The 72089-nt window shown below is 45.9% G+C and overlaps 1 long non-coding RNA gene across 3 annotated transcripts; it reads right to left on the minus strand.

Moving 5' to 3' along the window:
- Positions 1-35176: 35176 nt before the first annotated feature.
- LOC144227706 (uncharacterized) lies at positions 35177-48534 on the minus strand. Of its 3 annotated transcripts, none has more exons than XR_013334026.1 (4): positions 48215-48534; positions 46838-47084; positions 42380-42574; positions 35177-35451 (listed from the first exon to the last, which is right to left on the minus strand). It is a non-coding gene; the product is annotated as an uncharacterized LOC144227706 (long non-coding RNA). The 3 variants fall into 3 exon arrangements; XR_013334027.1 differs by lacking the exon at positions 35177-35451 and adding an exon at positions 35775-35961; XR_013334025.1 differs by lacking the exons at positions 35177-35451; positions 42380-42574 and adding an exon at positions 45509-46298.
- Positions 48535-72089: the final 23555 nt, after the last annotated feature.

A 72089-nucleotide genomic window follows, 5' to 3' on the forward strand; every position in this document is an offset into this window, starting at 1 on the left:
GAGATCTACCAGGAACTGCTTAAAATATTTTCTATAGACTGTATTAGCTCATTTTAATGCTTGAAACAATCCCAGATGGGAGGCGCGATTATCTTCAATTTACACATGAGGAAACAAGGCGCACGGAGATCAGGAACCTCGCGTGGGACCATCCAGGCAGCTCTCTGGCCCCAGCAGGTGCCCATGGAAACCCGTAGAAATGCTGCCCTGCTCCCCTCCTCGTTAAAGAGACAAATAGCTTTCTGGCTGCAGGGAAGACTACTGTGGCCCTGTGCCAGCAAGCTTTCCCCCTTAGAATATGCCACTACTTGTCATCTCCTTGTCTCAGCCTATTAAGACGCTTACCTTCTCCTGGGTGTAACCAGAAAAAACAAGCACTTGAAATATTTATAAAAGAAGGGATTAACTATAGTGTACAGGTCGTTCAGGTGATAGAGAAGTTCAGAGCCAAATATGGGAGAGCGAGGGAACCCAAAATGAGCAACAGCTAGAGAGAAGGGGTCATGTTCCTGAAGCCCAGTGGCTGAAGTCATCTAACCAAACCAGAAACCACAGCGATGTGGATGACAGGGAAGTAGAGCTATGGGGGGGGTGGGGGAGGTGCAAGGGGCGGTCACAGGCACCCCCACTAGTTTCCTACGCCTCTCCTCCTTCCAGGTCATTCTCCATGCCGCTGCCAAGCTGATCTTTGTCAACTTAGATTGAATCCTGTTACGTCCCATTGTCCTACTTGACTAACCTTGGGGGACTTTGCTGTCCCCACCACCCCCACAGACAGCCCGTTATATTCCAGCATCTCTGCACTATATGATGACTTCCAAGGATTCCACAGTTTTTCACACTGTGTCTTTACTCAGGCGGCCCCCCAGCCTTGAACGCCGGGTCCCAGTTAGGGTCCCAGCTGGGAAGAGACTGCACAATCGAACTGATATGCAAAGGGCCCTAAGCGCAAAGGGACACAATGGACACCTGAATGGTACTCCTGAAGGGAATTGAATGTCTGGGGCTCATGCAGGGTCACAGCCACGTGGGAACGTGCTATTCCAGTGCTGGGCCCTTCCAGGCCAGAGTGTATACTGGGATGCAACAGGAGAGGGTCTTGTAGAGGCCACGTGGATTTCATTTTGGTTGCACTTCAGACTGAATGAGCAATTCGCCCGCTCAGGAATCAAGCGAGGGGAGTAAAACCCCCTGACCTCCCCTCTCCTCTTCTTCCAGGCTCCTGCCGGGGTCACACACGGACTGGTCAGAAATGGAAGCCAGAGGGCACGAAGGCGGTCCATAGAGGTCATGCAGGTCAGCTGGTCCCGTCACCCCAGCAGATGGCAGAGGTGGGGGGAGATCTGGAGGGGCCATCGGAACCTGTCCAGCACACATGCGGTCTCCCCCGCCGCCAGCTGCTACTACCCGCTCTCGAACGCGAAACCCACATTACTTCGTGTTACCTGCAGCTCTCCTAAGCTGGGTCAGCTACGCATGGGTCCCTCCAGCCCCTTCCATCGCCGGTGCCTGCACCACCCTACGTGGTGCACCCCCAATGCACGCTAGTCTCGCTGTCAGACAGTGAGTCCTGGAGCGACCCATCTGTATTTACGGCATCTGCACTTGATGGTACAGGAGTTGTTGCACTCGACAAATCTGTGATGGAAGAAATGAATGAACTACGGTGATCTTTCTTCTACACAGACCACCCTTGTGGTTAGCCCTGAGACCACATCTTCTTTCACACAGAATTGTTGCCCTTTATTTTTTTTTTTGCCCTCAATTTTTAAAAAAGGTTATTTTTTAAAAAATCAGCTGGCTACAAAGTTTCCTGCCCAACAACAACAACAGACAGACTTGATTAACTGGTTGTTATATTTCCAAAGGAAAGGCTCNTCTTTATTTTTTTTTTTTGCCCTCAATTTTTAAAAAAGGTTATTTTTTTAAAAATCAGCTGGCTACAAAGTTTCCTGCCCAACAACAACAACAGACAGACTTGATTAACTGAGAACATCGTCCACCACAACTGGTTGTTATATTTCCAAAGGAAAGGCTCCAATAAAAAACTCCAGTGTATGGCCTTCATCTTCCTGGGAGATGCTGAGGTTTCATATTAAGACAAGATTTCCTGTCACATCTTTTCTGGGAGCCTTAGTAACTAGGGTATGGAGAGAATTAGTAAGATTCTCACAACCAAGAATGTTTGCACACAGCTATGAATTCTGTGCTAGTGTGTACATCTTTCCAGAACCAGCTCACCTATTTTTCACTTGATTTCACACTAAGTATCAGTAGGCCAGCCAATTAGGAGCAAGGGTAGTTGTGGCCACATAGCAAAATGACAATCTTTTCTGAGGAGAGGAATGTGAATCAAGGACAAAATCTGGATTCTCTTGATGCCCACCCTTCAAATAAATCTCTGTTCTAGCCTCTTCTCTGGGCTGATTAGGACAGATTGCTAAAGAGGCAAAATTAGGAGTTTAATCCTGACGTGAGGCAGGTGGCTTTGTGTTTATAGATTTGAAATGTCTGCACTAGAAAGGGTCTTTGAAATCATCTAATTCAATTCCTTCATTTTATACATTGGAAAAAAAAAAGTCAGAGAGGTTAAGTGACTAGCTCCTTGTCATAATTAGGTCTACAGAGTGCTTTTAACTCTAGTTCATCGCACACCCCCATTCCCTTGGGAGAACAAGAACTTTCAAAGCACACTCTCTAATGGTGTGTATCCAGTGTTTGGTGGTTCGAGGAGAAGAACAGCACATGGCTCTGGGTGAGATTTTCAGGAGCCGCATACAACAGGAAGATCGGCTGACGTCCTGGGCACGTCAGGGTCGTTGATGCTCCCACATCTCCATTCCCTGGTATGTTCGCTAATAAAGCGGCTCATGGACCGTACACATTGTTTTCCTTTAATGCTTTGGGGGCACATTTATGAATACGACAAAGAAACCCATGACACCATGGCTGCTTTCTCCGAGAACGCAGTGGGCTGAAGAATGTTCTGCCGTCAGCAAGCAGACTCTTCCATCTCTAGACTTCCTGACACTCCGCCAGGAGCACCTGCCTGTCGACAGAGACTAAGATCCACAAATAATGCCCTAATTTTGTTTGAGGCCTGAGATGATGGGACTACTTTATCAGTTATCTTATCCACGCTCATTTTCTGAAGATGACCTGCGCATGACAGAGACAGGAGAGGACCTACATAAAGCGCCAGGACGCGGAGAACTGGGTATATTACTGCCCTGGCTTTGTCAGCTCTAACTTGGGGAATTTACTTAAGTCATTTGTGTCACGGTTTCCCTAACTACAAAATGGTACAGGTTAGACTGGGTGAACTTGAAATCCTGTCTCAATTTTAACGTTCTGTATTTTTTTTTTTAATGTTTTATTTATTTCTGAGCGAGAGAGAGAGACAGCGTGAGCAGGGGAGGGTCAGAGNTACGATCCTCTATGGAGGGACAACAGATCTGAAGCTACTCCTCACGCTAAAGAAAGGAATGAGACTGTGCTATTCTTTAACCTTTCCCTACATCTTTCAACCAAACACTATACACACATATTTACTCATTTTCCTTATTTTGTTATCCTGCTATTCGAGGTTCACTCTGGAGTGGTGACGCAGCCAACAATGGAGGTTTACTGGACAATGGAAATACACTAGGGGTGGCCCGCAGAGGCCATTACACCAGGGCTCTGCACACTCCAGTGTCTGCAAAACATACTTGGAGAAAAAAAATGTCAAGCACCGGTTTTGGGGCTGCCTTGCTCATACATCATCTTGCTCACCATGCAGTTTTTAGCAACTGAAATTAGTTGGTCTTTTCTGTGAAACACATACATTTCCTTATCTGTTACCTTGGCAGGCTTGAGGTACTTCTGGCATAGAACTTGTCATCTTTTTCCTCCCTAACTATTTGTATCCACTCATAGCCATGGAGACTTCTAGTTTAGGTAAAGAAGCATTCGCGGTGTTAAACCATTGAGATCTCGGAGTTGTTTGTTACTGCAGCACGTGCTAGACACTAACCCATTACAGCTAGAAGCCTGATGTGTAGATGGAAGACCCTCTTTCTACAATATTAGCCGTGTCTCAGTATGCTGTCAGTATCCAAGTTCCACCCATTCTGCTTCTCTCGTATCTCTATTTCCACACTACCATGTTGTGTTAGGCACGTAGTACAATAATCTTCTGACTGGATTCCCTACCTCCAACCTTCCTCCACCAATAGAAGGGTCTTTGTAAGACACTGTATCACATAAGACACAAGCTCGTTAGGCATTTATGTTCATCTGAGGAGGAGCCCAGGAATCAGCCAGCAAGTGGGTTGAATACGATGGCGCCCCCAGCCCCTCAACATAGGCACCACCTACGTCTCTGTGTGTGCCTGCTGACGGTCCCTGCCTGGAGATGGAGAAATGCCATCTCTGGGTCAGCCGCTGCCAATAACACCCTTCAATTCAGAAACAGGGAGTTCAAATTCCAATTAAGTCATTCAACACAATCTTAGTGCTCTAACTCAAGATATTTATTTTTTTAGGTTTATGCATTTATTTTGAGAGAGAGAGAGAAAACAAGTGGGGAAGGAGCAGACAGAGAGGGAGAGAGAGATAATCCCAAGCAGGCTCTGAACTGTGAGCATGGACCCCAATGTGGGGCTCAAACTCATGAACCCGTGGAAACAGGACCTGAGCCAAAATCAAGAGTCAGACCCTTAACCGACTGATCCAGGCACCCCGAACTCAGAATATTTAAAAAATATTTTCAAGTCCCTATCTTTTCTTTATGAGTATCTATGTGACACAAATTATATTTGCATGCAGTATTCACACTTCTTAAAAACAGTATTTTTATGTGGTAATTTTTATTTTTTGCCCCAGCCATCAATAGTTTTCATGCATTTGCATAGGGTCCGTCAGTAGGCAGACGGGAAGGGCAACAGATAGGCTGTATGGTAAATAGAAAACAAAACAGATGTCTATGTGCACATGTATGTGTGTATAAATATGTGTATTTATACATAATATGTAATATATTGAATATATACATGTATATTAAAGGAAATAATAAAATCTATGAATATATATTCTTACAAAATGCGTTATCAAGTTTTGTGCATCTTGTCTCCTGTACTCAGGGTCTGGCCTCCTAGGTACAGACACGATCTTGCTCTTTGATGTATGACCTAGTGTCCTACCACGGGCCTCATTGTGCACACGATCGTAATTAGCATTTGTTCAACAGCTGACTAAAATAATTCACTGTGGCTCTTCTCCAAGTGCACGTGTATGGGGTCTGCCTCTCTTCAGTGCTCCTGGCTGGCGTTTATGGATCACAGTAGCGCTTGTGGCTCGGTCTTTTTGTCCCCGAGAGCTCCTGATGCTTTTGCTCCAATGGCCGAAGGCCAGCGGAGTCAGTCCACTGTCCCTCCTCAGCTGTCTGCAGCCACAGCCACTTGTCACATTGTGTAGTACTCTATTTCAGTGCAACCTCGCATGATCCACTCCCCCGCTCTGGCTTGGCAGTAGCTATATTTTATCAATTAAACGTAGCGTGGCTTTACACAGCCCTTCACCCCTAGCACCTGCCCTGAATCACCCCGCATGGAAAGAAAGGGATGAATCAGAGATGGCAATACAGTTTAAGGCAGCAGCTGACTGGCTCAGAGCACAGTGACCACACCACGCTTTAGGGAGGGCCCTCCTGGCTGGTGACTTTGCCCCGTGGAGACAGGCAGTTTCTTGTTTCTGAGTCAGCGACAGTTATTTTTATTGAACTAGAAGTGTTCTATTGAGTACCTGATGACATGGAATCAATGCATCTTAAGATTTGGGGCAGGCTCTGGGGCTTGCCACCTCAGGGGAAAACACTGATTATGGATTCATGGGACCCGGGGACACCTATGTCCCAACAATGGCATTGACCCAGTGCCAACATGTGGCTGGGTTAACCCAGCAGCATTCTGGGATCTGCTGAGAGCTGGAGCTTTTTGATTTTAACCTTTGAACAGAGGGGGGAAAAAAGACTTGCCAGAAAAAGCCTTGATTCATGCTGTGGTGGTGGTTACAAGTTCAGGATCAAATGGCCACTTCATCTTCAAAGACTTGTGAGGCCTCACAGCACTGAATGAGATGAAGTAGGGAGTGTACTTTTAATGCTCATTTGGGCAATGGCTCAAGTAACTTTTTCCACAGTGTCTTGTGCCAAGTGGGCTGTAGACCAATCTTCTTCGTGTAGACCCCCAAAACTGCACTATTGGGAAAACTCCAAGCGAGTTCATCAGGGATCGTCCTAGGAGTCAAAAGAGAAATTTCCTAATCAGACGCAGCCATCCTTATAGAGAATCTGGGTGGTGGGTGTTGAGAAATCGTCACTGACCTCAAAGGTGCGCCATCCCATGCCAGGTTTCTTCATTTCTTCCTTCCAGATGCTCCTGAGGTGATCCACCGAAATTGCATGCTTCCCTCTGGGTTTCGAGCAGCTGCCAGGGAGGCATGCAGGTCCTGGAAACAGTCCTGAGTTGTGTCTAGGAGGTATGTTAGGGCCACCACCCGAAGACAGTATTAGTGACTTAACACTCTTCAGCTATTCTCCCCACATTCTTTACAGAAGTCTCTCAATGCTTTTGGGATTCTTGATATTCTTGGCTTTGGGATTCTTGCAACTCAGAGAAAAATTAAACAGAATGCTTTGGACTTTTCACATCTCTCCTTGACTGCTCACTGGGCTCCTTGCTCAGCTCAGGACCATGAGCGCATCAGAACACAACAGAGTGTCAACGCGAGGATCTGGTAATCCTGCCTCAAATGCACCAGGAGAGGATGCAGAGCTTGGAACAGATTTCAAAGATGTTCTTTCCCCTCTTTTTTTCATGTCGTTACTTTGAAAAAAAAATTACTTTGGTTTTCATGCCGATTTCTCATTTGAAATGAGACCAGAAGGTCGCGAAGTATCCATTCAATTCTGAACATCCTTAGCATGTTCTCTGTACATCTATTACTCATGAGTTTTCAGAGTATGCAGTATCCACAGTATTCTTGAGCCAAATAGCAGAAATTGAGATTGTTCTCAGGACTCATCCATTTAAACTTTTTTAAAAATTAATTTATTTAACAACTTCTGTAACTCCCCCATCTCAAACCCCATAAAAACCCTACTCTGCCCTTGTTCGGGGCTCTCAGCACGGATCCACGGTGCTGGTGAAGTCTGTGAGCCCGAGCTTAAGTCCGTAATAAAGCCCTTTGCTTTTGCATACGTGAAAAAAAATTAATTTATTTCTTTTGAGAGAGACTGAAAGAGCATGAGAGCAGGGGAGAGGCAGAGAGAGAGGAGGGACAGAATCCCAACCAGACTCCATGCTATTAGCACAAAACCCAACGCAGGACTCAACCCCATGAACCAGGAGATCATGACCTGAGCTGAAATCGAAAGTAAGATAGTTAAGTGGACTGAGCCACCCAGGGGCTCATCCATTTAAAAAACAAGTGAATACATGTTATTTCATTTGATCTCCACCCCCCCCCAAATCAAGTAGTTGGGGGGGGGGTTACTAGCTTTTTCACTTAGAGTCAGAGAAACTGAGGCTCAGAGAGGTTAAAAGATGGGTCTATGATCTGGCTCTACGAAGCAGAGTAAAAACTGAAATCAAGACATCTAACTGCAAAAGCCTAGCTCTTTTTTTCCTCTGCCCAGCAGCTTACCTGATGGTGTCCCACAGTAACCAAAACACGATTGCAGAAGGGTCTGAGAAATTAAAAAGGCTGCTCCAATATTGCACATTACAAAGTCACCCACAGTCTGTAAATCAATCCGGTGTTGCCGATTCTGTGCCAACTCTTTCTGGCGTTATTAGAAGAGGGGAGGGAGGCGGTGAGAGAGCTGAGCTCTCAGCGTATTCCGTCCCCTTCAGAAATTCCCTGCCGCCTCCAGGGCTTTCCCTTTAAGAACAAAATCATTGACAAGGCAGAACCAGTTTGTCATCACAAGACCTTTGGAAGAATGGCCTGGAAAATGGACTCTGACAGCTCGACAGACGTGCTCCTGGAGCAGGCTGCTGGACTGTTCTCCTTCATCCACCTGGCGTTCTTCCAGAACAAAGCCTGTGTTGGAGGAAAAAAAGGGGCTCGGGCCGATAGAAATAACCGCAACCTAAACCCAGGCCTCTGAGCTTACTCTTAATGCTTTGCCACGTAGAGAAGGGTATTTAGGGAAGACGGGAGGAGAGTGGGATGTGCACGAGGCCACAGATGAGGGTTGGTCCTCAGGTGGGGAAGCATACAGAGAACCGTCCGGTGTCAGTTTCCTGCAATGGGCGTAAGGTTGTGCTCTCAGGACAGTAGCCTACAATGTCCCCAGGCTTGAAGTGGGCTGAGCACAAAGGCAGACTCTCAAGTCAGGGTTCAAAGAGTGAGGGTCTTCAGGAGAGACATGGGGGCTGGGTGCAGCCTTGACATTAAGTTTAGGTCTCTGGTCTTTCCTCTTCTCCCTCACACATCAAAGGAAGGATTTCAAGTAGCATTCATTAGGCCCCTCCAGGGCCCCTTCACTGTATGGCACGTTGATGGGCAGAGATCAAGATGAAATTAAAGCATTTGTTCATTTTTCAGGGCGTCTGGGTGGCTCTGGCGGTTAAGAGTCTGACAGACTTGATAGACAAGCCCCTACTTGATTCGGCTCAGGTCATGATCTCACATTTCGTAAGTTCAAATCCCGCGTCGGGCTCTGGGCTGACAGCATGGAGCCTGCTTGGGATTCTGTCTCTCTCTCTCTCTCTCTCTCTCTCTCTGCGCCTCTCCTTTGCTGGTGGTGCTCTGTCTCGCTCACAAATAAACATCCCAAGAAAGTGTTCGTTTTTAACAATTATGTCCATGCACTTTGATTGTACATGTGTTTTAAAGCCCACCACCATTATACGGTCTGTATTAAAATTACCCAATTTTTTTTCTCTCTTCTGTTTTCTTATGTCAGCCTACATTTCTGTAATTCCTTTGGAGCTCATTTTTCTTCTTGAGGAAACCTCACTTCCTCCTTGATTTCCCCTGGCCTCTCTTGTAAATAGACTTCTGCAAGGAATGACATACTCTTTTTTTTTTTTTTTTTTTTTTTTTTTTTTTNTTTCGAGGGCTACTTTCCTGGTTATAGATTCCTGAGTGGCAGGATTTCTCTCTCTGAACTTGAAAGATGTCGCTCTTTTGTCTCTTACCTTCTCATGCCTCTTTTGCGACATCTTCCTTCTAATTTTTGCTCCTGTGAAGGTAACTGGTCTTTTGATCTGACAGCTTTCAAGATTTCCCTGTGTCCTTAACGTTCAGTGGTTTCCTGCTAGGTCGCCCTATGGCTTTCGTGGTATTCGGGCCTAACTTGGTCCATCTGTGGCTCGATCGCTCTCTAAAGTCCTGGAAAATTATCAGACGTTGTCTCTTCAAATAGTCCTTTTCCTTTCGCTCCCGTCCTTCTGGGATTTTAATTCCAACGATGTGAGACCTTTCCCCTGCATTTTGTCCCCTGCTTTTTATGTTCTATATTCTTTTTCTGCCAATTATTTAGGTTTGATGTTTCGTGCTGATTTCATTTTTATTTAATTAACCTTCAGCTTTATCATTAATGTTAACTCCACTGATATCTTAATAGCAGTTAGAGAATTCTCATTTGATCATTTTTCAAACAGATTCTAGCTCTTCGTAAAATTCTCCAACTTATTATTTTCCTGAACGTTGTCGAGCCAGTATTTAGTAATTCCAGTACCTGATACACCTATGGACTGGTTTCTTTTTTGTTTTCATCTCGGGTTTTTGTGTTGTTGTTTTTTTTTTTTTGTATTCTTAGCAAATTTTGACTGCTTGCTAGACACTATTTGTATGAAAAAGTAGAGAGGCTCTGTGTGATGTTTTCTTTCAGAAATATCCTTCCTCTGCAGGCAGCTCGATTTTTAGGGCAGGTTGCCTTATCCAAATAGGCATTCAATCCAAGTAAGCCTCAGTTTACTTTTCTTCTTTTTAAATATTTACTTATTTTTGAGAGAGACAGAGAGTGCACAAGTGGGGGGGGGAGAGAGAGAGAGAGAGAGAGAGAGAATCCCAAGCAGATTCTGTGCTGTCAGCACAGATCCCCACAAGGAGCCTGATCCCATAAACTGTGAGATCATGACCTGAGCCAAACTCAAGAGCAGTACATTCAACTGGTTGAGCCACCCAGGTGCCCCATCCTCAGTTTAATTCTGATTTTCCCCTGCTCCTAGGGCATAGTCCTCAGCTGAGGGCATGGAGTGTTTAAGAAGATGTATCCTGAACTCTAATATTTGCCTCCCTGGGATTAAGAGACCACGAAAAACTCCACTCTGATTTTTAGACGGTATTAACTTGGCTTTTAAGCCTTTCATCAAATAATCAAATGCTTTGAGGGGAATAAAACTTTCAAATGCTGGGCTTACTCCTCTGCTTATCCCTTTCTTTCAGGGCTCTAAACCACAAGTCCTTGGTCCTTCAAATTCGATTTTTCTTCTTCCTAGTTCCAGTAGATTGGTAAAAGCTCAGCTAACTTCTCTAAGATAGAGACCATTTGCCTGGCTTCTCGGCCTCCCAACAAAGCCAAAAAACTAGCATATGTACAGTGTAAAATGTTAGGGTCACATCATTGAGTTCTTCTTCTTCTGGGATCTCAGCCCCTCAAATCCTGATTCTCTTTGTTGCTCTCTTGATGCCTTCAAACTGATGAGTTTTTTAAAGATACAACCTTTCTTGAATCATTGGTCGGCTAGAGGTTCCTTCACAGAGGGATAACAAGATGAAATGTAAAGCAGCACCCAGAGCCTCCAATTTCAAGTATCAGGAGTGTGGGAGTTGTGTGTCTGTGTGAAAAAATGAGTATCTCAGTATATTATTCTGGAAGGGACAACTTTCAACTGGATTTTCAAGAAAAGATAATTATGCAGTAAGCTGTAGGAATCCTAAGTAAAAGGAAGTGTATATGCATATAAGTCAATCCTTCTCATTCACGCATTTCCTCTAAGATATATTTATGATCATCTTGCTATGTGTCATCCACTGGGATAAATTGTTGAAGCAATCTCTTGGAGCCTATAGGATCTGGGTAATGCAGAGATAGGCAGGAATTACCATATACCATGACTGTGTATGTCAGACAAGGGTCTGCTTGGTGAGAGCAAAGGGTCTAGGTAGAGAACAATACAAACAGTGAGAAATGAAGTTGATGAAGCATTAGAAAGCAAGCACAAGAATTAGGATGGAAGAAATGTGGTAGGAGAGCATGCTTGGGGGAGAGATTTGGATTCCCACAGCAAGCAGTCATGCCTCATGTCATGTTGAATGGGGAAGAGCGCTACTATCATCTTGCATAAGGAAGGCCATTCCAGCAATGGCAGATTCAGAAGGAATGGCAACCCAACTAGAAAACTATGGGGATGGAGATCTATGGATGCTCAGAGTACCCCACAGGCACAGCCGGAACCAGAGTTTGCCCTAACTAGATTTGTATCAATCTATTAACTCTGGGTCATGTTCTCTTTTCAAATGATGCTGAAAGATCCAGAAGCAATCAGGCCTCTGCCCTCACTGAGCTACCAATCATGACCTTCTGAATCCTCCCTTCTCTGTTCTCTTCCACCTCTTCCTATTCCTTTCCCTTTCCTGGCTGTACTGGCTCCTTCTTCCCTCCTTTTTTCCATCTCCTTTTCCACTGTTTTCCTATTTTTATGAGAAGCATCATCATTGGAGTAGTCTGGAATCTTCTAAGGAAAACGAATTCGGGGAAACCTCAGGTCCACCTCGGATCTTTATGAATCAACACAGGTGTGTTACTTGCAGCCCCCAGGATTGTCCAGCCTGTCACACTCCACTGTAGTGGCTGCCTCAAAGAACAATCATCTGTGTGCTGCATGTGTCCCCTGGTTTCCCTATTTTGCGTCCCTGAAGAGACCCAGAAAACCAGAGGCCGTGCAGTGATCCCCGCCAAGGACTGTGACAGAGCTGGGCTTTGACAACACATCCTCTTGGATCTGTGTCAGCAGCTCGGGCAGCTCTATGCCGGAGAAAGCAGACCGGGGTCACCCTCTGTGCATTAACCTCCGTGGCTCACTCCCCAGCTCTCATCAGCTGATTCTTTACCGTTGAAAGCACACAGAGTTCAGATAATTAAACACTTGTGAGGCATTTTACATTTTCATGAATCAATCAGCAGTGAATTAATTTTGAATATGCTCTTGCAATACACTCCAAGTTTCTTACCCACGTTTTGCAGATGAGCAGAGGTGGATTTATCGCCAACTCGAGGAGGCTGGAGCTGGCCTCTTACTCGCAGGGGCCCCTTCCAAGGCCCCAGGAGGAGCCTGGGTCATGTTGCTTTTGTGGTTAAATTCTTTTCCTGAATGATGGTCTCCTCCATCTTTAACATCTGATTTTACAAGCTTGAGATCCCACAGTAACTGAACGTACCCCCTGGAGGAACTCAAATATTTTCATCTGAAGATTTAGAAAGAGGGAAATAACAAGACGTTTTTTTACCAAGCTAAATCGATGGCCATTTGCATCAAATACCGTCCCACTTTTATCCCTAATTGGAGATGTAGAACTTTGGGTTTCTAGGCAGTTTGTTCCTCATATGTATATCTATTTTATCAAGTTCTGCCTCTTGAGTGTGGCCGTTGGGAAAATGAGTTTTACAGAGTTTCAACTTCAGGGATCGTCACTGATCAGGGGGCCAGCGAGTTCTGGAACCCACCACCATATTTGCATCCTGGCCATGCTTTCCATGGGCCACTCCCAGCCAACCGGTAACTGAGTACAGCAGTAACACTCAGGCAGTGCTAATCCTGGAAGATGAGGAGTCTTTTGATGACCCACTTTGATGTGAGGCCTCCCTGACAATATTACTAAACCTTCCTTAGACTTCATAGCAGCTAAGGATGCTTCTACCCCTTCTCTTCCCTTCTTCTTCACGTGGGGTCAAACTCATAGCCGTCTGATGTTATCCCTGCTTCCCCTGTTGCTCATTTTCTGTTCTGCAGCCATTTCCCTTAACAAAATCCCGTATATTGAATCCCTGTTTTAACATCTGCTTCAGAGGAGGCACACTCACACACTGAATTAATAGGAAAAACAGGACTGGATATTGGAGCCATTAATCAAAGTCCCACTGAATTTTCAGGGACCTGAGTAAATTAAATTTTGAAATCAGAACACTCATTGGCATGCACCTCCCTGTCTTTCACATTGCCCACAATTCAAACTTCCTTTTCTTCTCCTCTGTCTTAATCCTCTTCTCATCTGAACCCCAGCTCAATCCCACTTCTTCCATGAAACCTTCTTGGTTTCCCTCCTCCTGAATTCTTATGGTTTGCATTCTAGGACGTTACCCATCATGGCAATTCCCAGCCAACTGGTGGTGATCCGCCAATCAACCTTCAAACCTCCAAAGGCCTAGTTCGGGCTAACTACTCCATGACCAGTGTTTCCCCAAGTATGTTCCAGTGACAACAAGAGACGGTATTTATTCTTAGGAGACCAAGTTTCCATGGCCAAATAAATTTGGGGCAAATACCCACTACGGACTCTGGCTCCTTCTCAGAGTGTACTGAAGGCTGGGGGACCACCCACAATGGTGGCTTCAATTAATCCTAAGTCCCACATCTATCTGACCACAGAAACATTTTCCCATAAAGTTTCTAGCAACAACCACACAATTTATTTTATTTTCTGCAATACAAGTTGAGAAATATTGTTGAAAAGGTCTCTTTCAGGGGTACATTTGTATCGACCCATCCTCTGACATAAATGTTTAATGGGGAGGGGAAGGGAGCAGCCTAATTGGTAACACTGGCAGGTGGGGGAGCCTCTGGACCTCAACTGTGAGATCAAAAGAAAGGGGGTCAGGTACAGAGTAAGGCACAATGTGCAAGCCGAAACGCACATCTGAGGGACACGTGAGCTTATTCTCACTGGGTAATGTTTAAATTTTTTTTTTTTTAATGTTTTATTTATTTCTAGGAGAGAGAGAGAGACAGCGTGAGCAGGGGAGGGTCAGAGAGAGAGGGAGTCACAGACTGAAACAGGCTCCAGGCTCTGAGCTGACAGTCAGCACAGAGCCCGACGCGGGGCTCGAACCCACGAACCGCGAGATCATGACCTAAGCGAAAGTCGGACGCTTAACCGACTAAGCCACCCAGGCGCCCCTCACTGGGTAATGTTTAAAGGGGATGACAACAGACTCCGTTTCCTTCTGCACAGAAGCACGTAGTCGTCACTTGTAGGGAATACCCTTCAAAGAAAATCCAAGAGCTTCTGATGTGCTACCTCGCTTTGCAGGCTCTGTTAGTATTCATAGTTTGCTTTCCACCAGATTATAAAGCAAGATGAGGGGAAATGTGTTACCATTCCTTAATGTGCCTCAGGACTTAGCATTCATTCCTTAATCCAATAAATATGTATCACGTCCATTCTATGCCCCAGGTACTCTCCTTGGTGCTGGGGATGCAGCAGTGAACAAAACTCAATAGCGTTCCTGTCCTTGTGTAATTTACATTCTTTTTAATGTTTTATTTCTTTTTTGAGAGAGAGAAAATGAGCAGGGGAGGTACAAAGAGAGAGGGGGACAGAGGATCGGAAGTGGGTTCCATGCTGTCAGCACAGAGCCTGATGTGGGGCTCAAACTCACGTACCTTGAGATCAGGACCTGAGCTGAAATCGGGCACTCAACAGACTAAGCCACCCAGGCGTCCCTAATCTACATCGTAATTGAATAAACTGATAATGAAGCAAATAAACTGAAATATAACAATATTAATAGCAAGTGCTATGAAGGAAATAAAGCAGAATAAATATAGTGGGCAGAATAGATACCTACGGACATTGATTAGGTATGGCCTTTTGATAGCTTCACAGACTCCCCACTGCCTTCAAAGACAGTGCACTTTCTTTCAAAGAGAAAACTGCTACCTTGGCTTGCACAGGTGTGATCATGCTCTAATACTTGGGAAGACCTCTGAGCAGGTGACCCTTCAATGCCCATATGATGCTCTGTCTGCTGTTCATTTGCCAAGATGCCAACTCTGCCCCTTCAGCTGTCAGAGCTCCACATTTAGCACATTCCTCTTGGTAGGAGCGTCCAGGAAACGCTACCTTTCCCACATCCTCCCACCATCACACCCTGATAATTACCGCACTGATTTCAGATGAAGATGTTAAAGTCCAAAATGTTGGCGAAAAAAATTGGCAAGCTGTCACTTCTGAATACCTGGCTGAATTGCTAAATGAATAATAATGCTAAATTGCTTACTGAAAGAAGAATAAATAAAAGTCCAATGTTGTGCAATAAATCCTCTTCTGTAAAACAGCACGGAGGCCACTGGCTCTGGGTTTATCACATTTCCTTCTACGTATTCAAGCCATTTCATTTAATTCTTTTCTGTGCTTTATCCTTTGCCAGAAGCTGGTCTATGGCCCTACCCTATTATTTGTCATGAAATATTAATGCTCCAGGAGCGAATGGGGAGAGAAGCCAGCTCCATGACTGGTGATAGGAACCATCAGTGACTAGAATATATGATTAGCTCAGAAAGTATGCACTGCAAGCAGAGTTATTTTAGTATCCTTTAGCCAAAAGAGAAGGCCTATTTATTTTAAACCTATAGACCTAGATTTAAGGGTATCCATCTTGCCCACAGCAAGCTGGCTCTGCTTATGTAAAAGGGGAAGGACACGGAAGGTAATCTCTTTACCACACAATCCACTCAAGCTGGACTGGATCTCTCTGGATGGCTCCACATTGGCCCTTACGCTTGAGGCAGAACATGGGCTACAATGTAAACCAGAGGTCATGGTCACATGTGGGGAACTGGCAAGGCACGTCCGATAATTCGGCAGCAACTACTATTCTACCTACTCTGTGTATGTCTAATTGATACATCCATTGTCATCTCAGGATTCCCCCAAATGACCCTGGGAAGTAGGATTATTTTGCATATTTGAAAGAGGCAGCAGTTGAAAGTCAGAAAGGTCCAAAAATTCATCCAAGGTCACACAGCTAACAAGATGAAGAGCTAAAATTCAGATCCAGGTCTCCTGGACTCCCTAGCTTCAGCTTTAGCAACTCTTTTACACGATCTCCTCTTCTTACCCAAGCCCAGAAAAGGAGTAAGAGACGATGTGTATTTTCCCCCCTACCTCTCACCCTCGGCTCATTCTATTTATTATGTCAACCCTCCCTACGGCTCCTTTTCATTTTTTAAACACAAGCTTGTGAAGTCCACAGCAGTGCCAACCTCACAGTGGACTTACAAAAGCCCACTGCTTTTAACAAGAACACATTGGGAAAAAAGAGTATTTCCACAGTGTCAGGAACTGCACACTTCTTAGGTCCCTGGCCTCTCTGCAGAAGCGGTCTACCCATTCCAGTTGCCTGGTGTTTGCCAATCAAGCATCTTTACAGCAAGAAAATTAACTCACTTGCTCAAGGTCACCAAAGTTTTTGTATACATTTCAGAAAAAGCATTAAACCACAGCTCGAGCCCGTGATTTCAACCTAATGCAAAAACTGCCTTTGCGATTAAACTCAGTATGTATGGAGTGTGCTATTATCACTAATATCAGTAACAATAATGGTAATAGTGACTAGGACCATAAAGATGGGCATGATAAGCCAAGTCGGTATTATTTTCTAGATTTTTACCATGGTTTCAAAAAGCCAGCAAAATATGTCAAAATTTTTAGCAATCTTTTATGGAATGATCTGAAGTGGTATTTCTTTTCTTTCTTTTTTTTAAAGTTTACTTATTTTGAGAGAGAGAGAGCGCACCTGTGCAAATGGGGGAGAGGCAGAGAGAGAGGGAGACACAGAATTCCAGGTAGACTCCATGTTGTCAGTGCAGAGCCCCACTAGGGGCTCAAACTCATGAACCATGAGATCATGACCTGAGCTGAAATGCAGAGCCGGACGCTCAACCAACTGAGCCACCCAGGCGCCCCTAGAGCAGTGTACATTTATGATCACACTGTACTATTCCTGAGACATACATACATTGCTCTTTGTGCAAGACAGAGGAAAGCAGAAAAAAACAATGTAGGTGAAGATCAAGGACAAGACTCTTTTTAACAGAGAAAAACACTGCGAAGTCTTACATTTGATGCAGACGTGTTTTCAAATCTATTTACCCTACGTTCCATCTTTCTTTTTCCTTTCATCGACTTCTCTCCTGGTTCTTGTTTTTAGTCTCTCATTTTTCAGCAAACCCAACAGTCAAAACAACAGCCTCCTACGTAATGAATTACATTATCAATTTGGTTGGTTTTCAGGGATTCCGGATCTGACTTACCATAGTAAATGAAGGTCTCTGATGAGGAGATTGAAATGAAGATGATGTGCTTTCTTAGTATAAAAGTCATATCCTTCTTTTAACAGGGATAGTAGGAAGCTTTTCTGATTTATTCTATTGAACCATCAGTATCTAGTCATTTGCACTCACGGCCCATTGGGAAATGTTAATTGACTAACACGGGCAGCAGTTATGGTCCTGAGAGCATTGTGCAGGCTTCTGAAATGGCCTTTCCCATCCTGGACTCTGGTTCTTCTCCTCCCCCCCTCCCCTTGTGGCTCCAGCTTCCTCCATGCCAGAGGTCAAAGGGTGCCACACTAAAAAGCTTTATCAAATCCAGAACCTGAGTCCTTCCTACTGGGAAATCAGAATGTGAGCACCTTGGCCAGCATCTCTGATACATACTTGTGAGATTTTGCCTGCGATTCAAAGCCATCAGGAAAAAAAAAATACACCCACACACACACACACATTCCTGCTGTGTTGCAAACATCATAATGGAAAAAGAACTTTGATTCTAATTCCTCAACCCAGGATTTCAGTTGCCAGTAAGGACTGTCAGGAAGCAACACCCACTGAGCAAACTTAATTGTTTCCTTGTTACTTACTATTTACGATCCTCAAGGTGTGCTGATAACCCATGGGCTCATTTAAAAAGCCCTTGGGGGGGGGGGCTCACCGGTTAAGCATCTAACTCTCGATTTTAGCTCAGGTCATGATCTCAAGGTCTGGAGATGGAGCCCCGAATCAGGCTCTGCAACAGACATGGAGTCTGCTTAAGATTCTCCCTCTCCCCCCAAAATAAATAAATAAATAAATGAAAAACCTTGCCTGGAGTCGTCTGGGCACCCAGCTAGGGCCACACATGTGAAACTAATTAAAAATGCTAATATAGAGAGTAAATGGTTTTCCCTCTTTTCTTTCCCTTTCCTTGCTTTCTTGGTAAGTTTTAAGCCCTCCCTGCCTTCAAGATCAGGGTACTAGGTCCTATTCTCTGGGGTTCCATGTCTTTTGGGTCACCAATATCTGCCACGAAAAATGTATGGAGTTTGCAGAAAGAGGTAGAAAGGGGGATACTCAAAGGACCAAGGGTCTCAAGGGAACTGGGGAATCACCTTAAAAGTGGGCAGCTGGCCTTTCCATGGTCTCCCCAGAAGGGAGCCTTCCAAAACCACCTAGCTGCTGCATCCTAGCTCCCCTCAGTCACTTTTGCAAGAATGAATACATATACACCTTCTCACCCCATGGCCTGGACCCAGGAACTATGTAATCAAGAACTTCATTTCATTAACATTCTGCACCTGCCCTGAGATTTGATAGCAGGACTGACCCTGTCTGTGCTGTGACCTCTCCTGGACCCCTCTGGATTCGTCCCCCATGGACATTAGCCACCTCCCCACAGCTTCTGTGTAGGGTAAAAAAGAGAGAGAGAGAGAGAGAAAGAGAGAGAGAGGTCTGTGTGTGTGCGAGGTCAACTGGGGGTACAAGAAAGCTCGGCCTCATCTGCACTTAGGGGCTGCTGAATGCTCATCACATCCACAGAGAAGGGTCAGTAATGAATGTGACCTCGGTTCAAACAACAAGGATGGAGAAAACCAACCCTAGACTGTCTGACTTGTTCCATCTGCCCCTTCTATTCAGGAGGGAATTAATTCTGCTTCAATGAAAGCGAATGGCAACCCCCCCAGCCTGCCATGTTCCTTGACCCTTTGGTTGGCTCAACATCTTCTATCCCAAAGTCACTTCCCTGCTGCCTCAGGCTTCAGTCCGGCCGACAAAGACCAGACTGAGGAGTCACGTGAGCTGGCGCCGCAGGACAGAAACCCTCGAGTGAAATGCCTGCTTTTGGGGACACTCTGCTGGCTGACTCCCAGCAGGCTTATCGGATCTGAGCAAGTTATAAGATCAAGGATTTATTTTCTGCAGGTCAGTTTACAAGTGGGCAAAGACTATAAGTAGGAAATCAGCAAAGTGCTTTTTTTTTTTTTTACAGCAATATTAGCCAAACACTTTAAGCCTTAGGTTTATAGGAGTTGGTTTCACCAGACCTTTATTTCCCCCAGATACTCCGCCTTCCCTGTGTCTCCACCTGAGACAAAGATAAATTTCCAATGTCCCGTGTCACTTGCACGACCCTCAGCTGTCAGCTACAGGTGGCATTTGCTAACTGTCCAAATAGTCACTTGCCCTGGAGTTAATGTACCTGCCATCGTGATGGCGACAGGGGAGGCAGGGTCTGCCCTCTCTCTACACAGAAGCCTGCAACCACACCAGGCAACTGGGAACGTGTGGGTGTGAGTGACGCATAAATGATTTGACCCCTTTAATGATTTCAACCGGAGCAGAAATAAGGGCCCATGGCAACAGGCCCCGCCGTCATCTGTTATCTTGTTTGAGGCTCATAGTCAAGCTTTCTCTTCCTCTTTGATGATAAAAAAAAAAAAAAGGTATGTCAAAGAGGAAGCGTACAAAATTCTAAGAGAGTTTTAACCAAGAACCTTCGGAAATAGCGTAATTACCCAACAGAAGCTTTCATCACGGGAACTTTAAACACTGCATGGTTTTCCTTCCTAAATCAGGTAAGCAGGGAGATACCTGCAAATAGCTCATAGTCTTGCCATTCCTTGGTGAGGAGAGGCGAAAGCCACTCTGCTGATCCTGACTGCTTCCATTGAGAGAGTAAAATTCTTACATGGGGTGTCAGGTGCCTAAGACCTAGGGCTCCCTATAACTTCCATCCTGGGGGGGAAGCAATCACTGCATTCTACCCCCTCCACCCAGCGTTCAGAGCATCCAATCTCTCATCAAGTAATCCGTGTGAGTACTGATTCTCTGATAGTCGATAGTCTGCAGCCAAATTTAATGCCAGAATTCAAGGCTTCCATTGCTAGAATTCAAATGCTAAGTCACATCCCAATTTGCTCTTCGCTTGGGAGAGAAAAAGATGAGACTGGCATTTTCTAAAAAGTCTGAGGAATCAACTAGTGGCTACAGCCTGAGGCCTTTTTATAAAGAGTGGGCTCAGCTTATATAGTAGAAAAGTCAAAGAGAAGCGGTTTAACAAGATGAGGGTTTTATTTTTCTCTCAGGAAACAGGAAATCTGGGAAGGTAGGCGGACTCTGTGTGTGTGTGTGTGTGTGTGTGTGTGTTGGGTGGAGCCCTCCACACCAAGTTCTTGAACACCAGCTGGGTATCCTACACGTTAACTCAACTCTGATCCTACCCACATGGAGACAACATCTGATTTCACAGCAAANAAAACAGGAAATCTGGGAAGGTAGGCGGACTCTGTGTGTGTGTGTTTGTGTGTGTGTGTTGGGTGGAGCCCTCCACACCAACAAGTTCTTGAACACCAGCTGGGTATCCTACACGTTAACTCAACTCTGATCCTACCCACATGGAGACAACATCTGATTTCACAGCAAAGAGCTCAGTCCTACAGCCTCCCCGCTGCACACCTGGGCTTCAGAAGGACTCATCATGGATGGGAGGTTCCAACAACCTTCCTTGGGAAGCTCACGAAATTCACTGAAACCTTGAACTTACTAAGTCACCAGTTTATCACAAAGGATATTAAGAAATATGTATCAACAGCTGATGAAGAGAGGTGTAGGGTGAAGTACAAGACAGGATACAGAGTCGCCCTTGCCCTTTCCACACAAACCACCTTCCCCCACCATCTCCATGTGTTCACCAGCCTGGGCGCTCCCCAAACCAGGGGTTCTGGGGGGTTTTTAATGGAGGCTTCATTACAAATGAGCGATTGCTCTGAGCCTGGGGCCTGTCAGATTCAGTGTCTCTCGCTCTCTCTGCCCCTCCCCCCACCTCTCATAAATAAACAAACATTAAAAAAACCCAAACGCATGATTGCTTTAATCATTGGCCTTTAGACATGGAGCCAACCCCCAAGCACTTTCTTTTCATTGCAAAGTTCTAACCCTCCACTCAGGGTCACCTTGGGGCTTTCCAAGTCACTCATCAACATGACAAAAGACACCTTTGCCCTGGAAATTACGAGATCTGTGTTAGAAATGACAAAAGCAAATACATATTTGCTAATAACATCACAGTATCAGCAAACTCACGACGAACTTCTCAGGGTTGGTTTGGGACGTCTAATCACACCTAAATATTGTTCATAGGCTTTCCACATCCTTGGCTGAAGCCACCGATTGGCTCCTGCGAATCCAAGAGCCAAAGCAGAGTAAAACCAGATTCCAATTCGTGAGAACGCTCTCCACCTCCTTCCCCTGTCTTACGGGTTTTCTACTTCAGAGAAAAACACCAAATGATATCAAGAGCGGCCAGCCAAGTCAGGAACCGAACAGGAAAAAATAAAATGAACTCACCATTTGTCAGCTTGCCGGCGGAAGACGCCGGTGGTCACCCTTGACTTCTCCATCTACATACAGATCTGTATAATGGAGCCGGTTGCTGAGAATTATCCTGGGTTGCATCCGCAGGGGAGAGACTCAGGTTTGGGGATTGGCCTGCTAGGGTGTACCGCACAGTGTTCTGGGGATCAGCACCTGGGCGACTCGAGGCAGGCGGGATTAAGCACAAGTACGTGTGCAGCATCGACCTCAGCCCAATCCACAAGCAGGCCCTGAGGCTAATCACACCCTGACTCACATTTCGACGGAGGCAAGGAGGCTCCGCCTCCACATTCCCACGCTGGCCAGCCATTGGCTGCCGTTGGTGTGGGTGGAGCGTAAGCCAGGGCGAGGCCTCACCCTTCAAGCTCTAGGCCTGCAGCAGACGTGGTCAGAGGCTTCAGCAACTAGAGGCCAGCACACCCTCACTCCTGGGGGGAATGATTACACTTGGGTGGTTCTCCATAGCCTCCACTATAGTAAGGATCAGAATATTTTTAGATTCTAGGTCGGAAGTTATCAATAATCATCAAAGACACCGAGTAAAATCCAAGTCCTGCCCGTGAGCTACCTACCCTAGCCACGGTACTACTTCTTAGCATCACCACCCCCCACCAAACTCTTCTCCCAAACAGCTGGAGCACCTCAGGGCCTTTGCACTTGCTATGTACCCCTACCAGACCGTGCCTCTCTATGGCAAGCTGCCCCCATCTCAAGCCAACATCTCCTCCTATCCTCTCTGGTCCCTTTATCTTTACAACCATTATCACTAACGGCATTGTATTATATGTTTGTCTTTTGCTTCTTTGTTTTTTTCTGTCTCCCCAATTACAGAAAGAAAATCCAGGAAGTCAGGGTCTGGCGGGCTTGGTCAGTCATGTATCATACCCCTAAAATCGTGCCTGGCACACAGTAGAAATCCAGTAACATGCAGTGAAGAATAAATGAATTCATTCAGATGACTTCTGTCCGAGGAATGCACCAAAGTGGATGAAGTTAATTTCAGGCACAAACTGAAGGTTAACAGTAATCTTCGGGTAACTGTCACAGCCCTCCCTGACCGTTCCTTTGAAGGCATTGTTACTCTGATCATGTTCTCGCTTGCATCGGCTTGCAATGAGTGTTTCTAATATCAATTTACCTGCAGTAAACCATCTTCTGCATTTGCCATTGGGTGTTTTTATGTCTTTGATCATGTTTATGCCTCAGTCACCTTAACCAGGTCCCACAGTGAAGAACAACCATGACCTAACTTTGGGACAAAATCAGGGTGCTGTTTGAGGTTTGTGGTTTCACAGGGTTTTTTAACAGGTGGATGAAAACCTTATTTTAGGTTTTTCAACTACTAAGGCCAAGAAATGACTTCAGCAGCCCTGGTAGCAGCATAACAGAGTGTGGCTAAGGAGCAAGCTGTCTGTCCCAGCAGCATCCCTCCCTTAGGGTCTGTTTGACGCTCTTTGCAGACCTTGGGGAGGAGGGGGGTATATTTGGAGCTGGGGTAGCTGAGGGGAATGGAGAAGAGGGCCTTGTGTGTGGGGTGGGGGGTGGGGGTAGCTTGGTCTCTCTTCCCTGTCAGCTCAGCTAAGTGCCTCTGTGGTGTTGCTGGCCAAGAGCAGAAGCTGCCGGGATGGATTTCAGGAGGGACCTTGTTGGACTTGGAACCACACACAGAGTGGCCGCTGGGCCCAGAGCACAAAGCTCGGGGCCACCCATGACTGCTTTGGCTCCCCAAGAGGTGACAGCCGTGGGGACACTGCAGACATCACCAATGGGCACGGACACTCACATCTCATGATGAGTAGCAGTGACCGAAGGGGCACCAGTGAATTTCCCTTCGGGGCAGCCAACTGGGGAGGGTGGGGTGGGCAGGAGCGATAAACAGCAAGAGGGACGTGTGGCCACCCTCGTTTCCAGTCCCCACGGACACATGGGAACACCCCTCAGCGCCCAGCAGCAATAACCGGGGCCAGGGGGCACTGAAGATCTGCCCTACCATCTACTGGCTTTGGAGGCACTGTAATTACGGCATCAATTTAGAAGTGACCCCGTTTGTATCCACAGCGAGGTGACGGTTGGGTTAAAGCTAAATTGGCCCAGAGCCCTTCCAGTGCAATTATCCTGGAAAAGCTACCTCTTAAAAGCCTCTTAAAAGGCTTAATTTACATCCCAAATAGAATGCATCTGTTTTTCAGGTTCTGCTTTTTTCTTTTTTCCCACCTGGTATCTGCAAAGTTGATTTCCATAACTTGAATGCTTAAAAGATTCAAGTTCTAACCCTCTAGGATTGAGCCAATATAGAATGAAAGGAACCCAAAATTGACGTGCTTGTGAGGCTTCGCTCTCGGGTCTATACAGCAAGCGGGAGCACCTGCCCTTAATCTACAGATGCCTGTTCCCTGGGCCTCACTTATAAAACAAGTCCTGGAAATCTCTTCGCCCTGGTAATAATGGCTGATATTCTTTGAGCTGAGTGCCTTACCCTTGTCTCTTAATCCTTTCTCATTTAATCTTAACCATACATTGAAATAGAAAATCGTACTTATCTCATTTTACAGAAGAAGAAACTGAGGTACAGGGACTGAAGTCACCCAGCTGGCGAGTGAGAGGGAGGATTCGAACCCGGCCCTGATGACGCCAGGGCTTCACCCTCACCAGCTTGAGAGCCCAGCTCCTGGCTGTCCCTCATCCCCGTTCTAGCCTCTGTCCTAACCCTAAAGGCATAAAGCAGCCGCTTCATGAGATTCATTTGTGTGGTTCGTTAACAGTTTACTTAAATGATGGACCAGCCGCCTTTTGAGTATCGCCAGCAAGTATTTGATGAACAAACCACTTGCGAACACAGCCACGAAGTGGAGAGCGTGCGTGGCTGCCTGCAGAGTAGCCACCTGTGTCTCACAAGAATCATGACATACGTCCTCACCAGTGCGGGAGCCACTGACATCCACAGCAGGCCATTTGCCCCCAATAGCCCAGGCTACCTCATATTGTGACAGGCGGTGTGATTTATTGCTGGGCTTTCATCCTGGCCCTGAGTGTATCAAGAGTGGCACGTCATTTTAAAGAAAGTTAGGGTCTGCCGTTATTGTTCTTGAGCACGGAAGAGCCCACAGAACGGAGGTTTTAATTAAAATCACAAAAGCTGGCTGCGGAGCTAGAGGGTTCAAACGGTGGGGAAACCTGGTTCCTGACTCTCAACTTGGATGAATATCCCCTGAACACATCAGACGTTGTCCAAGTTTGGGAAGGGAAAACCGCCCGCGCCGTCTTAATCAGGCTTCCCTTTGCCAGGAATGTGGGGTCCAGTCCTGAATCTCTTGACTGCATATCTGCCTCCCAGGCTTTCTTGGCATTTCATTAGCAGGCATAGCAATGCCTGAGGATGAGGGTCCCGCGCTTTGTCAGATCTCACGGGGACACCAAATCACTTCATCATCAAAGTCTACAGTTGCTTCTGTGCTCTTTTTACAATATTCACAGTGCTCTGTGAGTACGGGGGCGTTCGAGTTGCTAAAACGTGGTGCAGTCCACGTATCTCCTTCAGCGTGGAGTGGACTTGCTCCGAAACCCTATCACACTGCTTCCTCCCTTCTCTGACACCCAACCGGTTTGCCTGAAGGTTCCTGGTTTACTCTTTCTTTTTTCTTTCCTTTTTTTTTTTTTTTTGGAGGGGGTGGGCATTGATTCCTCCAAGCCTTCCTTGACAAACTCTCCACCCTTGAAAATCAGGTATTCAGTACCTTGTGCTAAAGAGATGTGAGTGACTGATGGATGGATGAATGGATGGTGCATGGATGATAAAGACCAAGCAAGGTCTTAAGAATCCCATTCTGTGAAATTGTTAGGAAATAAGAACTTGGACTGACCAAGAAAAACAAATATTTTGGTTTCCGAGGAAGCAAAAAGAATGCTCTGTGTGTATGTGATTGTTTCTCCCGGGGCCTGCTTAATGGCTAACTTCCTAGCAGGGGGAACGGGGGTGACCCGGATAACTTTTTGAGGTCCCAATGGGCTCTATAATCCTGCGATGTGAGAAGGTTTGGAGCCCAGAGATCCTCTTGGGCTCAGGGTAGGGATGAAGGAGGAAGGAAGAAACCACCAAATCCCCACAATTCTCAGCCGAGGAAAGGCCTGGCTTCTATTGCAATCACGAGGTAGACACTTGGTCTCCCATGACTCCACTCTCCTCTCTCCTCGCCTCCCCTCCTCTCCGGTAACCCCCCACCTCTCCCTCCACCACTGCCTCCGGGGCTCAGCAGAGGACAGTTGCAGGAAGGCAAGACCACTGTGACCACGGCCGTTCCATTGGATGATGCGCGCTGGGCTCCAGGCCCCTGCGCATCCGGGACCAGCCGTCTCTGAGCAGCTCTGTGCTGCTGTGCTTGGCCTCGCACGCTTCCCACTCGGCAGGTCCTCCCCGGCTTAATGCTGCCTTGGCTGCTGTGCGAGGATTCGCTCCTAAGCCTGAGTCTCCGTTGACAAGGCTTCCCTTTTGTTTATTTACCATGTTTCGTTATGCAAATAACATATGAAAACCTCTCGGCTGTAAAATTCTAAATGTACGCATGAAAATAAAGCTCAAGTCTGCCTTGACCATATGCTCCACCTGCCCCTCACCCACCGTATCCCCCTTTGCAGAGGCAACTATTGGTAGTTTGACTTACGTGTGTAAGCTCCCCTGTGAAAATGCGTAATGGTTTTGTTTCATTATCTTCTTACGATAGTGTTTGGTAAATTCTTTTTTCTCCCCCTAATATTTTCCTTGTCAGAATGTACAAATCGGCTTCATTCTTCAAATTGCTGCAGGTAGATGGCTATGGGGGCAGCAGTGTTTATTTAACCTCTACCTTATTAGTATTTAGGCTGTTTCTGGGTTTTGCCATTAGAGACAGCATGGCCGAACCACGAACGTTCTGTGACCTCTTGTTTGCCCTTCCTCGGAGTGCTTCTGTGAAGCCGGAAGGCCAGAAGGGGCCTATGTGGTAGGCATGTATTAAATTTTATTATTTTTAAAATATTTACTTATTTTTCAGAGGGGGGAGGGGCAGAGAGAGGGAAACAGAAATCTAAGCAGGCTCTGCGCTAATGGCAGTCTACATGGGGCTTGAACTCACAACCATGAGATCATGATCTGAGCTGAAGACAGGGGCTTAACTCACTGAGCCACCCAGGCACTCCAGCACGTATTAAATTTTAATACACACCAGCAAACTGTCTCTTAAAAGAGCTAAAGTAATTTACATCTCCCTAGCAAGATCGTTGAGTACCATTTACCACATCCGAAATAATGCTTGATTTCATGTATTAAATGCCTCATGTTTGGCATATCTTTATTATTGCTATTCAGTTAGTCATTCACTGGGTTATACAATAAACAAGGACTGAGCCTCAGCCACTGTCACCCACCAGGCAATTGGATCCAAAGGTGGGAAGGGTTTGCAGAGCTGACAGTTTTGCAAGCCGCGGTCTGTGTGGGTGATCCTGGTCTCAAGAAAGTCTCCTGACCAGCCTGTCACCAGACATGTGGAGCGCCTTCCATGGGGACTCCAGCTCCCCGTGCCTAGTGAGCTGTCTGGCCTCAGTGCAGAACTGCTCAGGGAGGGGTCACGTTCACTGAAGGACTCAGGCATGCCAAGGGTCCTATGGGATTATTCAGGCACGGCGCTTAGCTGGAGGATTTGGGGGGAGAGAGCAGCAGGGAGGGGAGGGGAGCTGCCAGCTGTAGGCAAGGATGAAGACAGGGAGGGTTTTGTCTACTTCCAAGGCCCCCCTAGAATCAGCCACACGCTGCTCTCGGTTTAATGGCACCTGGGTGCTTTCCTCCACATTTTGAGAATCATATACAAGGACTGTTATAAAGGACGTAACGTAAAAACGATGATGCTGATGGGGCATCTGGGTGGTGACTCAGTAGGTTGAGCATCCGACTCTTGGTTTCAGCTCAGGTCAAGATCTCACGATTACTGAGTTTGACCCCGAATTGGACTCCGCACTGACAGTGCCAGAGCCTGCTTGGGATTCTCTCTCTCCCTCTGCCTCCTCTCCCTCTTGTGCTCTCATTCTCTCTCTCAAAAATACAGAAATAAACTTTAAAAACTGATGATGCTGGTAATAATAATAATAATAACAGTGTTTCATCAACTCTTAACTCTCTATTGATTGGTACATGAACCATTATTTATAAGCCAATAAGGAAAACAGCTGCCAATTATAACTGTAAGATGCTATTGATTATAAGTCACATCCTGGTTCTACAGATGTAAAAATCAAAGTCTTAGCATGTACGTAAAAGGTAATAATTCACTAATCCTTAATGTGCAAGATGCCGTGAAGCCCTTTAACACAAACTATCTTATTAGTTTCCCCCAAATGTGTAAGAGCTAGTGCTTCAAAAAAAGAAAATGCTCTGGATTGTGGCATTTGCCAATTTCCATGGTGTAAATATTCCCACCTGGTTATTCTCAACCTATCGGTGTGAAGTCACTGAACTCTGAGATGGGGAGAGAAGTCCAAGAGCTTGCTCTTGCAAGCTACTACGAGCTTATCCTGACACAACACGGGACAGATCCTATGATTATCTCCATTGTACAGGTGAAGTGACTGGGGCTTAGAAAAGATAGGTAATTTGCCCAGGGATGCAGCTAGTAAATGGCCAACTGGACATTCCACCATGACGCTCTTACTCAACTCTCACTAATACAGGTTTGAATATGGTGAGTAAAGGATCTGGAATCAATCTTACAACCGTCACTCTGATGGGCAGTCAACTTCCGCTGACCCCCAATTCCCACCATATGGGGTTGGAGCATTTTGGGGGGTGACATTTGGGCCCTCATAGGCCCCGCCCTCTTCCTTCCATGGATGTATTTATTCTTTGTTTATATTCAATGCAGCTAACACTTACTCCAGGCAAAGGATTAGCCTCAGCACCGTTCACTTGGTACCCAAAGCCCATGGGAAGGCACCCAACTTCCCTCTTTTCCTCCAGCTTCCTGTTGGAGGAGGAGGGGATATAACTAACTGCCTAATATATATTAGAAATGTCAAAGGTACAGGAAATCACCTATGAAAATTATAAGACATAAATCATAATTCTATTTGTGTTGAGATGGAATAATAGATGGGTTTTCACCACACGAGAAAATTAAAACCTGCTTCTACCTTATACCCCCTTCCCTTCCCTCGAACGTTTCAATCAAGCTACTCAGGAGAGGTCACCAGTGTAAAGGCACAGCAGCTCTGACTTTGCTCATCAGCAGAGACCAGGGTGTGATTAGAACTGGTTGGCTCTCCCAGCCTGGAGAGGCGAAGTTTGTGACATCACTGAAAAGGTGTTCTCATTGGCTGGGTGACTCTCCCAAGTAAGGTAGCACTACAGGGAATCCAAACTTTGCAGGCTTACTGATGTGGGACACACATTTCTACACCTGGGCAGCTATCACTTCTTGGCTCTCTGACTCTGTTTCCAAGGAATAGATTACATCCAGATGGGCTTCTGTCACCTGGCTACACCAACAGAATGCAGCATATTTAATGTATTTCTTTGCAACCGTGCCCTGTGACATTTTGCTTCGCCCAGCTATTTCCCGCGTCGCCCACAGGCAGGTGTCGCGTTCTCGGTGGCCTGATCCCCTTGTAAGAACACCACCACGCACACCAGGACATGACTGCCTGGGCAGCCGCCAGATGGGGAAATCTTCAATGGAAATATTCACATGCTGAAACAGTGCCAAGCAGCAGGCAGTCTTACAAAACCAACATGGCTTAGGAGACACAATTGCCCCTGATGAGTAAGAGGCCCGGTGGTATTAGTGGAAACTCAGCTGTTGCAGATGGTGGCATTAACTCGCCCAGCTATGGCAACAGTCCTTGGAGTTTGGGATCGCTGAACCTTAATATAGGATTTTTTTTTCATCCCTACTGTTCTCTGCTGATAAACCAAGATCTTGGGTCTCAGCTGCCGCTATATATTTCTGAAGACAGCCTTTTCCAGTTCTGCCAGCAAGAATGTATTAAATCACATGGCCATATGTTCGCTTCCAAACTGGAAATTCGACTTTAGTTGGGCCCCGGTCTAGCAGGAGAACAAAAGCCATATAAAAGTTTTGAGGCAGAGGACACGGTTTTCCTCAGCGGCTGTGGGGGGTGGCGAACCCACTGAACGAGGCAAGATTGCAAGATTCAGCAGGGAGGTTGGGTGAAAACAGAAACGCTGGGGTGCCCTGTGGTCGCTTAGAACACAGGGCTGTAACGCATGAAACGAAGGTTGGGTTTCGATCTTCTGAAACACTGTTACGCTCACTCTTCCGCCCAAATGTACACAAGGCTGATGGTCTGTTAGCTCTCTTTTTGTATCTCTTTACCAGAAAAATGAGTGAGCCTCTTTCTCAAGTCTCTTCCTGCCATACGACTTGACACATGATTTACTGGACGCCCACCCTTATGCCCGGCAATGTGCCAGGAGTCCTGAGTCAGAGAACTACAGGACTTGTGTTTGCGAGAAGCACTCAAATGATGAAATATACATGCACTGGAAGGACCTATAATAAAGGGCTGGGAGAGGGCGGCTGAAGTGTCATCTGGTTTTCCCACTGAAAGAGGGGGCAGGCTCTGGCCAGCATCTTTGCTTCTTTTATCCGTTTCCCTCAGCTATTCGTCTCTCCAGAAGAGGAATGAGAATTAGGTGAGTGACACGAAGCAGGACCTGGAGAACTTCAGGAAACTGAAAGGTATGAGCTGTGTGGTTTGACTGGCTGAGGTTATCAGTCTTCCAAACTGGTCCTGCAGCCTTACACTGGGCGTTGACGGACCATGCCGGATGAGCCCCAGGTTTTCCCTGGCTTGCTGGTTTAACCTGGAGCTCCACCTACCTCCCAGCTCCCAAACCCTTTTCCCCAGGGTCCAGGTCCACACACTGATTCCCGGCTCTCCACAACGACCACTTAGCTGCCATGTACTGAGTCCCACAAGGCCCTCATGTACTATGTGCGTACCCTGGTTTTCCAGGGAAGCAGCATTATACCCCCATTTCAAAGGAAAAGAAAATTGTCTGCCTGCCTATCAGTAGGCGGTAGAGAATCAGCGCAGATTCAAGGTTGTCTGTCCTCAGAGCCTGTGTTCTTTTCCTCAAGGAGTGTGTATACAGTGCGGGCTTTTGTGACACAGGGAATGGCAGATGCTAAAATACCCACAGGGCACATCTGGGACTTTCCTTGGTAATTTACTGGGACTTTAGGTTCTATTTGTTGCCATTTCTGTAGCTCTCAGATTCCCAATTTATGAAACAAGCAGGGTTGGACCGAATGAACCCAGCATCCGCCCCCTTCTCTGGCTTCTCTTGGAGTCTATGAAGGTTCAGATATGGAGCTGCCATATCTCCTCTGTCCTGGCCACACTGCCTTCAGGCTGGAGCCCTCAAGATTTCATTGCTGGAGAGTAACTCAGGCTGGACAAGGAGCCCTATAAATGAGATTTTCCACAAATCACCATATTTCTGCCCTTTGTCCTGTGAGCACGTGCAACCTTAGGAGTCCGGAAGTCTCTTGATCTTTGCTTTGGGAAAGAGACCATCCCTTGCCTAGGTAAGCGACTCCAGCATTTGGAAAGGTAAAGACAGACAAATTTGGGTATATCCTGGGGGAAAATATATTTGGAGAGGTGAGTTGATTACAGAGCTTTATGGAAGTAATGATATTTCAGCAGTCCATGTAGATGAGTTTTGAGGTGCTGCTGAAATAGAAGCCCAGGGAAGAGGAAGTGATTTTATCTGATCATATGGAACAGAGGTAAAAAGCAGCGGCACTTTTACTGCCAAGATAGATGACAGGGATGATGAAAAAAAAAAGCCGAGGGCACATTACAGCAGGCTTGATGAATGTCAGCCTGAAATCTAACTCAATATTTGAATGCTATAAATTATGTTAAGAAATATAAGGCCAAATAAACCTTTGGGACCGTTTGTGACTGATTCAAGGCAACTGAGCTCCAATGGTGGCTGATGAAATGAATAGGGTAGAATAATGGTATTAGCAAGTCAAGAAAATCCAAATAAATCAGGGATGAAACCTCATGTAAGTTACACGGCAGGGCTTGGCTTGGCTAATGCCTGGAGTCACTAACATTCCAAACCCATTGCCTCGCTCTGTCAGGTGCCGTGAGGAGAGACTCCCTCTGACTATGCTCAGCACGGGGGCGAGTCTTGGTTTTCCTGCGTGTCCATCTGGCCTGTGCACCCTTTTCCCAGTCCTCTTGGTCTGGAACCACCTCCTCCCGCCCTCAGTTACCAAAACAGGTGCAAAGGTTTCACCTCCCCTCCCCAACTAAGAATAGATGAAGACATTCACATACATTCAGTCTTCTCTTCAAAATGTTCATGGAGGGGCGCCTGGGTGGCTCAGTCGGTTAAGCATCCAACTCTTGATTTGGGCTCAGGTCATGATCTCATGGTTTGTGAGTTCGAGGCCCGTGTTGGGCTCTGCACTGATAGCGTGAAACTTGCCTGGGACTCTCTCTCTCTCTATGTCTCAAAATAAATAAATAAGCTTAAAAAATAAAACCCAAAAGGTTCATGGAATTAAACTGCATTCAGAAATTGAATTAATAAGGCATATACCCAATGGGAAAGTATACACACACTTCTTTGGGTGTTCACCAAAGACACATACAAATAATGACAATGTTTGAAGTTCCTAAATCTTATCATCCGTAGTGGAAGAGCTTCATAAGTCGAGGTATATTCCTATAGTGGAATGCTATATGGCAATGAAAATGAATACATTCTAGTTATGTGGGGAAAGAATGGATGAGTCCCATAAAACATAATTTTTGCCAAAGAGGTAAGACACAGCTGAAAACACACTACACAATTGCATTTTTATGAAATCAGGCACAATGGCTCTGTTGCCTTAGAAACACAAGAGTGTGGAACTTTAGGGGGTTAAGAGGAGTCGTGTGGAGAGGGAACACAAAGAGGTTTCTGGATCTGCACCTGGGCGGCTTGGTTGGTTAAGCATCCAACTTCGGCTCAGGTCACGATCTCACAGTTCACAGGTTCAAGCCCCGCGTCAGGCTCTGCACTGCCTGCTTTGGATTCTCTGTGTCCCTCTCTCTCTGCCCCTCCCCCGTTCTCTCTCTCTCTCAAAATAAATAAATAAACTTAAACCAATTTTAAAAAGAGGTTTTTGGAAACAGGATTGTGTTCCATTGCGTAACCTTGTGCCAGTTATACAAGGTGCCCGTTTTGTAACAGTTCCTCGAACTGGATATTTATGAGTTGTGCACTTTCTGCCTATACCTTACATTTACGTGAAAAAGACAAGAAATCAGGGCAAGGGCATCGTGCCTGCAGGTGGAAAGTGGATTCCAGCCAGGCCTTGGCAGCAGTGGTTTATGAGGAGACCAGCCAATATCTACTCAGCCTTCAGTACCTAGTTGTGCAGATGCCCCTTTACCTCCAAGTTTTCCTTGTAAAATCAGATTTCTCCAAATTTATCTCTCTTCTGGGCTCCCGTCACTGTTTGCTTGTAGACTTCTATTTTAGCATCTGCCGAAATTTGTTTGGACTAGCTAGCTCTTTGCAAATTGTATTGTTCCCCCACTGAAGTTAACTTCCTGATGCAGAAATCATGACTTCTTTATCTGCATACCCCTTACAGCACCTAAAACATGGACTAGTACCTGCTCAGTAAGCATTTCTGGACCCAAGTCACCCCTTGTGTCATACATATGTTAAAGCCATAAGTTGTCCTACTTAAGAGAGTTGACATTTTATTGATTTTTTTAAAGTTTATTTATTTATTTTGAGAGAGAGAGAGAGAGAGAGGTGGGCCGGGGAGGAGCAGAGAGAGATGGAGAGAGAGAATATCCCAAACAGGCTCTGCGCTGTCAGCACAGAAACTGACATGGGCTCAGTCCCACGAATCACAAGATCATGACCTGAGCTGAAACTGAGAGTCAGATGCTCAACCGCCTGAGCAACCCAGGAGTTGACATTTTATTAATAAAGCCCCATGACTTTAAAAAGCAAGGCCATCGAGCACAGAAAATATTAGATGCTTTGGCTTTGTGACCTCCTTCTTAGAAAAGCCTCTATTCCCACAAACATATTTTGAGCATCTGTAATGGGCCAGGCTCTTGGTTTATGAAAGAGATCATATTGTTCCTCAAGGAGCCCTCAGTTAGGATCTTGAAAAATAATAAAAGAGGATAGCAATGGGCCTCAGGTGTTCTCAGAAAAGTCGCAGAAAAAGAGGGATTGCAGGAAAAAAGAATGAAGGCTAAAACATTGTTAAGACAAAAGAGCACAGCAAAGCAGAGACAAGCGCCGTTAACTTCATACTCCGGCCCCTGGAGTCTCATTCTCAGCTGGGCCGGGCATGGCTGCTGAGGGGGCAGAGGGCGGCAGTCAGGTGCAGAGCTGCGGCAGGACCCCCTTAATGTCTCCAAGNCTCCAGCCCAGGTTGACTCAGCGCTCCCGCCGGCCTCGCCCTACTTGGCACCGGTCAGCCCGGGACCCCAGCGTTTACTCTCTTACCGGAGGCCAGCTGCCTCCACGCCCGCTAGGCCGTCTCCCACCCGTGTCCCTCCCGAGAACAAGGTTCCTATAGTCTTTTCCCTTGTTCATGAAGCATCCAAAAGCGGAGGTGAGCGAACATCATTCTGCCCTGGGGGCAGACACCAGCTGATTCATGCATCTAGGGTTTCAGGACTGAGCTCACGAGTAGGTAGAGAAAGCGACAACCTTCTGCTTGGATGACAGAACCTCAGCACTACTGACACGTGGGGCCAGATGACTGCCTGCTGTGGGGGCTGTGTTGTGCATTGCGGGTAATCAGCAGCATCCCTGTGCATTATGGGTAACTGGCTTCTTCCCGTTAGATGCTTGACATTTGCGGCCAGATGATTCCCTGCTGTGGGGTGGGGACAGGGGGCTGTCCTGTGTATTGTGGGTAATCGGCAGCATCCCGGTGTATTGTGGGTAACTGGCTTCTTCCCATTAGATGCCTGACATTTGGAGCCAGATGATTTCCTGCTGGGGGGGACTGTCCTGTGCATTACGGGTAATCAGCTTCTCATTAGATGCCAGGAGCACCCCTTCAAAATGTGACAACCCAAAGTGTCTGTGGATAGTGCCAAATGCCCTGAGGGTGGGAAGTGGGGTAAAATTCACCACCCCCAGGTGAGAACCAATGGTTTAGAGGGAACATGACCACAGGTTTCTATCCAATGAATCAATCCATCTGCCCAGCTACAATCTAACTGATTAGTATTAATGATTAATAGCTCTTTAATGCCTATCAGTGCTGATAAGTTAATATTAATGAGTAATACATTAATTGGGATTAGTAACGTATTCTTACCTCTTGGAGAAGAGTAGAATGGTGAAGAAAACTAATGGGGAAGAAGAATAAGGATGTGCTGGCCTATGTAGCCACACAGCCCTTCTCAGGACCAGCTTGGGTCGCCCTGGTGAATCTCAGAAAACCAACGACAGCAACTAAGTCATACAAAATTATTTTAGGCTGGGAACTAAAGGCCTCATTGTGTATGTCTTTCATAAGTGAGAAGAGTGGTTGGATTAACACAGCAGGCGGGGAAGAAGATGGAGAGTTAAAAACACTGGTGTTCAAACCTTAGCTCTGCCTCTTCTGCCATGTGTACATTCAGACGGGCTGTCTTGTTTCTCTTGAATAATCAGTGTCTTATTATCCATACAGGGAATTACGGGGTCTTCGAAGAAGTTCAGTCTGCCAAGTCCCGGAGCCAAGGAGTGCTAAGGAGAAGGATCGGAAAGATTTCCAGGAGATGACCAGAAGTGGGGTTTGAAAGAATGAGTGGCCCAGTATATGAGTGCAACTACAAAGGCTCATGTAGATCAAGAGGCATTTTGGGGGCTCAGTTGGTTAAGCTTCCAACCCTTGACTCCAGCTCAGGTCAAGATCTCACGGTCCATGGAATTGAGTCCGCATCAGGCTCTGCACTGACAGCAGGCAGCCTGCTTGGGATTTTCTCTTTCTCAAAATGAATAAATAAAAAAATTTTGAAAAAAAGAAAGAAAAAACAAAAGACAAAAGCTCATGTAGATCAGTAGTCAGTGTCTTGCTGAGATCGTCAACCCCCTCACTTTCCAGACAAAGAAACAGAAGCCCGTAGAGGTGAAGTGACACGCTTCAAACAGCTGCTCAGTTGCACAGCTAGAACCAGAACGTGGGATGCTTTTCATGGGAACTATGCTTTTCCGAAAAGGCCAAACATACCAGACTTAGTATTTCGGTTCCTTCACCTAGAAATTGACAGTAGAGTGTGCTCAAAAATATGCAGCAAGCTCATAACAGAAATAATCAGTTTAGGAGGAGAATATAACCTTTGTAAGAGTGTTTAAAAAATGCACATGTTGGGAAAATGGACCCAGGAAGAAGGTGATAGGACATAAATCTTGTACAAGCAAAAAAGAGAAGTTTTCACCATGTTTCTTTACCCCTGGGAGCCTTGAAATGCCACTATTTGTAAAAATGTGAAAAGCATGTTTGTAACATACATGCATGGGGGAGTAATCATTTAAAATATCTTTTCTGTAGTATTTCCATCTCCTAGAATGATTGTTGCTCTGGGGCACTGTAGCCATTAAAACAATGGATTTAAGAGTTTCAGGGGAAGGGAGGAGACCAAGTATGACAATAAAGTTATTTCTCATCTCTGAGTAGCAAATAGGATTTTTGAGTCACTAGCAAGATAATACACCTCAAACCCAGGCTTTGGTGAGGAGAAATGAATTTCTTAAGTCCTTGAGCTCCCATTAATATCTGAGGAGCTAGGGCTGGTAGACTGGCCTAGAAGTTTCCATGAACCTTGAGAAGAGAAGACTCTGGATATAATGTAAGGGAAGTGTTGGTTTCACGGATGACCAGGGAGAAATCTGGAGTCTCCAGACATGGGGGTATTGGGGGTGGAGGAAGATAGTGCTGGAAACACAAATGTGTGTTTATGGTTTACCCTTTTTGGGGAGGCTCTTGAGTGAATCCAATACTAAGGTTGGTGATCTGCTTCTCGTAGCAAAACCTCTGTGTTTTGTAACTCCAGGGGCACACGTTCCATTGTATTCTTTGGGAATGCCTGCCCCCCCCCCCCNCCACAGGCATGGCCTGGTGAACATTTCAGGTCTAAGAGAAATGAGGCCGAAGGAGACAGTGTGGCACAGAGGAGGGAAGTATCTAGAGAGATGAGCCTGAAGGAGACTCTCTCAGCTCTGCTGAACCTCGGTATGTTGAGCAAAGGGTCTGAAACTTGCTGGGTGGCCTGGTGAGAAGCCACAGATGTGCTAAAAGGAAGGCCAGACCAGTAGCAGCCTGGGGGACAGAAATAGACAACTCTATAGGCAACTGCCAAGGGCACGAAATTCAATGATAAAGGCGGCCATGAGCCTCAAGGACACAATTTCATGCCCCAAGACCAGGTGAGACCATCCTTAACAGCTGACAATTCTGAGATTAGATCGTCATGGCCATGGGTCCCAGGCTGCTACCTGGGCCCGCCGCCTCTCACTGCCTCATGCCCCGTATGCACCTCTTCAACCCCAATTATTAAAAATACTCTCAAGCCTTACCTCCCTTCGGAACCCATCTTGAAAAAGAGGACAAAGAAGGGAGAAATGGCTATTTAAAGAGTTTAAATATAAGTTAAGTGAATATTTATCCAAAAGAGTAATTTTAATATGGAGACACTATTAAGTGTCCAGTTAAATTCTGCCTCTTTGCTCTGCCCCAGTTCTCCACTATCTAGTAGGGCCTGGAGAGAAGCTGGTCATGAGGAAGATTAAACCAGTTACAGCATTTAAAGAAACTCTTCCGTGTTTGTTTTTGCCAGCATAGTCAAGTAGGCATACACTTGCTGTCTTGTTCTAGAGCTTGGTTCATAACTCCTAGCCCGTTAGAAGAACAACTCTCAAACTATTCTATTGTAATTGGTCTGGTGTTCCTAAAAGTCCCTGGCTGTCCTAGAAAAGGAGAGATTAATTGCTGAGTGCACACTGTCTGTGACAGAGTTCAAGTGTGATACTCTTGGGGCTGGAGGCAATCTAAGAGACCATCTCATCAGTGCAGTGCTTTTCAGAGAAGAAACTGTAACCCAAGAAGCTCTGACGTCTTGCCTCCCTGAACAGTCTCTGGGAGCTCTGAATTGCTGCAAAAGAAGACGTGCTAGAGGCCACGTGTGGGTGTCCGGACACCAGCGCCCACTGAGCCCAGCCTCCCACCATCGCTGCCAATATGCCAAACACTGAGTGAGCTGTGGCGAACCAGACTTACTCATTCACCGGATGAATCCACCAAATGACTTCAGTTCACGGCATATGGAACAGAAAAACCACCAAGCTAAGCCATGCCCAAATTCCTGGTCCGCATAAGCATGAAATAAAATAAAATGGTGGTCGTTTTAAGTTGACTAGTTTTGGGGTGGTCTGTGAACGCAGCAAGGCCTTGGGGAAGATGAGGTGGTTGCTGACTCTGGGGACCTTGGGGATGGAGGAGGTGGAGTTTAAGTATGGCCTTGAGGATGGGGGGCCATGGGCAAGTGGAGTGGGTGGGGACCTGGAGGGGTTGTACCCAACGTAGAGAGGAGATTAAGGAGGCAGTGCAGGTAGAGCACATAGATAATGTGCCGACTGCAATGAGGCTGGTGTGGGTGAAAACATCTGCAGGAAGGGAGTTTTGAAAAAATAAAAAAGCACTAGTTAATGTCAGGGCAATTGCCTGAAATTGGAGATGCTAACTGCCACCAGGAAGGAGCTTTTAGGATGAAGGCCTTGCCTCTGGTTATTGCCTCAGTGTCAGATGCTATTTAATGTAGTATTTCATGGTGATGACCAAGTTCACTGGCCCAGCCTATACCCGAATGTGAGTGAGCTCTCGTCAGTGAGAGTATGAAAGGTACGGCTTGCCTTACGTCCATCTCAGCTTGGGGTGGTTTCCTGGTCATAGATTAAATCGGAAACCTGCATCCCAAGACTCCCCAAAGGAGTATCTGATTGAGCCTCTGGCCGGTCTCTCTACAATGTACCCATGCAGCCGTGTGTGCAATTCTGAAATTCTTCCAGTAAAGGGTCTTCCTTCTCAGCTTTCAGAATCCCCCTCTGAAAGCATAGCCATTCTGTTCATTCACTTGTTCAATACGTATTTCTTGGAAGCCTCTAATATGCCAGGAACCGTTCTGGGCACTTTCCAACACTGAGTAATGCAGACGAGGCTCTGGTCCTGGGAAGCTCACATTCTCATGGGGGAAACTGATGGCAAACAAGTAAACACACATGATAATTCCAAGAGCTATAAAGAAAGAAACCAGGGCATGTAACCAACAGTGGCTGAAGGTAGGGGACAATATTCGATGGTGGGTCATGGAGCCACCTGTCTGGGGAGATGATGTTTGGGTTGAGGTCTAAGTCGTAAGAAAGGAAGGGAAGGGCTTCCAGAAAGAGTGAGCAGCACTTGCAAAGACCCAGAGGCTGGAACCCATGGAGTGTCTCCAGGATAGGAAGATGGTGAGAGGAAGGTCAAGGGCGGGCAGGTCGATCAGGGAGCCGGGTTCACACATTGACCATGTCAAGCTTTGTGGGGCCCAGTAAGGAGCTGGCTCTTATTTTAAATTCCATGAGTGCTCGCTTCGGCAGCACATATACTAATATTTTAAATTCCATGGGCAAGAAGAGTGGGGAGCATGAGTTGGTTTATCTCTTTGGCTGACAGAATGAGTTAATCAGTATCAGTTATGAAGTTCCTGGGAAGAGGATCAAGTGTTGGCCACATTTTTCTGCAAGAGCCAGGAGAGTAAATGTTTTAGGCTCAGGGGCAGCTCGGTCTCTGTTGAAACTACTGGGTTCTGCGTCATGAAAGCAGCCATAACTAACATGTGAACAAAAGGAGCATTGCTGTGGCCCACTAGAATTCTTCTCTAGCCAGACAGGGGGTGGGCTGGATTTGAGCCAAGGGGCTCTAGTTTGCACACGGCTAGATTAGGCAATGGGTGTGGAAAGGCAGCTAAGCACCCCAAGGGAGAGGCGGTGCGTGTTCAGTGGGAGCACAGAGGATTCTAAGACATAAGGCCGCGGGCTCCGAAGGGGAAGGAGTAAAATGATGTGAGCCGCAAAGCTTTCACATTTCCTCATTTTGCAAGGCCCGGTCCAGTGAGCGCGTATGTGTTTACCTATGCTCCAGTGATGGGCCAGGGTGGTTGATGCCGTGGGACCCACAACTTGACAATTTTGGACTCTCCTTTAAGGAAACGAATATAAAATTACAGACACAAAATTCCAGGGACAGGGCCCTGAAAAACACCTGCCCAAGTGACAAGCCCTGAAGCCTGTGCTGTATTAGCTGCAGGGTGAATCTGCCTCGGCTTGTGTTTATGTTTTTATCCCCCTGAGCTCTTAGCAACCATCGAAGCCTCATTATTTTAAGTCAGATTGTTTCCCAAAAAGCCTCCTTTAGTGACATCTGGTGCATGACGAATACTTTGAAGCACTCAGAATCCTGAAGATGAAAGAGTCGCCTGCTGTGGGTATATACTGCAGGGTCCTGCTGCATCCGATTTGTCCCCACAGGGGGAGGGTGGGTAGGCCAGCCCCAGCCCAGTCCTCAATGACACAGGCAGCGGCAGCCCTGCTGGCTTGTGAGGCTGCCGTCTTGCGTGTGTCCTTCTTCCTGGATCTCCAAATGGAACCAGAAAGAGTGTGTGCTGGGGCTTTAAGGAATGAAATGAGGGGCGCCCGGGTGGCTCAGTTGGTTAAACGTCCGACTCTTGGTTTAGGCTCAGGTCATGATCTTGCAGTTCATGAGTTTGAGCCTCGTGTCTGGCCCTGCACTGAAGGTGCAGAGCCTGCTTGGGATTCTCTCTCTCTCTCTTCTCTCTCTCTCTGCCCCTCCCCTGCTCATGCTCTCTTTCTCTAAATTAAATAAACAAATAAACAAACTTAAAACAAAAAGGAAATGAAATTAAAGACACTGTATGAACTGAATTTCTTCCATTTTGCTCTGAAAGATTTTACATGTGACACTCGGTGCTTTCTCTTGATTCCACGAATCTTTATCAGGAAAGTACTTTGATAAACACTTGTAGTAGGAACCAAGTCTCCCAAACATCTACGTGTGAGCGCAACTGCCCTATGGAGGTTGGAGGTGGAGTTTGTTCGGTGGCTTAAGAGAGAGAGTGAAAAGAGGCATGGGTGTAGCAGCCAGTGAGCAGTGGAAGCAGGTGTCTCTGCAAGTTCTCTCGCTTTGCGCCCCACTCTGTCCCTCTCTAGTGTCCTGTCATACAAGCTGTCAATTGACTCCACAGAAGGAAGGAAGGAAGGGAGGGAGGACACAATGTGCTCGAGGGGCATGGATTTCTTTGGAGACGGCAGAAGTAGCTAAGCTCTGCAGCCAGAATGTGGAGGAGGGTGCTGGAGGGGGGTGAGTGGTAAACAAAGCAGGTAAGGAAATCGGAAGCCATGGAAACTCACAGAAATGGGTGGGGGAAGATTTAGATGGTCACAGAAGCCCTGGAATGAAGGTTGGTTCTAAACCTAACCACGTCGATGAAACACAGAGGGTCCCCACCTGTAGCCCTGATGGCAGCAGGCACAACGCGTGTCCTGCGGAGTCCCCGTGGGGAGTGGTGGCCGCCAGCAAGCCCGACATGCTGTTGAGCACATACAGGTAATCCCTGGAGACCCCCAGAAGTATTGGGGGTTTGGCAAGGGGTTGAGTGTCTTTGCAAATAGATGCACCCTTGTAAATCAATGAGATGTGGGTATCAATGTGACCCCACTGAGCAAGCTTGGGACATGTGACCTGCTGTGCATTTCATATTTGTCTCCTCTTGACTATGAGGTCGCTGAGGTCATGAACCTTGACTCTGGTGTTTGTAACTCTCCCTGCCCCCCAAGCACGCTTATTCCTTCCTTCCCAGTGCTGAGCGTAGCCCCCAGCATGTATGGTATTCACTGTGATTGTATGCATGATGGATACATGAATAAAGAATGCACAAATTAAATACTTTCCGTGGAAGTCTGTCCATGGGCCCACGTCATCCTTCCTACCTGAGCAACTCTAGCTTCCTTCTTGAGCTTCTGGTCTTTGTCTATCTGCCACGAGAGAATAAATGTGCTTTCCTAGCATCACTCAGGCCGACATTTGGAATTCGAGAATGGCGGAGCTGGAAGGGACCTTACATATGGAGTCCAAAGCTTTTGATGAGATCTGAGCTCCTTATTAGAAAACCCAAGGTAAATCTCAGTAAACTCCCATTTATGTGAAATCCAAAGAACCAGGAAATGCAAAGGATTGGAATCCCTTATATAGGTTCTGCCGTATTTTTATCTGTAAGAATATCTTCTATGTGAAAAGGTCTTTATAGGATGTTATATTCTTACACACTATCTTTTTAGCTAATGGGAGAGTATGCAAGTAGCAGCAGAGAGGTAGAGAGAGAATCCCAGGCAGGCTTCGCTCTGTCAGCACAGAGTCCGACATGAGGCTCGAACTCACAAAGTGTGAGATCATGACCTGAGCCGAAATAAGAGTTGGACGCTTAAGCAGGTGCCCCACCCCCATTCTATAAAAGTTAAATTACTTGCCCCGAATTATTCAGCTAGCAGGTGGTAACCAGGGTTCCAGGTGGTCTACAGATTGTAGGTTTAGATACTACCCACCACGTGGTGGGAAACTTACCATTCCATGAACAACCAAGACACGAGCTGATGTCAAGTCTCCCCTTGAGAACAAACACAGCGTCCAGCTTCTCACAATCTCTGTTTCTTCTGAAGCCCCAGAGCTGAGCCATGGGGTCAAATCCCCAGGTACAAGTTCACACTGCTATTCTGCTAATTCTCCTGTGTTGTGACCCGGTGTGAAGTCGGTGTTACCCTAGGTGAGGAGGGGGGTTTTGTTTACTACTGCCCCTGTAAGAAATTACTACAAACTTAGTGTTTGAGAAGTCGTCCAATTCTAGAGCCTTACAGAGTTCAAATCAAGGTGTCCACAGGGCTCATTCCTTCTGGAGACTCCAAGGGGAATCCTTTCCCCTTCCAGCTTCTGGAGGCCATTAGCGTTCCTTGGCTGGTGGCCCATTACATCAGTCTCTCCTTCCAGCACCACACTGCCTTCTCCTGACTCCCATGCATCCTGCATCCTTTCATAACGGCCCCTGTGACCGCAGCAGGCCCATGCGCTAATCCCAGGTCATCTCCCCAATGCAAGACTCTTATTTTAATCACACCTGCAAAGTCCCTCTTGCAGTACAGATCCTGGGGGTTAGAGCACCGCCATATTTGAAGGTCAGGGAGAACTGGATCGTCCTAATGCATCAGGCTCCGTGTTTTCCAAAGAAAGATTTTTANCCACCCAGGTGCCCCCAAAGAAAGATTTTTAAATATTACTTCCCAAGGGATTTATCTGGGAAGGGAATGAGAAGGCTAGAGAACGCAAGGCCGGCTCTCCCAAGAAGGGGAAGAAGGCATCTAGTGTCTGCAGCATAGAGTGTCCTCACAGAACTGTCCCCCTCCGTCTCGGAGGCCAGAGCGGAGGTGGCAGTAACTAGACGGCATCCATGAACAGAGACAACATTCGTATCAACTTTGGGGAAGGCAGGGGCCAGGGTTTGGGTCTCAGCTTGAGAACCTGGGCTGTCTCAGTCCCAGGATTAAAATTGTGCGAGCACGTCCGGGGTGGGCGGGGTTCCGTGGGGCTGACCCACCAGAGGCCTCTCTGCCTACACAACGCAGGAGCCCCTGGACAAGGCTCACCTTAGTGGTAGCTGGAAATAGTGGAAGCCACATGCTCAGAGCATGAGAGACTGAATGGCTTTGGGGGTCCGGGGGACACGTCTGTCACTCACATCACCGCCTGCACCAGACCCGTGGGCTCATGGCCAAGGAAGTTAAACAGTAAGTACAAGCTAAAAGAACTGTTTTCTCTAAAATCCCTGGGGGCATCAAGAATGCGGGCAGGGCTTCACGGACTGGGCAGCCCGGTGCCATGGATTTGGGCGTCAGCAGGAAGTGGCACAGGCACCTTTTGTGGTGGACTCCGGGGCTCCCTGGGCCTTAGCTGGCGTTAGCAGGGGAAGAGAAAACCCGTGAAACCCATCTTAGGATCCCCCTAGGAGTAGTGAAGGGATGAAGAGCTGTGAAGGTGAGCGGAGGCTCCTGGTAGGTTGAGTTGCAGGGAAATCAGAGAATATCTGTGGCAAAATCATACTTTAAAATATTAATAGCGGTCTTGGGAGCCTGGGGGGCTCAGTCGGTTAAACTTCCGACTTCGACTCAGGTCATGATCTCGTGGTTCGTGGGTTCCAGCCCCATGTCGGGCTCTTTGCTGACAGCTCAGAGCCTGGAGCCTGCTTCAGATCTGGGTCTCCCTCCCTCTGTCTCTGCCCCTCCCCTGCTTGTGCACACACGCTCACTTGCTCTCTCGCTCTCTCAAAAGTAAAATAAAATAAGATAAAATAAAATAAAATAAAATAAAATAAAAAATTAATAAAGGTCTTAATTTCCCTGTTACTTTCTGTTACCCCACAACCTCAGGACCGTTTTCCATTTCAAGCCCAGACTTTGAGGTGTTCATTGTCATGGAGAATTGATGTTACTGCAAAAAAACAGAAAGAAGAAAAATAAAACCAAAAAAAAAACCCAGAAAACTTTGAGTTTTAAAAGCGCAGCCCTGAGGGTCCTTTAGGCATAAACAATAGATTTGGACTAATACCTGGTAAAATTTAGGGGAAAGCATCTTACCTCAAGACTAACTCAAGATTCTAGGAAGTTGCTGGGAAGGGGTGGAGAAAGAGAAGAAGTGTTATGTGTCGAGGGGCGGGGGTGGGTGAGGGTGCATTNCGTTGCTGGTGTGGGAGTGAGGGAATCTTTAGTTTTGGGGGGAAACCTGAGAACAAAGAGACTTTGAAGCTGTCTGCCCTAAGTAGCACCCCACGGGAAAGGACAGGCCATAGAGAAGCCTCACCTCATGGGTGCCCAAGTCCCAGACTGTCCCTTGCCCTTCAGCGGAGTTTTGCCAGCAGCTGAGGGACAGTCCAGTAATTGCTCTGATGAGCAAATCGAGTCCTGATGGGACCGGAATGTCTCAGCAGATGCCTACCCATAGATGATGCTATTTTCCCAGTGATACCATTGACCCCTCCCTTTCCAATTCACACACAGCCCCAGCAAAGGGGAAATCCCCAAATAGATTGTGATTCAGTTTATGCTATTCTAGCATAAGAAAGGCTCGAAATAAATCAGATCACGTTGTAGAAGAATAAAGATCACATTCTGTGCACATCTGAATCAGAGGACTGAACTTCGCATTCTTCACTTCCTGCGGATGCATTTATAGGAGGCCCCAGGGTCTCTGGCTTATCGCAAGGTGGCTTGTTTTGACAGGGCCAGAGTTCAGATCCTTCAGGTAGGGCAATGAGTGTTTCACGCGAGATGTGCGTCCGCATGTTCACCAGCATCCCGACGCTGCCCTTGTGTGTGAAGTGACTCTCCGTGAGGGTCTGAAAAGATCACCTAAAATTTCATTTTCATTTACCTATTGTACCGTTCAGGCCTGCGGGGCGGAGGGGGCACAGGGGAGGGGAAAACTCCAGAGAAAACTCTACACTGCCATGATGTCTGTGAATTGGAAGATTTGGAACTGCCTTGGGATATATGTGGCTTGGAGATCACCTGTGCTATGTTGGACCGTTCAGAAACCCGGTTCAAGCAGCAGAGATTAGTTAGAAAACCCTGACACTGGTTTTGAATGTCTTGTGCACAATTTTGCACACGCCCCAAACTAGAGAGAACAGCGTGATGAGCCCCCAAGTTCCCATCCCCGAGCTTTAATTATTAACATTCTGCCGATCTGAAAATACAGTTTTAAAGTGGAAACACTTTGTTTTAAAAGTGAGGCAATGCCTGGCTGAGGGGCACATGGGACTTCTCCACTCACACACCCGGGATGTGCTTCCTTCTCCGACGTGAGTGAGATTGTGCACTGATCGATATTCAGTATTCAGTAGCTGTCATGTTCCTCAGTCCAGCCATCTGGGGACGTGGGGGGTCGCCTCTCTCACCTCCTCCATCCCAGCCTTGGGGCTACTGTTTGCTTGTTCTGCTTCCTGACTCAGCTCCAAACCGGGAACCTCAGAGGCTTGTTTCCAAACAGCCTTCCTTGTGGGATCACACTCTTCCGCGTGTGCAGGTGATAATGGTCCCTTGCCTTTCAGACTCCTTCACCCGCTAACGCACTTAACACCAAGTGTCACCACCTGTGAGCCAGACTTGGGGCTGGATGCCGGGAGGGGGTGAGTCAAGGTCCTGGCACTTGAGGGCGCTGTAGTCTGGAAGGGGTCTTCTGAATGGCTCACTTGTCCACTTAGGTTTGAAGGGGTGGGTGTCAAACCAGGCTTCCCTCCTCCCCAGGGCCCCCCCTGGGCTGCGGCTGAATGGCTAAGGGCCTCTTTACTCTGTGATTGATTCTGAGGGATGCCGGATGGGGCGGTACTGGTTTCCTAATCCACAGCACCTTTTCCATGTAGGGTTCTCACAGGTGGGTCCCTCACAAGACCATCTTTGTAGAACTGAAGGTACGGTGCTCAGTGATGCCGACTGATCTGCAAGACATTCCACAGCAACGGACCTTCTGGTGTGATTTGAGCCCTTGCCTTGTGCCTTAAGTTACACTCCCACACACCCAGGGGAGGGGTTTTTAGGTGGGTACACAGCTCTTGGCTTTCAGAAAAAAAATATATTTCTCTGTTGGTCAGGACGGGAACGGTTATGCTATGGTAACAACGACAATGACGGGGCCCTACTAGGTGACAAAAGAAGGTTGAAAGCTTGGGGACCTGGGAGGGACATGTTATAGAACAGCCACCTGGGCAGTGGAAGGGCCAGCTCACAGACACCCCAACTTCTCAGCCTAGCCCTCCATTCTTCCCAATTTCAGAGTCCGAGGGGGCAGCCTCCCATTCATGTCTTTTCAAAATCCCGCGTGTCCCCAGAATCATATCTGCTTCCTCTCCTGACAAGAAAGAGCTTGCGTGACCAGCAGCCTCACAGGCAGTGGCCACGGCGGGGAGAATGGGGTCCTCCCAGCTTGCACCTCCTCTCCCCCCCCCCACCCCCCATGCAGCAGGTTTCAGCCACTCACCTGGGCCTGGAGAGTCTCTTTCCAGATGATGAAGGATGCTGGCCTCTCAGATCTGGAGGTGAATCCGGTTCACTCTTAGTGTCCCTAATGGCCCCAGGAGAGCTCATTGCAGACAGAGTCTCTCATGGGCAGATGTGCAAGAAGGTCTTCACATGCATGACAGGTGTTTGAGGTCTCCGGACACAAAGCCACATTGGAGGTGGCAGGCTTGGTGGATGACCTTTCCAAGGTTCTAATCGATCCTGTTCTTTAAAAAAAAAAAATTTAACATTTATTTATTTTTAAGAGAAGGAGACAGAGTGTGAGCAGGGGAGGGGCAGAGAGAGAGAGGGACACAGAGTCCGAAGCAGGCTCCAGGCTCTGAGCTGTCAGCACAGAGCCCAGCACAGGGCAGGGCTTGAACCCATGAGTGGTGACATCATGACCTGGGCTGAAGTTGGATGCTTAACCGACTGAGCCCCCCATGCGCCCCTAATGGGTCCTGTTCTGACCACAGAACAGGTCTGTGGTGTGGTCACATAGAAACACATAGAAATTCTGTAATCTTTTAAAACATAGCAGGTGCCATTGTGCCGATTTCTAAAAAGGGCAACATTTATGGCAATTTTATTACCTTCTTTTGACATTTTTTTCAATTTACTTTAATGTTCTGAAGCTTCAACATTGGAAATTGGCCTTTGGTGGTGTCTGAAAGTTTTGCCCAAACTCCTTAATTGTGTAGGAGACCTGGTCCCAAGAATAGGGTATTGTTTCTTAAGCCATTGATTTATTCAGGTTCTAGATTTCATTTACTAACTTCTCTAAGTCACATCAAGAAATTACTAATCTGCTGTGTCTGCTACCACAGACTGACTTCGGGGAATTTGAAGCAGTACTTGGAGTCATTATGGCTCTAAAAACTTTCGTTGCTTCCAATCATGCATCATCAGGGAAATGCAAATGAGACCACGAGACACCACTACAACCCTATTAGAACGGCCAAAATCCAGAACACTGTCAATGCCAAATGCTGACAAGAATGTGGAGCAAAGGGATACCTGGGTGGCTCGGTTGGTTGGGCGTCTGACTTTGGCTCAGGTCATGATCTCACAGCTTGTGGGTTCCAGCCCCGCATCGGGCTCTGTGCTGACAGCTCAGAGCCCGGAGCCTGCTTCAGATTCTGTATCTCTCTCTCTCTCTGACCCTCCCCTGCTCATGCTGTCTCTCTCTGTCTCTCAGAAGTAAATAAAACATTAAAAAAAAGAAAGATTGTGGATCAAAAAGAACATTCATTCGTTGCTGGTGGAACAGCCACTTTGGAAGACAGTTCGGCACTTTCTTATAAAACTAACCCTACTCTTTCCGAGCGACCCAACAATCACGCTCTTTGGTATTTACCCAAAGGAGATGAAAACTCAGGTCCACGCCAAAACTTGCACGTGATTTATAGCAGCTTTATACGCAATTGCCAAAATGTGGAAGCAACAAGATGTCCATCAGTAGGTGAACAGAGAAACGGTGATCCATCCAGACAATAACATAATTCAGCGCTAGAAACAAAAGAGCTAGCAAGCCATGAAAAGACATGGCAGAACCTTAAGTGCATATTACTAAGTGTAAAAAGCCAATCTGAAAATGCTCCATATTGCAGGATTCCCACTACATATTTGGGAAAAGGTAAAACTTTGGAAACAGTAGCTAGATTAGTGGTGGGAAGGGCTGAGCCGAGAACAGGAAGAACACAGAGGATTTTGAGGGCAGTGAAAATACCCTGTATGATATCATAATGGTGGGTGGATATGCATCATCACACATCTGCCCAACCCCACAGACTGTACACCACCAAGAATGGTGCCTTATGTACCCCGAGGACTTTGGGGGGCTATGATGTGTCCATGTAGGTACATCCTGAGTAAAGAACATACCCTTCTGGAAGCGATGCTGGTAATGGAGGAAGCTAAGTGTATGTGGAATGGGAGTATATGGGAAATCTCTGTATCTCCTGCTCAATTTTGTTGTCAACCTGAAACTTCTCTTAAAAATTGTCGTAGAAAAATAAAAAACAAACGAAAAAGCCCATTCATCTCAAATGTGCAGATAACGGACACAGGATGCCTTCACTTTTAAATTATCTGCATAGTTGCCTCAGTTCCTCATAAATTGCAGTAAACACATAAGTCATATAGGTGTGTGTGTGAATCATCATAAAACATATAATATTGACTAAAATGTTTTGATATGTTAGTTATCAAACTTATAATCAACTTTGATTCTTCTTAAAAACAATGCCCCATAGGCTACTTTGATGTGAACGTTTCTCATGCTTTCTTTTACATCCTATCTATTTTCCAACCAGAAACTGCATTGTTTGATTGTTTCACTTTGGAACATGTGCTCGGTTGGTTCAGTATAGGGTTCATGTATCCCCAGACCAGCCAGTCATGTAGTGATGAATCCAGGGTCCCTAGACTTAGGTAACTGTGATCGTCATTGGTGCTGGTCACCGCTTTCCCCAATATTTCCCTTCTGTCACTTCTCATCTTTCCTGTGATGGAGGAAGTCAGGGGATCACTCTAGCTAAGGAGCTGTAAGTAGCAGCATGCCCTCCTGGTCCGGGGCATTCAACTCCTGCCATGAAATGTCTGGGGCTTTCCTTCCCTTTGCCAGGAAAACCGATGACCTTCCAGATTAGGGCTGCTCTGTCCAGTTTGGGTGCTGGAGTCAGGATGCTCCAGAGCTGGGATGGACCTATAACACGAGCGAGAAATAAACCTTTATTATGTAACCTTGAGGTCTTTTTCTCCCCAGGGTATAGCCTAGCCCAACTTGATTGATACAGAATATACTGTATTTCTGAAAGAAAGCACTTTAAACTACATGGCTTTCCAGTCTGAAGAAATGAGGCTATGTTAAGTTTCTTTTCATATATTTTTATCTCTGTTGCAATCAGGAGATCCTATGACACCATGCTAACGCTAATGGGAAGCTTCGGATCCCAAGGGCAAATAATCGTATATATTTCTGTCTATATTTGAACACATTTCCATAATTTTGCTTGTTTTGAACTGCAAGCCTCAGTCAGTTGCCCACCATAGGAAGAGTGGAAGATGAAAAAGTTTTATGGTAGAGAGTGGCTCATTTTGAGCCTGGGCTCCTTCTCTGTAACCAGAGAAGTGAGTCTACCATCTCTACATAAACTTTAGTTTACAAGAAGAGCAGATTTTACTTTGAGAAATAATCTCATAACATGAAATAAAGTTTGAGGTCTTTCTGGCTAATGACCTCAACAGCCATCATTCTTTTTTTTTTTTAAGTTTATTTATTTATTTTGAGAGAGAGAGCAAGTGGAGGAGGGGCAGATAGAGAGGGAGAGAGAAAATCCCAATCCCGATATGGGGCCAAACTCACGAATTGTGAGATCATGACCTGAGCCGAAACCAAGAGTTGGATGCTTAACTGACGGAGCCACTCATGAACCCCAACAGGCATCATTCTTAATCTGCTTATAGAACATTCTAAGAAGCACACCATGAACTGGCAAGAAAAAGCGTATAGGGATTCAGACATAGCCGGGACCACATTCCAGCTACTGAGCTGACTGCTGTGTGATCTTGGGTAAGAAGTGTAGTCTTTCTGTCCCTGCTCTGACAGCAGTAAACCTGGGATAATAATGTGCCACAATGATTCAATGAGAGAATGCATATAAAGTGCTTGGCACACAGGGTGTTTAATAAGTGGTGGTCATTGTTTTTGTTGTTAATATTATTTGGCACATTTGTGAAATGGTAGCAACTCTAAGGTAGAAAAATCATTTTTAAGAGAAGAAAGGAATAGAGCCTCGGTCATATCTAGCCTACTTGCTATGGAGTGATTGAGATATCCATTATCAACATTGGGGTGGGTAACACAGCAATACGATTTTCTGCAATGAAATTGCTTGTTTCATCCAGAGGGTGGAAACATAGAATGAAGTTGTATTCTTTCTTCTGTGGCATCCAGCACAGCACATATTTGTTGAGCACAAAGAAAGAGGAGGTGTGGTCAGAGAGGAAAGCACGCAGAATTCAGAAACAGGTGGGATTCAGCGAGACATCTAGACTTGCTTCTTTTTTTAAGTTTATTTATTTATTTGAGAGAGAGAGAGTTTGTGTGAACAGCAGGAGGGGCAAAAGGAAAGGGAAAATCCCATGCAGGCTCCATGTTGTCAGCACAGAGGCCGACACGTGGCTCAAACTCACAGACTGTGAGATCATGCCCTGAACTGAAGTCAAAAGTTGGACGCTTAACGGACTGAGCCACCGAGGTGCCCCCTAGTCTTCCTTCTTTCCTACTGTGGGAAGTAGAAGATAGTATCCTCTCTTCACCTCAGGAACCCTCACCTTTAAGTAGGTGTTGGTAAAGTGGGTGTGCCTCCTCCCTGTTTGGCTGACACAGGGCTAACAGGAATAGCAAACACAAACTAGATGAGATAATTGAGGCACTGAAACACCTAAAGCGCCACAGTTAGTAAATGGTGGGACAGGACTTTGCGACTGAGAAATTTCCGGAGTCTGGGCACGTAACCATTAGGTTGCATTGCTTCTTCTGATAGTAGATGACAGACCAAACATCTTGGACACAGAAGCTCCTCCAGTATTATTACATCTCTTCTTTAGCATCGAATAGCACTTCCTGTCCCCCTTAGATTCTCCACATCAACCAGGGTGCGGTAGAAGGCCACCTCCTTTAAGAAATATCCTTCTATCACCTGAGTTTCCTCTGTTCACTTTTTCTCGAGCCCTGAGGTACTAACTAAGCCTCTAAGGTGATCTATCCACCAGCTCTATTCCATACTGTGAGGAACCCCAAGTTCTTAAGAGTCAACACTATTCTAAATATTGAACCCAGAACACAAGTTTGGTACAAGAAGTCACCCACCCCGTTACGTGTGGAGGAAGACAGTCTTACCCCCAACAGCTCAGGACATGTTGCCAGTTTGACGAGGTACCTGGCAGAAAGTTCTGGGACGTCTAAAATGACTAGACACTCACACCTTTTCAAAAGCTCCCAGCTTGTTCATGAAGGTGGTGAGGAGTGATGTGTGAAATGTTTAAAGTTCTAAAGGAGCCAGGAAGAACTGGTGACTCTCCGACCCATGAGTTCCTTTTGCTTTTGATGTGAATTATAGCCACTTATGTCCACATCAGAAGTGCTGATTGGTTCTTGACAGCAGGATTTGGGAAACATAAATGACTGGCGGCTTTGACAAGAGTTCTTGGGGCCAGAATTAGGGAATGACAGTGCCTGAGGAGCATGTGTGCAAAATGTATCAAAACTGAGCAGCGTCCCAGGTGCAGGGCAGTGCCTCTGGCCCACAGTCGGTTTGTTTATCAATGACTTGCTTATCAGCCTCATAGACTGGCCAGGGTTTAACTGATTTTATCATTTCCTTGGTGTCTTAGTCTACTCCTGCTGCTATAAGAGAACATGATAGACCAGGTGGCATAAACAATAGAAATGTGTTTCTCGTGGTTCTGAAGGCTGAGAAGTTCAAAATCAGGGTGCCAGAAGACAGCTCTTTAGCTAGTGGCTTCCTGCTGCACACTCACATGGGGGACAGAGAGGTGGAGAGAAAGAGAGAGAAAGCTCCAGTCTCTTGCTCTTACGGTACTAAAACCATCATGGGATCATCACTCTTGTAGCCTCATCTAAATCCATTCACCTCCCAAATGTCCACCTCCTAATATCACATTGGGGGTTAGGGTTTCAGCATATATATTTTGGGGGGGGATCACATTCGGCTCATAACACCTGATAATTATGGATCCTTATTAAAAATTGGGACCATTAACTGCATCTTCCTGGTTTCTCTCTTTTCTCCGGTTTCCTGGTCCCTGAGTTCCAGCCTCTTCCCTTCTTTGTCCTGCTCTTGTCCAACCTCAATAGGCTGCTTGCTCTCTGGATTTTAGTCAGTTTGGCCAATGGAAAGTACTAGTAGAAGATCAAAGGGTAGAACGAGAAAAACTATGGATTTGTCCCTTCACACTCCCTTGCCTTCTTTGTATTGTTCTGGAAATGGCTGCTTCCCTCTGTGATCAAAACTTCTGTTAGTCGCGGTGCCTGGGTGGCTCAGTCGGTTAAGCGTCCGATTTCGGCTCAGGTCATGATCTCACGGTTTGTGGGTTTGAGCCCCGCGTTGGGCTCTGTGCTGACTGCCATCTCAGAGCCTGGAACCTGTGTCTCTCTCTCTCTCTGACCTTCCCCTGCTCATGCTGTCTCTCTCTCTCTCTCTCAGAAATAAATAAAACAATAAAAATTAAAAAAAAAAAAACTTCTGTTAGTCAGCATTGTGTTCCACAGCTTCAGAACCCCATGTGGGGTTCTCATGTCAGTTTCCTGTCCTCCCTTTCAGGCCCAGAAGGTTGATGGCTTCCTGATGGCTGGGTTCTCAGCGCCTCATTCTCCCTTGTCTCTTACCTTAAACCAGGATTTTCAACCTCAACACTATTAATATTTGGGCCAGATAATTCCTTCTCGTGGAGGGACTGTCCTGGGAATTTTAGGTAGGATGTTTAGCGACATTCCTAACCTCCACCCACTAGGTACCAGTAGCAGCTACCTTAGTTGTGAAAGCCAAAAATATCTCCAGATATTGCCATATGTCATCTTGGATGCAGTCATCTCTAGGTTGGAAACCAACTACCTTAAACCTATTTCTGTAAATGATCCTTTTCATTTAAAAACGTCTTTAAATATTCTTGTGTGTTGTCTCTTTCCTGCCAGGATGCTGATGAAAGCAGGGATAAATAACAAAGTAGATGGGATTTATTTATCACTCATCACACACAGGTTGGAAGAATCGTTTAACGAAGCTCAGCGTCCCTCCTCATCAGGGAAATACAAATCAAAACCACACTGAGATACCACCTTATGCCAGTCAGAGTGGCTAAAATGAGCAAATCAGAGGACTCTAGATGCTGGCGAGGATGTGGAGAAACGGGCACCCTCCTGCAGTGTTGGTGGGAATGTAAACTGGTGCAGCCCCTTGGAAAACAGTGTGGAGGTTCCTCAAAAAATTAACAAGAGAACTCCNCGGTGGAAAGGGTCCTGATTGGTGGAAAGCCTAAAACTATTTATCATCTCAATGACATAACGGCCATTGGCAGATCTACATGATTGCCCCGTTGAAGCTGTTATTTCAACCTGGGGCCACAGCGTAGGGAAGAGGTACGTGGTCTAAATGCTTGGATACACAGCATTATAACCATTGTTCTAGGCTTAGACTGCTCAAGTTCAAATCCCAGCTCTACCGCATACTTCTAGCCCTATGGCCTTGGGCATGTTTGTCTCTCTAAGATGGGGTCTTGGCTGGGTTATTGGTGTCCGGTCATTCCTTCCTCATCTGGAAAATGGGTCTAATACCTTCTCAGATTATTGTGAAGATTAAGTGACATGATATATACATGAAATTCTTAGGACAGTCCTGGCACGTTGTAAACTTTATAATAATGATAATAGGATTATGTCTGAATCACACACACACACATTACACCATGCCACACTAGGCACACTCTTATTAATCATACAGACACACACCACAAGGCACACATTTATGAATCATAATGAATATACTAAACCTGACTTCGATTTTTAAAAATTAAAACTGATAATTCATGATCTATAAATCCATACTTGCTATAAAGATTTAAATAATACTAGTATTCCCTCTTTTAAACTTACTTTGCATATTCTACTCCATTCCTCAGATATAACCATTATTAACATTAGCTTAAAGTTTATCGGGGTGACTGGGTGGCTCAGTCAGTTAAGCGGCCGACTTCAGCTCAAGTCACGATCTCATGGTGCGTGAGTTCGAGCCCCATGTTGGGCTCTGTGCTGACAGCTCAGAGCCTGGAGCCTGCTTTGGATTCTGTGTCTCCCTCTCTCTCTGCCCCTCCCCCACTTGCGCTCTGCCTCTCGAAAATGAATAAACGTTAACAACAACAACAAAAACTTCACCGTATTGCCATTTTTGTAGGTCAAAATTGTCAAATATTGCAATGCCATGTCATTCATTCTCATCGCGTTTGGGTGTTCTTCTAATTTTTTTTAATGTTTATTTAATTTTGAGAGACAGAGACAGAGCCCAAGTGGGAGAGGAGGAGAGAGAGAGGGAGACCCAAAATCTGAAGCAGGCTCCAGGCTCTGAGCTGTCAGCATAGAGCCCAACGCGGGGCTCGAAGTCACAAACTGTGAAATCATGCCTTGAGTGGAAGTCAGACCCTTAATGGAATGAGCCACCCAGGTGCCTCATTATGTGTTTTCTTCTAATTTTGTTCTGTGCATTTATACACCATTATATATACATATGCTGTGTGTCATTTAGACACGGGTACAATAACTGCTTTCTTAGCCAACAGGTGCTTGGGAGGTTGTTCCGTGTTCATCTCTTTCTTTCTAAGGTCAGCATAATATCCCATTTTATGAGTGAATCAAAATTAATATAGACTCTCCTTTGTTGATATGAGTTTTCTAGTGCTTTTGCTATATACAAACTATGGTGCAATTAATACCCAACAAAAATATTTCCACAGATTGATGAGTATTTCTGCAGAATGGAATCCTAAAGTAGAGTGAGGGGCCAAAGGGCATATATACATTTAAAAACACAACAGATTTGCCCACCTTGACCCACTCACTGACATTCCACAAGAGTGCCGCCTTCCTCAGTCCTCATCACTGCTGTATATTGTCAAGCTTTTAAATTTCCTCAAATGTGACAGGGATAGAAAAAGACAGCTCATTATGGCCTTAATTTCCATTTTTCTGAACACTTAAGGTTAAATATCTTTTCTTGGGTTTATTGGATTTTTGCTTTTCTTACGTAAATTGCTTGTTCATATCACTAGCCCATTGATTGGGATACTTATCTTTTTCATATCAATTTGTAGGAGCTCTTTATAGATGGTGGATATATAACTTTTGTTTGTTACACATGTTGCAAATATCCCTGTTTGTCCCTGTCTTTTTAATTTAGTCTATGGTGTATTTTCATCACTCAGAAGTTATGACTATTTTATGTGATCAACTCTATCAGCTGTTTCACTGTGAACCATGGAGTGATTGGACCCGACTTGTAGAATTCTGGGGCATTATACTAAGGCGTCCTCAAGTCAGAGCCTGGATGTTGCCTTGGACTGAGATATCTGTGGTTTATTTTTTTACCCTTCATATTAACGGTGGTATATATTTTCTTGGAAAAAAAAAAAACTGCACACACTCAAAACCAAAACTGAGGACACTAATACTTGCTCTTACCAACTCAAAAATAGAAAAAGAATGTTCTTGGGGGTGCCTGGGTGATTCAGTCAGTTAAGCACTTGACTCTTGATTTCCACTCAGGTCAGGATCTCAGGGTCATGAGATTGAGTCCCATGGTGAGCTCGTGGAGACTGCTTGAGATTCTCTCTCTTCCTCTCTCTGCCCCTCTCATGCTCACATGCTTTCTCACTCTCTCTCTCAAAAGAAAAAAAATCAAATTAATTAAATTAAAAAGATAAAGATTACTGTCAGACCATCTCATTAAAACGCACACACAAAGTCCTTTGTGAATATGGCATTTTAATAAGGAATAATGAAAGGCCAGTGAATGAATGTATGAAATGTGTTTATGTAGACATCTATTTCTAAACAAGCAAGCACTTAAAACTTACCATGTGCTCTGTAGTAATGCATCAATAAGCAATTGTTTAGATACTATCCACCAGTGTAGGATGCTATCATTTTTTATTATTCTTGTTATAAAGCTTGAAACTGTAACTCAATGATGATTTTCAAGGCCATGTTCATGGTAAGTGGCAAAACCAGAAATGAAACCAAGCTATTCCTTTCTCCTGGTTACATACAGATAATGTATATTTGTATGCGTGCATGTGTGGGAATGCGATGTATGTCTAGGTGTGTGCTTTTTGTTTTCTCTATTCATCTCTATGTGTTGGGTGACTTTCTGTGTGTCTCTGTATGTTTGTCTAGATGTGTGCATGTGTGTGTATTTTATTGGAGAGAAGAAAAAGAATTTAAGGGAAAAGAGATTTTTAAGGTGAGGCTGGCAGGCTGGAGCTCTGGGAAGAGGTGATGCTGTAGCTGGGGTCTAAAGGCAGGCTGTCCCCACAATTCCCGCTTCCTGTTAGGACATCTGTCTTTCTTTCTTGAAGCCCCATACCTTGACAGAAACATCTAGCATAATGTTAGACCAAGTATTTGGATACTGAGGGCTAGCTGACAGACAAGATTGACTGTCACAGAGAGAATTGTTGTCTTTTATCAAATGAATTTGAAGCATGTATTGTATGACTTTCTCCTCTATTTATACACTTAATTTTATTATTATACTTTTTATATTTTATTATATTTTTTATTTTTATATTATTATACAACATTAAATTCTCTTTGCATTCCTAAGAGAAGCCACACCAGCTTTCACACACTGGATTTCCAAACATTTTAAGGGATTCAAAATTACAAGCTTTGGCGTGGACACCAGGACATGGGTATAAGTGACAAAGTCTTTTTGGAGAGCAGTTTGAGAGGACTAATCAAAATTGTAAATATATCTCTTATGACCTAACAGTTCCATTTCCCCTTTTGTGTCCCTAATAACACATTTGTAGATAAACAAAGACACACTGGCAAAGTCGTTCATTGTAACATTCTACGTAAGGTGAAACATTGGAAACCAACAACATGTCATTAGTAGGGGAATAAATGAACAACGAAATATCTAAGAAATACTAGCAGCAGTCAAAAAGAATATGTTAGATGTATACATATGCACCAGCTCAGAACTCTCTGACATTGATAATTTAAAATTAAAGCAAGCTTCAGAACAATGAGCACAAAATGACATCGCTAATATGAAAAAATACCCCATATTTCCATATGTTCATTATTACATAAATACAAATAAGATAATTTCAATCATATCTGTCACACTGATAATAATTTACCTCTGGAGGAGTGTCAGGGAGGATAGCTATTTTTCTGTATTGGTTGAATTTGTGCAATAGGAAGTACTAATATAGTTTTTACATAATTTCAATGTAAGATTAAACATTTTAACTTTTGAAAATATACTTTCATCTCAAATATTAGAAGTTTCTTTTGGGGGGCACCTTGGTGGCTCAGTCGTTTAAGTGGCCAACTTCAGCTCAGGTCTGATCTTGCAGTTTGTGAGTTTGAGCCCCGTGTTGGGCTCTGTGCTGACAGCTCAGAGCTTAGAGCCTGCTTTGGATTCTGTCTCCCTCTTTCTCTACCCCTCCCTGCTCACTCTCTGTCTCTCTGTCTCTCTCAAAAATAGATAAACATTAAAAAAAAAAACAAAGAAGTTGGTGTTGAACCTCGACATGTTAACTATGTACCTTAAAAGACAAATTAACAAATTACAAAGTAGTGGATATAACATTTTAAATTTATATTGAAAAATTAAATAATAAACTCTTTTAATATTATTTTAATCTGCAACATGTAATGTCAATCTCAAGACAAAAATGGAATGTATTTTATTTTTTTAAATTATTTTTAATGTTTATTTATTTTTGAGACAGAGAGAGAGTGTGTGAACAAGGGAGGGGCAGAGGGAGAGAGAGACACAGAATCTGAAACAGGCTCCAGGCTCTGAGCTGTCAGCACAGAACCCGATGTGGGGCTCGAACCCACGAACCATGAGATCATGACCTGAGCCAAAGTCAGATGCTTAAGCGACTGAGCCACCCAGGTGCCCTGAATGTATTTTATATAAAGTTGGATAATGGTTCTCTGATAAGAATCTTCTGCTAATTTGGATAACACAAGTAGATATGAGGTCTAATTTTAGCTCACATGATAGTTATTTGAAAACCAAAGATATATTCTTCTTTCATAAAATATTATCTATGTTACTAAACAATCCCAACATGTTGGGCATTTTGCCTCAGTATTTCACAATAATAACCAAAGGGAGATAGAAAGTAATAACAATATGATTTAATAAACATGGTTTCATATAAAAAACTTACAAACAAGTGGAACAATTTCCTTATAATTTCATTAGAGAAACTAAAACGTCCTCCAGGCCATCAAAAGGTGAAAATTATCTTTTGATACCTTTATTACGCCGATCAATAACATATATAACTTTTCATGAGGTTTCTTGCTTTTGAGAAAAAACAAAATAATAATATAATAAAATCCCACATTTATTTTTATTCTTATGTATGAAGTTAAACTCTTATTTAATAGAAGAAAGGGTAAGAAAAAGCTGCCTCACTTTATAATTTGGGACACCTTTCTCAAGAGAATAATCTATTCTAGGGCACCTAGGTGGCTCAGTTGGTTAAGCATCTGACTTCTGCTCAGGTCGTGATCTTGTGGTTCATGAGTTCGAGCCCTGTGTTGGGCTCCGCTGACAGCTCAGAGCCTGGAGCCTACCTCAGATTCTGTGTCTCCCTCTCTCTCTCTGTTCCTCCCCTGCTCACACTCTGTCTCTCTCTTTCAAAAATAAAGATTAAAAAATAAAAATAATTTCAAAAAAGAGAGAATAAACTATTCTGAGTCAGCTAGAGCCCTGTCCCTTCTGTAGTGATGTAGGTCCAATAGGAAGGGCCTCTGTCTTGCCGTAGAGCACGATTTCCCCATTTTCATGATCCTGAATATGTACCTCTCTCTGTCCATCCCACTTGATTCTCTTGGCCTGGAATTCCCTCATAACCTCTCATTTTATGATTCCTCATTCAAGTCCCCAATTTGGAGCCGGCTTTGTGGCCATCTACGCTCAGGGCTCCGTGGCCAGAAGGGCTCGGGGCTTAGTTTCATGCTTTGCTGTTAACTGTCTTGAAGTACTGTATCTTTGAACTTGTGTTTTGCGCGTGAAGCCTGATGGAACCGTGGAGTATGCACACGAGGCATGCAATATATGCGTGTCTCCCTTCCTTGCTTATTGTGTTCGAGACGTTGCATGAGCACAGAATTCTGGTCGGCGCACGATGCAAGAGCGTTCAAGGTGAGTGCAAGGTAAGAGCCCCACAATGAGTGGGGGTGCTGGGAGCCTGAGAAGCCACACGCTCTGTTCTAACAGGATTTATTTCAACCCAGAAAGAAGGCAATGATTTTTTAAAAACCAAGAGCAACAAAGGAATCCTATCATACCCTTCCTTATCCGTGTTACTTCGTAAACTCAGGCCACCGTTTCGGGACACAAAATGGTATTATATTAGCCAACCAGTTGGGCTGAAATGATATATGACAGAAAAAGGAGAGTTAGTTCCTTTTCCTTAAGTTCTTTTTCTTCCTCATCGACCAGCTGAAGGTGGAGTGAGCACGTAGCAAGACATGAAAACATAAGAGTTCAGTTCAATTTGGGCAATGTTTCCACTGCTTTGGTAAGAAAGAAATACAGGGGCGCCTGGGTGGCTCAGTGGGCTAAGCATCGGACTTCGGCTCAGGTCATGACCTCATGGTTTATGGGTTCGAGCCCCACGTCTGGCTCTGTGCTGACAGCTCAGAGCCTGGAGCCTGCTTCAGATTCTGTGTCTCCCTCTCTCTCTGCCCCTCCCCCACTCACACTCTGTCTCTCTTTCTCTCTCAAAATAAATAAACAAATAAATAAACATTAAAAATAAAAAAAAATACCTGGCCATCGCACAATTCAGAGATGAACAGTAACATTCATGCAAAGAATTTAATTTTTAAACTTTTCTTTACTTAGAATGTCATTAAATAGCAAATAAAAAACACCATGACAAGTTGAAAGACTGAGAAAGAATGGAAAAAGTTTTATATTTTTATATTTATATTACCACTAATGCGACTCTTTTCCTGATTTTGGCACAAACGACCGCAGGTTTTCATCATTGGATGCCACACATTAGGTAGCTAGTTCTGGCTCAGACATCTCCTTTGCACTAACGTCGCCTTTCATTTCTACCACTGCCCATTCAACATTATTTATTCTGTGCCTTGCACTTCTAATTATTTTTAAACTTGTATTTAGCCCTGAATTTGGCCATGCTGTTTGGAATTACTGTGTACTTCCCAGGAGCTACCGCTAGCAAGGTGTAGTTTCCTCCAAAAGTCATCCATGGGTCCCCCTACTTCAGAATCACCAGGAGGTGGCTGGAGCTTGGCGCTCTCATAGCAAGCTCCCCCTTGGGTTGGGGGACTCCTGGTGTGGGGCAGAGGGCTTCCAAGTGTGGTCTGAGGACCAGCAGCCCCAGCCTCACCTGGGATCTTATTAGAAACACAAAGGTGTGCGCCCACCCCCCACCTCTGGGGCTGGAGATCAGCCCTCCAGGGGGTCTGGTTATTCTCTGCAGCCCAGGAACCACTGATGGAGGGGGCAGAACATGAGCCCTCCGGCAGCTGGACCGGGGCTTGAACCTGGCCGAATCACTTGTTGACTTTTTCAAAAAAATTTTTTAAGTTCATTTATTTATTATGAGAGAGACAGACAGCGCGAGTCGGGGAGGGGCAGAGAGAGGGAGAGGGAGAGACAGCATCTCAAGTAGGCTCCCAGCTGCCAGCACAGAGCCTGATGTAAAATTGTGAGATCATCGCGGTTCGCGGGTTCGAGCCCCGCGTTGGGCTCTGTGCTGACTGCAAGCTCAGAGCCTGGAGCCTGTTTCAGAGTCTGTGACTCCCTCTCTCTCTGACCCTCCCCTGCTCACGCTGTCTCTCTCTCTCTCTCTCCTAGAAATAAATAAAACAGTAAAAAAAAATTTTTTTAATTGTGAGATCATGACCTGAGCTAAAACCAAGAGTCAGAGGCTTAACCAACTGAGCTGCCCAAGTGCTGCTCACTTGCTGGCTTTTGAGCAAGTTCCCTCTCCCCAGGACAGGCTGAGAACCTGAACCCAGAGGAGAAAACTTGTAACACCAGCAAATGCCCTGTAAACAGTCTCCCTTTTTGTTTAGAAAAGATGCTTTCTGCCTTTAATGGTATTGTTAAAGAATAAAGAGACATCTAATCTGAGTGCGTTCAGAGGGTGGATTTTCACAGGCCCCAAGGACCCCCCAGGAGAGCTTGCGAAGGAATCAGAACACATGCCCCTCCCGGAATGGGGCCAGGAGACTCCTGCAGAACAGCCTGTGGGAAGGGAAACCCGCTCAGAGGTCAGCACCCCCAGGGGCCATAGAGAGAGCTGATCATCTCAACGGCACTGAGGCAGTGGTGGAGGAAAGCCAGTCCCAGAGGCCTGGAGGAAAGAAATCACGCCGAGTTCAGCCTGCTCCACATTTATTAAGAGCCCAAACAGTGATTCTTTCTGTCAGCTTTTATCTCCTAACATCTGAGAATTTCTATGTCCTTGTGACACAAGAGAATCTAACTTAAGGTTTTACCCAGACTGGAGCAATAGCCCTCATTTTGATAAGCTGTACGAGCTTTTTTCAGCATTCAATTTGATCAAATGGTTAAAACTGAAACATGAGGAAGAAAGATACAGAAAGGTTTCTAAGTCGTGAATGGTCCCTCTAGGTGTGTGTGTGTGTGTGTGTGTGTGTGTGTGTGTGTGTGTGTGTGATTATGGGCTTATTGTTTTGTTAGTTGGTGAGTACAATATCACAGTAAAATACCAGTATCAGTGATTTGGGATACTGCGTAACATTGAAATACTAGTATGGATCCTGGCATTTTAGGTTTTTTAATGCTTTCAAGGTTCATGAAATAAAAAGTAAAACCAAAGATTTAATATGTAACTATTAAAAAATTGAATGTACTCTAAAACAAGTAAAAATGTAAATTTTTAAAAGTATGCCTATTAAAAATACATTGACATTCCAAAATCACTTTTTAGCAATATAATTAATAAAATAGAGTAATACTCAAAAATGCTATATAAAAGGAAAAACTTTATCAACCATGAAAAGTTACAAATTAAATATGACTAAAAAGTTAAGTGTACATTGAAAATATACAGTGTCACTACACTGTATGTTAACTAACTTAAATTTAAATAAATTAAATATATATATGATATATATTTTTATATATATCATATATATATCATTAGTGTCAAGTTGAGAACCTATTTTGGTACAAATTTTAACTATTGATACTCTTTGATACTTTGTAGCAAGGATAATGGTGAAGTTACTTAAAAACTGACTCCAAATATTTTCCTCTGACTTGACATGTTCACATGATGTCATCTCCTCTTGACAATTCTGAGAAGGTGTTTTTGAAAAGCTTTTTCTTCTGCACAAAGCACCATCTTTTTATCGACAGCAAGCTATAGCTTTGTTTCAAAGATATTACCAGCATGCTTTTGACTCTTCCAGTTTCATCATGTGTGTGTGAAATATCTTATGCAGACTTACTTGCATCAATTTGAATTTTGTCATGTTTATTTTCCATTTTTTTCAGAAAATCTTTGAACTAGAGTAAGAGGTATTCTTTGCAATGGAAGCCTGACTTCCTTGACTGTTATTTTCATTCTCCTCCTGAGGATTACGGAGGCATAGATGAACGCTTTCTTTCTAAGAGAGTACAGTTTTGTTGGATTTGAAATTTTAATGCAGCAAATAACTCTCAGTATATCTCAGGTTGTAAAAAAAAAAAAAGATTTCAGATTTAAATATATATTTGTGTTTATTGCTCCAGGAAAAAAATACAAGTATTTCAATGCTTTAAAAAAAATGCACTGCAGTTATTTACACAGATGAAACAATGATCGCAATGTGCTTGCTCACACACAAACACCAAGTAATTTTTAGCAAACTCAGTGTCCGTTTCACGGATATTTCATGATGACGTCGTTTCAGCATGAGATGTCGGAAGAAAGCTGTCTCCTCCGGAAGCAGGAAAGTTCCCGTGATGTCCGGGCACGAGACATAGTGGATTCGAGCATCACAAAGTTTGAAACCCCCTCATACCCACTTTGGACTCAGGCACATGCCACGTGCTCGTTGTGGCCCACCCTGGCCCTGGGGTGGCTGTGGTAGGTACCACAGTCATTTTTCAAGTGAAACACTAGATGATTCTCCCCCTGGCCCACCTGGAGGCCCTATGTCAGCTGAGAAGTGGCCACCCCAGCAGACTTCAAGTCAGATCTGAGCCCTTCGGATTCTCAGCTCTGTTTCCAGCTCGGCTCCGGACAGCTGGACTCAGTGCAGGTAGCGAACTATACACATGAAGTTAAGTGGCTGCGTCAGCTAATACAGAGCAAGGAGACCAAAGCAGAGTTTTGTAAGGGGCTCCCCACAGCCTGCATCTATTCCTCTGCTCCATAAAGCAAGCATGAAGTTTTAAGCGAGAATCATCCATAGTTCTCCAGGAATTCCTGAAGTGCTGAGCGCCGATTAATGCCCACTCCAACCTGTTCTGGTTTTCAGTGGGTATTTGAAACAGGGATGGGTCGAGCATTTCCTCCTTCCAAATAGTCCAATCATCCAGGGGAATCTCTGCGTGCTGAGGAGCCTTAGGGACCTTGCTTTCAGCAAGTCAAATCCAAAGCAGATGGGGACAGGAAAGTCATGGCTAAGAGGTCTGGAGATTCTCCATGACCCGCTTTCTCGCAGGAGGCTGGAGCCCATCCAGAATTGCACGCCTCCCCAAAGCCATGGCACGCTTCCTGGCGGCCCTGTCTCTGGATATGCCTCTCTGGATTGAATTCTTGACGTCTTATGAATCTGAAGCCACAGGATGCAATAAGCAGAAAAGAAATTGGAGTCCATTTGGAATGTAATTTAATGAACATTTGTGCACATTTCAGGCATTCTATTAGAGACTTGGATATAAAGAAAATAGAATAAACACCCAACTATCCAAGAAGCTCACGCTGCAGAAATGTACATGTTTACACGGTAATGAACAAGATAGAGGTTGGAATGAGAAGATAAGGCAGGGCTTAAGGTCCCACCAAGGAAGGCGACCCTAGCTGGGTCTTAAGACGTAAGCCGACCTCATCAGATACTAATAGGGAAAAGCCATCTACATAGGAAAATTGATAGGGTCACAGGCAGGGAGCAAGGGAAACCATGACTGTGGTCCATAATCACCAGGAGGCACCATGTGGTTGGGTAGACAATTTCAGCAGGTAAGGAATGACTTGAAATAAGGCAAGTCTCTCTTACCAAGGGCAAGAACAATGTCTGTTCTCGATTTCTATCTGGAGTTAATCGAGAGAGGCATCACTAGATTTCTTTTTTTTTTTTTAATATTTTATTTATTTTTGAGAGAGACAGCATGAGCAAGGGAGGGTCAAAGTGAGAGGGAGACACAGAATCAAAGCAGCTCCAGGCTCTGAGCTAGTTGTCAGCACAGAGCCCGATGCGGGGCTCGAACCCACAAACTGTGACATCATGACCTGAGCTGAAGTCGGACACTGAACCGACTGAGCCACCCTGGCGCCCCACTAGATTTCTAGCCAGGGAGTGCAGGAAGAACTTAGGTTGCAGAGAGTTCCATTAGCCATTAGCTCAAAAGAATGAGAAGTGGAGGCAGAGAAGATAGTTCAGGGCACCTGTGACAAGGAAAAATGGAGGGTGGGGGTCAGGTGTGCTTAAGGGAGAAGAGTATTAAGAAAAGTTTTGTTTGGAGATGGAGGAGATTTGAACACTTTGTAGGCTGCAGTCCAGTTGCCATTGGTGATGGGGGGGGGGGACTGATGATACACTGATGGGGGGGAGAACAGGGATAATCCACGAAGCAAGAGTTGTATCCATGCCCGGCCTAGCATGCAAGTCTCTTTCAAGTAACTACGTGCATCAGTATCGGTCGTTTTGCAGAATACGCTACGTACTCTTTGCCGTGATAAGACCACAGAATAAGGGAAAGAGAACAGGGGCCCTCAGAGAAATGCCTTCATCTCAGGGTAGATGGAATGGCATTGATGAAAATAGTCGACCAACAAAGGGCAAAATGATGGATTAGACACGATCATATCACAGAATGATCAAGTTATTGAAACCAAAGAGCTGTGAAGGGCGTTGGAGAGGGAGGGCAGGAAGGAAGGAGAGAGGGTAAAAATCAGATGAAGAGCAGTCAGGTGAGAGGATAAACAAAGACACAAGAATCCCACCTTTGCGAGGGGAGAATAATGGCTTGAGGTTTTCAGCAGCTCACGGAATTCTTTGGGCCCCTGCCTGGCACCCCCCTTCCCTACTGGGAAGGCTGCGAATGAGACACCAGCTGCAGCTTGTAGTGTCAGAGCCTGGAAGCCTGTGGGGCCTTTGGAAATGGTTTGCAGTATCTCTGGCTGTCTTGGGTCGCTCCACTGTAAGTTGGCAGTCCATCTTCGCAGCCTGGCCGGCCACCACCCGTACTTGTAGAGAGAGCTGTCCACAGACAGTCTGACCCTGAGTTTCCCGGAGACAACGGAATCTCTTCACCTTCGATCCCCCCTTCGATCTCCTCAGCAATGAATGAAGGTAGTGCTGTACTCATGGGTCAAGGAGTGTATCCCTCTCTCCAAGTGATGGGCATAGCTGTTCTTATGCTCTCTGGAGTCCTTTGGAAAGTGTGTGTTCAGAGCCCGGTGCAGTGTTTCTCAAAGTTTAAGGTATAGTGTTGTGCCTGATTTGTGAGTCCCCAGAGACCACCAAGGAGCCGACACCGATGCAAGTACAAAAGGGTCTTTATTACAAGCTCGAGCAGGGGCTCACCCGTCAACCAGTGCAGTGGCAGCAGGTGAAGCCCCGAACAATAGTAGGTAGGGTTTTTATGTTTCAGTGCACACATGGTACGTATGGCATCATCACATAAGCCCCAATCATAATTGTACAGCAGCACCCATGGTAACAGCTTTGACCATTCAGTATCTGTGAGGTGTTCATTACTTTTGGTGGGACCCAATCATGACCTTTGAGAATCTTTTGAAAATGACCAATTATGAGGTGAGTTCAAAGGGCTCACATGGGGTTTAGGTAAGCGGTGAGAAATTGGCTAGTCTGTATAAAGTAACTGTCTACAGTTCTCAGCCTTGACTGAGACCTCAGGAATGTTTTTTTGATGAGCTGACCTGAGGGCAGTCCGAGGATGACTTTAGCCTTGAGCAATCTGAGGAACTGGGGCTACGTGCAGCCCAAGGTTGCTCTTAATGGAATCCTTAATCTCAAAATGATGTTACTTAGGCTTTTCAATAGAGGAGTCGCTGGGGAGTCTTGCTGAAAGCATGGGCTCTGGTTCAGCAGGTGTAGGTGGGGAACTGAGATTCCGAACTTCTACCCAGGCCCCAGGTGATGCCAATGCTGCCAGCCCGTGGACCACCTCTTGCATAAAAGGGCCTCAGAGCCGCCCTTCCGCCTGCTTGGGAAGAACCCTGTTCAATGCAGCAAGATGCGGTCGCTCCTTGACCACTCGCCAGGCGTCCCCATGAAGTCATCCTTGGCTCTGTTCAGCCCCGTCGTGGACTTGGCCGGAGATTTTTCCGACCCGAGCTTGTGGAAATACGTAAGTACAATTTCTCCTTCTTTCCTGACGGCCCAGCCGAGGCAGGGCTGGTGCTCGTGGGATTCTCCCACTTGGCAGAGAAGACTAGTCAAGCCCACAGAGAAATCAGGTTTCCAAATGACTTTTGCTTATGACCTGTTTTACGTTTTCATAAAGAACTGGGGAAATGAGCCGCTTTGCTGATCCAGGCCCTACCTCCTTGCTGAACTCTGCTTAGGGAGGGGGGCAAAATGCAAAACTTGAGGATTTCTGCAAGGTTTACTGGACCAGCAAAATAGAGGAAGGTAAAAGTTTCTTAGAATGTTTATATTTAGCTTCTGCCCGAGGGGAGTTCTTTTTATCACCTGAATGTGTCACTTTAATTTGACAGTGAGAGAGGAGAGACTGACATTGAAAAATGCTTATGACACTGCGTAATGTTTTACTTACTCTGGCACAGCAGATTCTTAAGGAAGCTTTATTTTCTGTCCTATCGTGTCAATTTTGTTCAGTTCAACAAACATGCACGGACTGTCTATTATTTAGCAGGCACTGGGCTTGGTGCCGAGCGTATGGGGTAATGGAGAAGGGGTTGCTCTCCTGGGGAACACTCAGTGCGCTGTGGGAGACAGCCAAGCAGGGGATCACGTCTATGCGGTGTTGGTGATGGAATGGTTGAGGTCAGTGTCTGGGGTGTGTCTGAGGTCTCCTTAACTAGCTTGGAGGTCGGGGTGACAGAGCGGGGAGGCCTCTCTGAATGGAGACTACCCGACCTGAATCTAGGATCTTGAGTAGGAATTTGATGGGTGAAGTTTTGAAAAGGTGAGTCATTAATACTCCTCATTGCCTTCCTGATGGATTACTCATTGAATTCCTGATTTCTTCTCCTTGGCACACCATAGAATAGGACACCCCCAACTCTTGAATTTAAGTTCTGGCCGTACCCTGTGCTTGAGCCAATGAAATGTGAAAGTAATGAGTGTCACTTCTGGGTAGAAGCTTTAAATGCCAGTATGTGATTTATCATCGTCCTTCTTTACTGCTGAAGAACCTGGGCAAGCATACGTTAAAACTTCCATTTGTCAGCGTTCTTGAATGACTACAATGAGCAGAAATCCATCTTTTTTGAAAGCCAGGAAATTTGTGGCAGTGGGTACCACAACATTAGTCTGTCCTGGCTGACACAGAAGGGCACTTGGGGTTGGGACTTTGATTGACAAAAGTTCTGAGACCTGTAACATCTTTGACCTGGAAAATGCAAGTGCTTAGTAACACTAACTATGTGGTGTAGACTGGGCTGGGTGGGGATTGGGTGGGACTTAACATCTCCTGGGTCTCAGGATAAGAAAAGCTTGGTTGATGGCAGTAAGAAGCTCACCAGATGAGCTCTTGAGTTGCCTTTATAATTAGAGACTTTGATTCTACAAGAGCAAATGCAGTTAATGATGGTTTCCTTTGGGAACGCCCTTTGCCAAATTCCTGTTTGTGGTTGGAGTTCTTCCTCTTGAGAGCTATGGCTTTTTTCTTTTTGTAAACCCATGTTCTAGGCATAAACACTGTACAAAGTGTTTATCTTGGTTATCTTCAGTAGACCAAGTTACTTGTCAAGAAACACTTTAATTGTAATCCCAAGATCCTATATGGTGTCTAGGAGTGTAGTAAATGTCGGAAAAACTGAAAGCACCGGCTTCGTGAAACCCAGCTTTGGTACCTCTTCTGATTCTTCGGGCCTCTTCAGTCTGCTAATCCGTAGGCTACGTGGCTCCACTCAAGCTACTCTTAGGGCCGGTTGACCGCCTGGCACCCCTGGCCTGTTGGTTGTCTTCCAGCAGTAAAGCCAATAAAGAGACAGGCACTGAACCATGGACCGAGTTCCCCCCAGTGCCTGCTGGAAAGGCAAAGACCACCCAAGTCCATCTGGGAGGCCATTTTTTTTTTTTTTTTTACTGGTGGGTGAGGGTAAGGAGACCACAGGTGAATTCTCTTTCCATCCCTACGGTGGACTTGGCCACGGGATCACCTATATGGAGGTGTCCACGTGGGTAAGCAGGTACCCTGCCTAGCGATTGGCCACATTCCAAATGGTGTCTGGGTGGTGTCCTACCCCATTACCCCATTTCATTGCTGCTTCTCTTCTGTGCCTCGGCTCCATTTTCTTTGACTGTCACTACCCTGAGCTCTAAAAAGCACTGGGGCATGACCTTTGGCTCTGACTCCCTTTTCTAAGGAATGTGGGCGAAAAACGTTGGTTTCAGGAGTGGCTGTAGAGAACAGGCCCTCAGAGAAAGCTGGTGAGTCACTTGTCGGTGATCAGAAAGCAATGGATCATATGGCTGGTAGTAAGTGGATTGTTACTAACCCCTCAGAGTTCGTGATCTTACAGGGACTTTGTATGAAACCACCTTGTCTAAGTTCAGCCTGGAAATTCTCCCAAGTTGCCCTGGGATCTCTAAAATGATTAACATCTAAGTGAAAATTCAGTCAGGCTATGACCCCGAAGTCTGCAACAAAAATTCCATGGCTACATCCTTCTCCAAAGAAGTAAGGAGCTCCTGGGGGGTCCCGAGGCTGCAGAAATGGAGCTTGGGAAGCACACACCACGGGCCGGCCCGGAGGGGAGGCGGTGGTGCAGGCCCCTCAATCTGGGGCATGAAACGCAGTGAAACTGTGAAAATGCAGGCGGTTCCAGACTCCAGAAATACCTTTTGCTGAGTAGTCCTTTTCAGAGGCCTGGAGAGCCGACGGCCTCCCCTCAGTTGCCACACCTTCTAAGGGCTTGAAATCGAGAATCCCGACCTATCTGTCTGTTCCCTGTGCGAAGCCAGCCACGGCAACGGGGCTGGGTTGCTCTATGGCCAGTCCCCAGTGCTCTCTGTGCCAAGGGCGTGGTTAGCCTTGGCCTTTGTTCTCACTAATGGCTGCTGTGAAATTCGAGGGGGAGCTAAATATTGGGGTGGGGGGGTGAGGGTGGGGGGGTGATTGCATGCTGCACAGGGAGACGGCCTGGTCCCCTCAGCCTCCCTGGCACCCAGGGTCTGTAAAGGGGGACTGGGTGCCTGTGCTGCAGGGGTGAGGGGGTGAGTGCCCGTGCCTCCATTCCTTGCTCCTGACTGCCCTCTCCCTGCAGCTGCCAAATGAGACTTGAATTAGAGGATGTTTTTGGGAAGAGATGTCTGGTTTCAAATGTTAATTAAACTCTGCCTACAAAGTATGTCATGGTAAACAGTCACAGAAGAGCTCCCTTATTAAACAAATGGGAATGATTTAAAAATCGGTCCTCTCCTTGTGAAGGAGTGTGGGGGGGAGGGTAGCTCAGGCAGGGAGACGGGAGAGGCAGTGGGGGCCACGTTTCTGGGGGCTTAGCTGGGGGATAGGGTGTCTGGGCCGGGGAGCATAGAGCCCTGGTCTCCCGGGCCAGCTGGCCATCAGGTCCGCACAGTGCATGCAGGGTCGCCCAGGCCCCGATGGCCAGCCCGTCGGTCCCACAGCCCCCAGGCCTGGGAAGCCCCCTTCCCCCTTCAGATCGTGTGGCAGACGGGGAACTGGTGGTGGCTTCTGGAGCCACAGGTGCTCAGGGAGGCTCAGTGGCCCGGGCGCTCCTGGAATATGGAGTTGGAGGCGATGATGGGGGCCCCTGGCACAGGGTGGTGAGGGGGCAGAGGGAACTCGGTGTAGAAGTGCCGCAGGGAGACCAGGAAGTCGAGGCCACAGTGCTCCCCGACAGGGGAGACCGCAGCCGGGAGCCCCATCTGGCCAAGCACCTGCGCCTTGTCCGGCAGGCTGCACTGGGCAAGGACAGGAAGACCCTGGAGGCTGGGGGACTGTCCGCCGGCCACTGTGTTGGCAAAGGGCATGTGGAGGAGTATTTCCGGGACATGGGGGTTGCTGTGGCCAGCATGTGGCTGTCCTCTCTCGGGAGCCTCTCCTACTGGCCCAGAAAGCCCCAGAGGCAACGAGCTACCTGCTGGGCTTGTGCGTGGGTGACGTGACCACGGGTGGCCTGTGTGTGACCCACCTGGGTCCTGTGCTGCTCAGCCTGCTGAAGATGCCAGAAAAATCCTTTGGCCAGGACATTGGGCTCAGTACTTGTAAGTGAGAGCATGTGCTGTCCCCTCCAGGCTCGCTTTGTGAGCAATGCCAAGATGACTCCAGAGCGTGAGAAATCGGGTTTCCCGCATGGTCCCTTTCTACACCCTGCAACCTGACAGTGACCTCAAACTGACCCTGGGGCTCCGCCCCAAGGCCAGGATGCTGTAGCAGCAGAAAGGGGACTTTGCTGGGTTCTGATCCTGCCACCTCTCAGCCCCATCTGCAGGGAGGGAGAGGCAGTCACAATTCTGTTCTTGTGAAACAAACAAACAAAACGCCATTGTTCGCATACGCAGAAAAGAATGATTAAAAAGCCAACATGAGTTAGTTACCTGTAACTGGCAAGAATTTGATAGCTCTGTCTCCAAAGTAGGTTAGACTTTCCTATCTTTTATATAAATCGTTGGTATAATCTGTTTGTAGAAATATCTTAACACAGCTGGAATGAATGACCTTTGACCTTCCTGCTCTAAAGTATCCTCAGCGCCGTTTTCAAAGCAAAGCTAGAACTTGTATTCACTTTCTTCATCCCACAGGCAGAGGCCAACTTGATGTTCTGCACTTAGCAGCTACTTAATAAATATTAGTGACCAATCTACTACTCTGAGGTGTGATCTGTCCTTAGATGGAATCAGAAGATCCTTCAACGCAAATGGTGACCCTGAGGTGGAGTAGAGTCAGGGGGAGGAGAGAGGAGACTGAAAAGCACGGGGGAACTAATTTTGCCTATCTTCTCGATTTTAGCAGGTTGGAAATCCCAAACTTCTGAACATACCTGATCACTTACATCACAATTTGATCACT

Source organism: Crocuta crocuta, unplaced genomic scaffold (assembly GCF_008692635.1).
Source record: "Crocuta crocuta isolate KB4526 unplaced genomic scaffold, BGI_CrCroc_1.0 scaffold41, whole genome shotgun sequence".
Lineage (NCBI taxonomy): Eukaryota > Metazoa > Chordata > Mammalia > Carnivora > Hyaenidae > Crocuta > Crocuta crocuta.